Source organism: Sarcophilus harrisii, chromosome 1 (genome assembly GCF_902635505.1).
Source record: "Sarcophilus harrisii chromosome 1, mSarHar1.11, whole genome shotgun sequence".
In the NCBI taxonomy this organism is placed as follows: domain Eukaryota; kingdom Metazoa; phylum Chordata; class Mammalia; order Dasyuromorphia; family Dasyuridae; genus Sarcophilus; species Sarcophilus harrisii.
This window is the reverse complement of record NC_045426.1, coordinates 670,717,654-670,789,742: the sequence shown is the minus strand read 5'-3', so window position 1 is coordinate 670,789,742 and position 72,089 is coordinate 670,717,654. Positions and strand designations below refer to the sequence as shown.

The 72,089-nt window shown below is 41.6% G+C and overlaps 2 protein-coding genes across 2 annotated transcripts; both read left to right on the top strand.

Moving 5' to 3' along the window:
• Positions 1–25,115: 25,115 nt before the first annotated feature.
• On the top strand, positions 25,116–42,941 carry LOC100934684 (zinc finger protein 260-like). Its single transcript, XM_031948277.1, has 5 exons — positions 25,116–25,300; positions 26,765–26,841; positions 29,666–29,792; positions 30,736–30,831; positions 38,889–42,941. The coding sequence occupies exons 1-5, from the start codon at positions 25,285–25,287 to the stop codon at positions 40,685–40,687; spliced, it is 2,115 nt and encodes a 704-aa protein (XP_031804137.1). The 5' UTR covers positions 25,116–25,284; the 3' UTR covers positions 40,688–42,941.
• A 5,516-nt stretch (positions 42,942–48,457) lies between these two features.
• On the top strand, positions 48,458–58,741 carry PLPPR3 (phospholipid phosphatase related 3). The gene is made up of 8 exons (XM_003762861.2): positions 48,458–48,561; positions 49,050–49,171; positions 51,024–51,209; positions 52,194–52,323; positions 52,850–53,045; positions 53,961–54,018; positions 56,179–56,352; positions 56,595–58,741. The coding sequence occupies exons 2-8, from the start codon at positions 49,097–49,099 to the stop codon at positions 58,005–58,007; spliced, it is 2,232 nt and encodes a 743-aa protein (XP_003762909.2). The 5' UTR covers positions 48,458–48,561; positions 49,050–49,096; the 3' UTR covers positions 58,008–58,741.
• Positions 58,742–72,089: the final 13,348 nt, after the last annotated feature.

The window sequence follows — 72,089 nt, the reverse complement described above, 5'->3', positions numbered from 1 at the left end:
AGGGTCATTGTTGAAAAATTACCCATGCATATGTTTTGTCAATAAAAAGATATAACAAAAAAGTCATTCATTTATTCAACAAATACTCATTAACCACTTAACACATTTAGCAAAAGGTGTTATGTGCTATGGGGTAAGGTTATGGGAGGGGGGTCCAAACATGATTTAGATAGAGCATCTGCCACATATTTTCATTTTTATTCATTCAACAGGGAGACCCTACTTAGGATCTGTGAGAAAATGTTTTTGTTCTCAAATTTTCCTGTTCCCCTTTGGTGTATATCCTCCTCCCCCTCCCTCTCAGAAAACAGGGAGCTTAAACATAAAGTTAGTGTCTCTGGTGATGACAGAGTCACAAAAATACTCCTCCACAGGTATGAAAATTTTACTATGCAGAAAAGTCTCTTTGCCTTTCATTTTTTCCCTCCTCCTCTCTGTCTCCCACTTTCTCTGGCTTTCTTCAAGTTTCAGATAAGAACTCACTTCTAAGGTACAGTGGACAGAGCATTAGTCTTGGAGTCAAGTTCAAATCCGAGGTCACTGACTACCTGTGTGATCCTGGATGAGTCATTTAACCCCTATTATCTCCAAAAAATAAAACAAAAACTCACGTTCCTCAAGAAGTCTTCTCCAATCCTCCTTAATACTAGTACCTTCCTTCTGTTGATTCTCTCTAATTTGTCATATATATATATATATATATAATTATATATTTCTATCTTGTTTGTACACTGTTTTTTGCATGTTATCTTCCTCATCAAATTGTGAGCTGCTTGAGAGAAAAGGCTGTCTTTTGCTTTTCTTTGTATCTTCCAAGCTTAGCACAGTGCCTGGCACTTAATAAATATTTATTGATTGAGTGTGACCTTGGAAGAATAACTAAACTCTGAGTTGCAATTTCCTCTTCTGTTAAATAAGGGAGCAATAATAGCTGCATTGCCTGCCTCACTGAGTTATTTCCAGGAAAGTACTTTGTAAATCTTAAAACACTCAATATATATGAATTCTTTTAAGGGTGATCTCATCTAAAATGATTAACTGCTTCCCATTTGGGTAACAGGTTTATTCTTCACCTACACCTCTCTTATCATGTAAGAATTAGGAGAGAATAGGAAAAAATTAAAGAGAAGGAAGAACCTTCAGACAAGTTCAGATAAAATAAAATAAAAGAACATCCATGTTCAAATTTGGTCACTTTAAGTTTGTGAGAAGTTTTTTTTTTTTTTAAATTTATCCTTCATTTCTTAGTAAAGCTTTTTAAATTCTTACCATCTTAAACTGGATGAATGAATGGAAAGTGATTTTAGTGACAACCCAGAAAGAATGAGATTAGTCAAGGTGCAGGGTTTAGGAAGAAATTGTTGGCAATAAGGGAGAGAAAAGGAAACATCAAGGATGATAATTTAGGGATTCAGTGGCAGATGCTATTCTTTGGGACCCAGGAGGTGTTTCCTCAAAGTCCTTTAATCTACCAATCTGCCAAGAAAAAAAAAGAGAGAGAGAGTAGGGAGAAATGTTTGTAACGCTTTTTGAGAGGAAAGGGAGGTTATGACTAAGGATTTTATCAGGACACAATTTTAATTGTGGAACCTCCTCCCATTCATGGAAATCACCAATTCTTCTGTAATTTATAATCTTGGAGAGTCTCCTGAAGCACCTTGCCCTATCCATGGTCATAAAAACAATATGTCAAAATAAGAACTTGACTTCACAGTGAGTCTTTTATCCATTACACACTCTCTCTTGATAACTCTATCTTATTTATATTCACAGTACACCAAACAATAATAAAAAAAATATACTCAATAGATATGTGTTAGATTTGTTGTATTTATAGGATAATCTTTATCTACTATGGATTCTCTGATGTCTTATAAGATTTGAAGGCTTGTGATTGAAGGATTTGACATTTATAAGGTTTCTTTCTGGTATGGATTAACTGGAATAGGTTAAAACTGGCCAGTACTTCAAAGCCTTTCCACATTCAAGACCCTACCTTTTTCCCTTAATTTGCTTAATTAAATCTGAGGTTTGTTTTAACTTCTTTTTCTGAATACCATATTGAAGAAATCCTTCTCCTATAGTAACTCTTGGTTTGGTAACAAAGATTGATTGACTTCTGATTGAAACTCCCTCTGATTGAAACTCCCCTCAAATTCATTATACTCACCGTTTAAATCACAGAGTGGCCTTCTTTGGGGTGATTATCGAATGTCTAAAGGTCTCTCTTGGTTTCTCTTTGTTCTCTCCCAGGCTTCTCCCAATAAGAAATCACATGAACTACCACCAGCAAGTTTTTCAGTTCTAGCCCCTGGGATAGCTCTTTTTCAGAAATATCTTGCTTATAGCATAAATATATTCTTGGTATCAAGTCTTGTTTCTCATCCAAAAGGAAGAAAAAATATAAATGTCCCTGATTACTCATGTTGAGAGAAAGTACTGATGTGGGAAGAGAACCAGGTAACTGAAAGTAATGTTTACATGAAGTATATGGATTTGACAGTTCTTTCTTAAAATCTGAGAAAATAGAATGTGGATTTGTGAGAGACAAAAATAGTCGGTCAACTTGTGAAACTTACATGAGATAGAAGCAGAGTCCAAAGGAAACATTAAATAAATTTTTTAAATATACAATCTAACACCTGAAAACAGAATAACACCCCAGAGTGTTATGAGCACAGAAGAGATGGACAAATCGATGGGATTGCATGAAGTCTCCAAGAGAGTTAGTGTAAGGAGATTCAGAATAATGGACATGGGGAAAAATCTTGAGGGATACTTTGTTCCTAATAAACTCGAATTAGTAATAATTTTGAGTACAAATGAGGCCAATTTGAGAGAGAATATTGGGTGAAGTAGAAGAGAAATGAGGAAGGGAGGGAAAGGAAGGAAGGAATGAACAAACAAACAAATGAAGGAAAAATTCAGAGAAAAGATAGGTGAAAACCTCCCAAGGACTAAATTCTTACAAAGAAAATGAATTCCTGAAGAATGGAAACTTCAAAAAATTAAATTTTGAGAACACAATAAGTAATAATTCTGATAAGAGGTATTGTTTAAAGAAAGTGATGCAGATGTTCAAGAAATGCATCAACCAACTTGAATTTCAAAAGGCATAATAGCATATTGTTTCATATTTTTTTAAAAATAAATATGAAAAATTCTAACTATAAATTTATATATTAAAAAGTCTACTACAAAGGTAGAACTATGTGAATTGATGTATATTAAAATAAGCAGAACCAGAAAAACAATAGACACGATAACTGCCACAATGGAAATGAAATCAACAATGAAAAGCAAACTAAATTCTAATTAATTGTAAGAATCAATCACAACTCCAGGAAAGCACATTTCCTTCCTCTATGGATCATTGATGTAAAATGTTATATATTCTGCTAAATGGGTTCTCCTGTTGCTTGGTTTTGCTTAACTGCTTATTCTATTATGAAAGCTGTTTTGAGAACAGGAGGGAAAGTATGTCAGGAATCAATATTATCTAAGAACAAGAAGAATGAAATCTATTTTTTTTATTTTAAGATACATTTGAAGAAGGTGGAAACAAAGGCAAGTAATGTAATATGAACAAAAAGTTCAGTAGGGCCCTGTAAGCAGGAAGAGTGTTATATCCCAGGATGAGCTGGGGTGAAAAAGGAAATCAAAGGTCAGTTAAAAAAAAAAAAAAAGGTTTGTGAGCTATGTTGTTCAGAAGAGAGAGAAGAAAAGGCTCAAAATAAAACTAAGACCATTATATAAGATGGATATGATATTGATAAGATAATAATGATGCTGCTGCTGATGATGATGATGATGATGATAGTGGTGGTGATGACAATGGACAACAGAAAGAAGTTAACTCTTTCTTAGGATTCAATTTTCACTGCTAAGCAAAGTGACCTTTGAACTAAAAATTAGGAACCAAAAATGCTAATAGGAAGCAAATGCTCAAAATAAGTAGAAAATGAAAAGGTCACTACTCTTTATAAATCATCTGACCACAATGAACTACATATCAGGGCAGTGAAAGAACTGAAAGATCATGAGAGCGAAGGGAGGAAATAGCAAAATTCATCTGAAAAAAAAAAAAACCAAAAAGGTCATGAATCTGAGACAGGGAGTGAGAAGGAAGGAAGTCTAGCAGTACTCTTTTTTTTTTTTTTTTTTTTTTTTTTTTTTTTTTTAATTTAATAGCCTTTAATTTACAGGATATATACATGGGTAACTTTACAGCATTAACAATTGCCAAACCTCTTGTTCCAATTTTTCACCTCTTACCCGCCCCACCCCCTCCCCCAAATGGCAGGACGACCAGTAGATGCCAAATATATTAAAATATAACTTAGATACACAATAAGTATACATGACCAAAACATTATTTTGCTGTACAAAAAGAATCAGACTCTGAATTATTGTACAATTAGCTTGTGAAGGAAATCAAAGATGCAGGTGTGCATAAATATAGGGACTGGGAATTCAATGCAATGGTTTTTAGTCATCTCCCAGAGTTCTCTCTCTGGGCATAGTCAGTTCAGTTCATTACTGCTCCATCAGAAATGACTTGGTTGATCTTGTTGCTGAGGATGGCCTGATCCATCAGGGCTAGTCATCATCTAGTATTGTTGTTGAAGTACACAATGATCTCCTGGTCCTAGCAGTACTCTTTTCAATCTACACTAAAAAGGAATGATCCTCAAAAAAATGTGGTAATGATTTTTTAAAAATACTAATTAATCAGTGGAGCCAAACAGGTGTGTAACATGCATATGCAAATGAGCACAGTAGCACACATAGCAAATGAGCAATAAACCCAAAGAGTCACTCAATTATTGGGGTAAAGGTTCACTACTTCACAGAAACTGCTAGGAAAATTACAAACCTGGCAAAAAATTTAGACCAACATCTCACACCATATACAATCAGACATATGATCTAGACATAAACAAACTAAAGATTTCCTGCAAAACTTCTTTCAAAGAGTTCTTGACTAAACAAGGAATAGGGAAGGTAACAGGAAAGAAAATGTATTATTTACATGAAATTGAAAAGTTTTGGTCCAAATAAATCAATTTGCTTAAAATTAAAAGGGAAATAATTTACTGGGACTGGGGAGAAGAGCTTTATAGCAAGTTTCCCTAACAAAGGTCTGCTATCCAAGATATATTAGGAACTGATTCAACTCTTTAAATACAAGATCCATTCCTTAATAAATAAATGCCAAAAAGATATGAGGGGCAGCTGGGTGGTACAATAAAAAGAACACCAGGCCTACAGTCAGGAAGACCTGAGTTAAAGTCTGGCCTCAGACACTTACTAGCTGTATGACCCTGGGCAAGTCACTTAATTCTGTTTGTCCTAGTTTTCTCATCTATAAAATGAGCCAGAGAAAAAAATAGCAAACTGTGAAGGTTTTCCTGGAGGCAGCCTTAGTCTCAGTTGAAATAAATAATTACTCTAAAATCGCAGCCAGCTGATAAAAGTGCAAACGTTTATTTCTCCTTCCAAATTTGCCCGGTTAGTTGAGGCCTATCTCTTTGCATGGCTCCAAGAGATCTTGCAGCTTTGTCCTTGGCTTCTGCCTCTGCTTTCTTCAGCTTCCAGCCAGCACCAAGTTGGAAGATGCAATGAATCTCTCTGTACCTCCAGTCAGTTCCACCAGAAGAAGTAACTTCAAGCTTCAAAAGCTCCCTATATTTATGTGATCTCCCAAAAGTTAACTCCACCTTCTGGAGGGAGAGGGATTCTGGGTTATCTCCCAGAGTGCTCTCTGGTCCTAAGGAAGGTGTGAATTCAGATATCTCTTTCTAGACCCTGAATCTCCCAAACTGTGAACTCCATTGAGTTCTTAGAGCTCTCTAAAGGTGTGAACACAAGCATTGTTTCCATCAGTATTAGGACTTATCACCTTGTAAGGATTCACTCTAAGGTGTGAACCAATAAGCATTTATCTTTTTTTTTTTTTTTTTTTTTTTTTTTATTTTATTTTATTTTTTATTTAATAGCCTTTAATTTACAGGATATATATACATGGGTAACTTTACAGCATTAACAATTGCCAAACCTCTTGTTCCAATTTTTCACCTCTTCCCCACCCCCCCACCCCCTCCCCTAAATGGCAGGATGACCAGTAGATGTCAAATATATTAAAATATAACTTAGATACACAATAAGTATACATGACCACAACATTATTTTGCTGTACAAAAAGAATCAGACTCTGAATTATTGTACAATTAGCTTGTGAAGGAAGTCAAAGATGCAGGTGTGCATAAATATAGGGACTGGGAATTCAATGTAGTGGTTTTTAGTCATCTCCCAGAGTTCTTTTTCTGGGTATAGCTAGTTCAGTTCATTACTGCTCCATTAGAAATGATTTGGTTGATCTCGTTGCTGAGGATGGCCTGATCCATCAGGACTGGTCATCATCTAGTATTGTTGTTGAAGTATATAATGATCTCCTGGTCCTGCTCATTTCACTTAGCATCAGTTCGTGTAAGTCTCTCCAGGCCTTTCTGAAATCATCCTGTTGGTCATTTCTTACAGAACAGTAATATTCCATAATTTTCATATACCACAATTTATTCAGCCATTCTCCAACTGATGGACATCCATTCAGTTTCCAGTTTCTAGCCACTACAAAAGGGCTGCCACAAACATTCGTGCACATACAGGTCCCTTTCGCTTCTTTATAATCTCTTTGGGATATAATCCCAGTAGTAACACTGACTGGATCAAAGGGTATGCACAGTTTGATAACTTTTTGAGCATAGTTCCAAACTACTCTCCAAAATGGTTGGATTCGTTCACAACTCCACCAACAATGAATCAATGTCCCAGTTTTCCCACATCCCCTCCAACAATCATCATTATTTTTCCTGTCATCTTAGCCAATCTGACAGGTGTGTAGTGGTATCTTAGAGTTGTCTTAATTTGCATTTCTCTGATTAATAATGACTTGGAGCATCTTTTCATATGACTAGAAATATTTTCAATTTCTTCATCTGAGAATTGTCTGTTCATATCCTTTGACCATTTTTCAATTGGAGAATGGCTTGAATTTTATAAATTAGAGTTAATTCTCTATATATTTTGGAAATAAGGCCTTTATCAGAACCTTTGACTGTAAAAATATTTTCCCAGTTTATTGCTTCCCTTCTAATCTTGTCTGCATTAGTTTTGTTTGTACAAAAACTTTTCAGTTTGGTATAATCGAAATTTTCTATTTTGTGATCAGTAATGATCTCTAGTTCTGCTTTGGTCATAAAAACCTTCCCCTTCCACAGGTCTGAGAGGTAAACTATCCTATGTTCCTCTAATTTATTAATAATTTCATTCTTTATGCCTAGGTCATGAACCCATTTTGACCTTATCTTGGTGTACGCGTTAAGTATGGATCAATGCCTAGTTTCTGCCATATTAGTTTCCAATTTTCCCAGCAATTTTTATCAAACAGTAAGTTCTTATCCCAAAAGCTGGGATCTTTGGGTTTGTCAAAGACTAGGTTGCTATATTTGTTGACTGTTTTATCCCTTGAACCTAATCTATTCCACTGATCAACTAATCTATTCCTTAGCCAATACCAAATAGTTTTGGTAACTGCTGCTCTATAGTATAGTTTTAGATCTGGTACAGCTAAGCCACCATCATTTGATTTTTTTCATTAATTCCCTTGAAATTCTTGACCTTTTGTTTTTCCATATGAACTTTGTTGTTATTTTTCTAGGTCATTAAAATAGTTTTTTGGGAGTCTGATTGGTATAGCGCTAAATAAATAGATTAGTTTAGGTAATATTGTCATCTTTATTATATTTGCTCGCCCTATCCAAGAGCATTTAATATTTTTCCAATTGGTTAGATCAGACTTAATTTGTGTTAAAAGTGGTCTGTAATTTTGCTCATAAAGTTTCTGATTTTCCCTTGGCAGATAGATTCCTAAATATTTTATATTATCAGTAGTTACTTTAAATGGAATTTCTCTTTGTAACTCTGACTGTTGGATTTTGTTAGTGATATATAAGAATGCTGATGACTTATGTGGGTTTATTTTATAACCAGCAACTTTGCTAAAGTTGTGGATTATTTCTAATAACTTTTTAGCAGAATCTCTGGGGTTCTCTAAGTATACCATCATGTCATCGGCAAAGAGTGATAATTTGGCTTCCTCATTGCCTATTCTTATTCCTTTAATCTCTTTCTCAGCTCTTCCAATAAGCATTTATCAATTCTATTGAGTTAACACTAGGATTCTGACATCACCCTTGAGTTTTCACCTTGTTTCAAGTTGAGTTGACACTAGGATTCCAACAGCAAACTATTCCAGCATCTTTGCCAAGAAAACTCCAATTAGGGTTACAAAGAGTTGGAAATGACTGAACCAACAACAGCAACAAAAGGATGTGAACAAGAAGTTCTCAAGAGAAGAAATACAAGTTACCATCAACTATATGAAAAAATTCTTAAATCACTAATGATAGAAACACAAAAAACTCTGAGTTTCTATCACTTATCCTGTTGCTAACGATGACATAAAAGAAAAATGATAATTGTTGGAAGGATATGGGAGGAAAGATATAATAAATATATGAGAGTGATATATGAGAGAGAACGTGAAACTGTGAATTGGTCTAGCCATTCTAGAAAGCACTTTGGAACAAGAGTCAAAGTCACTAAAATCAAATGTGTGTATATATATATGTATGTATATATGCATACATATATATAAATATGTGCTTATATTAACCATAGATTAAAAAAATAATAGCAACACAAGTTGTCATAGAAAAAATTGAAAGTAAAGGAGACCTCATCAACTGAAGGATGGCTCAACAAATTATGGGATATGAATAGGAGAGAGGCAAGACATGTACTTTCATTGCTATAAGACATATGAGGAAACTCTCAAAACAGCATCATCTTAAACAGTAGCCATGTCATCATTTGAGATCACTTGCCTGGGATCACACAACTAGGATGTGTCAGAGACAGGACTTGACCTAGGTCTTTCTAAATTTAAGGTTGGCTCTCAGTAGGGAATCAGATTACCTGGTAAATGGTATATGGTATTTGAATATGATGGAACATTATTATGCCATATGAAATGACACATCTGATGAATGGACTTTTTCATTATTTTTCATAATCTTCTTGATGAGTTAGGTTCCTCCAGATAATTTTTGTCATTTTTTTCCCTTGTAACCTGTCAAAGATCACTGACAATGATAATTGGGTTACAGTTCTTTCACTCCCCTGATATAAGGAGAAACCTGAGAAAACTTGTGTCATTCAATGCAGATAAAGTGAACAAAATCAGGAGAACAATGAATACAATGATGGCATCATTATAAAGAAAAATAATTTTTAAATGCTTAAGAGTTCTGATCAATGCAAGCAAGCAAGAAAGGAAGGAATTAACAAGGAAAGGGAGGAGGGAGGGAGAGAGGGAAGCAAGGAAGGAAGGAGGGAAGAAAGGAGAGGGAAAAGGGGAGGAAGGAAGAAAGAAAGGAGGAAGGAAATAAAGAAGAGAGGGAGGGAGGGAAGAAAGAAGGAAGGAAAGTGGGAGAAAAGGAAGGAGGAAAGAAGGAAGGAAGAAGGAGAGGGAGAGAGGGAAGGAGGGAGGGAGAGAGGGAAGGAAAAAGGAAGGAAAGGAGGGAGGGAAAATAGCAGGGAAAAGGGGGAAAAGGGAGTGAGAAAGGGAGAGATGGATGGAAGAGAGCCAATAAAACTTTTAATGATCAGAAGAGAATAAAAGAAAGGTCAGGAAAACACAATCGAGATAACTTTGAAATAATGACTCTACCATATACTCAAAAACAAGCTACATGTAATAGAGGTTTGGTTTTATATAACAATCTTTTTCTGTTCTTCTTTGTATATGGACAGTTTATGTTTGTTAAATTCAGAATTATCAAAAAAAATTTAAAAAAGAACATAGGGAATAAAAAGATTCCCACAGCCTGAAGATGACCAAATGTCTTGATTTTCAAAAAAGGGAAGAGAATAGAGTCTGAAAATTGAAGACCAGTAACTTTGTTTTTAATATCCTGACTGATATTATTAAAAGGATGGTGAATAAACAACTAGAGAATAAAGGATCACAAAGAGTAAGCTTCATCAAAAGCATGGTTGTTCAAAAGGAGGTAATGCTGCACTGATGTGATTTTCTTCCCCACTCTCCATCCCAACAAGGTTATTATAATGTTAGATCAGATGAATTCTGTGAAAATTACCTACATATGAATGAAGCCTTGGATAAGGTCTTCTACGTTATTTTATTTTGTGAGCAAAATGGAGAGCTGGCAGACAGGCAACTTGCATTTATTCCAGTCTAGGAGTGGAGAGACCCCCAAAACAACTACATACAAATAAGACACAGATAGGATGGAGATATCCTTGTCAATAACAGGAAAATTAGAAAAGGGAAGATTTGGAGGAAGAGATAATGAGTTCAGTTCCAGACATGTTGAGTTTAAGATATCTACAAGGTGTCCAATTCAAAATATCTCAAAGGTCATTATGCCAATGGCAGGGAAAAAAAGAAATATTTATCAAATGTCTGCTATGTGCCAAGCATTGGCTAAGTTCTTTATAAATGTTTCTAATTTTATCCATGTTATTGTTTAGTCATGTCTGATTCTTCATGATCCCATTTGGGCTTTTCTTGGCAAAGATACTGGGAGTGCTTTACCATTTCTTCCTCCAGCTTATTTTACAGATGAGAAAACTGAAGCGGATAGGGTTAATTGATTTGCCCAAGATCACATAGAGAGTAAGTGTCTGAGGTTAGATTTGAATTCAGGAAGATGAGGGCCACATGAGTAGAGGGAAAAGTCACCAGAGGAGGCAATACCTAAAACAGAGGTCTAACCCAGTCACTGCTCTACTCAAAAATCTTCAGGAGCTCCCAATCACCGCTGAGTTAAAATCTTTCACAGTCTAGTTCTAGCCTACCTTTCAATATTTACACTCTCTGTTCTTCCCTCAGTGTTATTATACTGCCCACTCCCATGAGGGCAATGATGGGGGGACCAAGAAGAGATATAGCAGGAAAGAGATTAGAAATGAAGGTGAGGTGAAAGACAAAGGTTATTCATAATTTTTTAAATAAATAACATCTATATTGAAACCCAGATTCCCCTCATCTTTTTTGAGAAACTTTTGTTTATTTTTGAAAATCAGTGATATTAAAAGAAGATGGGAGAAGAAATTGCATATTCACACTAAATTTCCACCAGACTCAACTATATCTTATAAAAAGTTTTATTTCCCATCCCTCTCCAGCCTTCTACATGTACTTACACAGGCCTAAAGCCACAAGCTGGGTGGGCATGGGCAGATCTCTGAGCTATTACCCTGCTTCTTGTTCCCACCATTGCAATGGAAAGGCACTCCAATGCCTCCCGATGCATTTCCATCTTACCCAGTCACCCTGCCTCCAGTGTAACATCCTTATTTGCATACAAATCTTAGCCTCCCCTACCACTTCCCTGTATTAAGTTAAACCTCTTAAAGGTGGAAAATATGTCACTCTTCATCTTTGTATGTTCAACCCAATACACCAACATCTTAACTGTTTACTAAACTGAAATCATTTTGTGTGAGTTCAAGTGGTTGTGATTTATTTTTCCCCTTTTCCCCATCTCAGAATAAGTTAACCACTGACTACTTCTCTAAAAAACTGTGCTCTGAACCACAGAATCATAATATAATCATAATAACATAGACTGAGAGTTGCAAGAGACATCAGGGGGTCATATAGTTCATCACTTTTATTGCACAAATGAGGAAATTGAGATTCATACAGACCAAGGTAATAAAGCCCGTATGTTCATAAGATCATAAACTTAGAGCAAGAAGGAACCTAAAAACTCCTCTGGTCCAACCCTCCCATTATGCAGTTGAGAAAATGGAGGCCCAAAAAGCTAAGTGACTACCTGGAATCTTAGGGGTAGTAAGGGACAAAAGCAGGATTGGAATTCCAATCCTTTGATTCGAAAGCCTATTCTCTCTCCACATTTTTCCCTATTCTGTGACACCATAAGACCAGATGTGAAACAACTTTTTGAAAGGTCGTTTCTTGTTGGAGACAATGTGGGAAAACTGGGACACTGATGCATTGTTGGTAGAATATGAACTGATCCAGCCATTCTGGAGTAATTTGGAACTATGCCCAAAGGGCTATAAAACTGGCTATATCCTTTGATCATTACTGGTCTGTCTCCCAAAGAAACCATAAAAGAGGTAAAAGACCTACATGTGCAAAAATGTTTGTAATTACCCTTTTTGTAGTATCAAGGAATTGGAAACTTAGTGGACACCCATCAATTGGGGAATGTCTGATTAAGTTATGGTATATGAATGCAATGGATTATTATTGTTCTATAAGAAATAGTGATCAGAGTGATTTCAGAAAGGTTTGGAAAGGCTTACATGAACTGATGCTGGGTGAAGTGAGCAGGACCAAGTGAACATTGTCCACAGCAACAAGATTATGTGATAATCAACTATGATATGAACTCTTCTCAGCAATGCAGTGATCCAAAACAATCCCAGTAGACTTGGAATGGAAAATGTGATCCATACCCAAAGAACTATGGAGTCTGAATGCAGATTGAAGCATATTATTTTCACTTCTTTTGTTGTTGTTTGCTTTTTGTTTCTCATGGTTTTTCCCTTTTGTTCTGATTTTTTTTCATAATATGACTAATATGAAAATGTTTTAAATGACTGAACACATATAATCTATATCAAATTGCCTGTTGCCTTTGGGAGGAGAAAGATAAGGGAAGGAGGGAGAAAAAAATTTTGCAACTCAAAATCTTAAGGAAATGAATGTTAAAAACTTTCTTTACATACAACTGGAAAAATAAAATGTTATTAAAATTTTTAAAAAGAAAGGTTATTTCTTATTATAATATTGACTTTCAACTTCTGGAGATAAGAATGTTGCCTAGTCCCCTCTGCATCAGTCCCTGAGCTGTTCTCTGTGAGCAAGGTCAATAATAGGCCCTTAATAAACATGGTAAATGGATAAGAAAATTCAGAGCAAAGTCAGAGAAAATTCTGCCTTCACAGTGACAGTGAGAAGGGCAGCCTGAAGGGGGAAAAAGATAGAGTCAGAGTCAGGAAAGACTGCTCTCACATATTGCCCAGGTCAAGAGTCAGCATAGTGTAGTAGGAAAAACAGTCACAGGATCTAGGTTCTAGTACTGCTTCTGATACCTGTGACCCAAATAACCTTGGACAAGTAACTCAACCTTCATGTGTCTGAGTTCTTTCACCTGTAACATACAGGAGTGGATTATATGGCCTCTGATATCCCTTCTCAATCTTGGACCCCAGAACTAAGGTAACCTTTCTGCATCAATGGTGAGAGTTTTCTTCCCCTGGAGTTCCAGTGTGTACTTATGAAATCCCCATCATAGACCAAAGAAGCAACTTCCTTCCCAGCCCCATAACATGTAGAAAAGGCCATGGGCTCACCCAAAGAGGAGGCATGATACTTCAAAAGCATCAGTGCATTTATGAATGCACTCCCTGACCAACTCCATAGCATCCCACCTCCTTTCTGCCCTTCATTCTCATCTGCTCCACCACCAGCAGAACCTTCAGCTCTATGTTGGGATGTAGGGCTTGGAAAAGTGAGCTTTTACCTTATTGTGCTAGGAACCATCTCTCATACTATGCCTCCTAGATGGTTCACTACACTCCCCTTCCTCCACCCCCGTTATCATTTTTTTGGTCTTCTTCTATTAGGATGTAAACCCTATGTAGGTAAGAATTGTCATTTTTGTTTATATTTGCATCCTCAGTGCTTAGAACAATGCCTGACATACTGTAAATACTTAATCATTTATCATTTTTAGCAAGCTTTATCATTTATATATCTATTTATCTTCTATAGATAAATGAGGACTTGAGGTCTGGGGCTTCAAAGTTTTGAATACATTTCTCTAAACTTAGCTAAGCAGGTCCTTCCCCAGGCCTATGAATAATGCCTTTCTGGTTTTCCCTCCCAATAGCATTGGGAATGATAACAGCCCCATATCACTGAGTGAATCAGCAAGTGAATAGTGGGCAGATGGCAAGGCTGGAGTCAAATGGTATATGAGAGACAGCAGCTTGAACTCTAAGGAGTCAACTGTCCTCTGAGGTGAGCCCATTATCCCAAAGGAAAGCAAATGGTGCTCCAATCTCAGGTAGATTTTCTTGAGCAGAGAAGTTCTAGAAGGAAAAGAACTACACCTATGAGAAGGGACTTCAGAAGAAGAAAAAGGGCACCTGGGAGCAGGCTGTCCAAAGCCCAGCAGCCATGGCCTCCTCCTCTAAGGGACAGGACAATGCCTTAGGAAGTCAAAGACTTGAAGGAAAAGAAAAGGGGACTGAGAAAGTCTTTGCCTCACCACTCCAAAAGTTATGGCTAGAAATCTGCACAAACTACTTTAGCAAATATTTTCTAGGTACAGGGCCTTATACTGGATACTCAAGAGTTACAGACTTTAGATAAACCCAGTCCCTTTTTTTCAAGGCACTCAAGAAGGCAGAGAAGATACCAAAATGGAGACCTAAGATATACAATATTCCATGAACTGTCCAAAGAAAGTACCATGCAAGATCTTTAGGAATTGCCCAGAACAGATAGTGGAGAGCTTATTGGCCGTCCAGTCAGAATCTCTGGATTCAGATATGATCTTCGAAGTTTACTATCTTCCAACTTTAGACATGTTAACTTCCATGGGCCTCAGTTTCCCCCTCTGTAAAAAAATAAAGAGGTTGTAGTCGATGGCCTCTGAGCTTACTTCCAGATCTAAGTCTGTGATATTTCTCAGGTCTTAGGAGGTCATTACCCTCTCAGGGAAGGCTCTCCAGAGAATAGTGGCAAATAAGGATGTTGCATACATTTCCTGAGGGAGAACTCTCAGAGGGAGATCAAAAAGAACCCTTGGCCTTCCAGCCTGTGCTTCCTCAAAACCCAGCTCAGGTCTGCTCTTGGGGGCAGACATCTCTGATCAGGAAAGTAGAAGATGGGTTGAATTCCTATCTCGATTCCAATCTCTCATTTTGAGGATGATGCTGACCTTAGCATTCATACTGTCTGTGTCTGCCAGATTCTCACTCAATAAAGAAAAACATTCCTGGTTCACAGAACAAGAAGGAATGCCTCGATTTGGAATCCAGAAGCTTCCTGGATATGAGCCACTGAGCAAGTTTCATAGACTTTCCAAGCCCCAAGCTTCCAGCCTATAAAATGGGGCGCTACCTGCCAGATCTTCCTCATACATATGAATATATGTGTATGTTCGTATAGAAACAAATATATCAGCTGTTTAACAAAATCAAAATCAAATTTTCAGTCCCACTCTCTTAAGTCTCATGATTTAAAGCCAAGAGAGAGGAACCTGGCACAGGAAGTGATTTAGAAAGCCATTGGATGATTACGTTTTTCTTCCAGCCCTGCAGGAGCAGCCAAGACAAGATGATCTTCCAGCGGTTCTCTGAACATGTCTGGTCAGCCAAGGCAGAGCAGGAAGAAGCTGAGCTCAAACCTCCAAACTTTCTCCTTTGCTCTTATCGTCATGGTCTCAGACCAGAAAAAGCTTCTTTCCCCTCCTGTTTTCCTAAGAACTCCTTCCTCTCAGGGATATCTGGGGAGATACCTTAAGCCCAAAACCTTTTAGACCTGTATGATTCTGGGTAGCTAGAGGCAGCTAGGTGTTCTGGAGTCTGTAAGACCTGAAACAGGTGTGTTATCCTAAGCAAGTCACTTAACCTCTGTCTGACTCAGTTTTCTCAGCTGCAAATTGGGGATAATAATACCTACCACGAGTAGTTATTCTAAGGATTAAATGAGACAGTTTTAAAGCAACTTAGCATCCTGCCTGGCATATAGTAGGTGCTTAATAAATGCTTATTCCCTTTCCTTCCCCTCTTTCACCAAGCATCTGGGTCCAATCCTCCATGATCAGCCTCCTCTTTACCATTCCCCTGATATAATGACCATCCCACCAAAGCCTGAAGCTCCCAGACAGGCTGGAACCTCTCAAGTCCAGAAATGGCTCCTTCCTGTGAATCCTGAGATTTGGGGGAAATTTCCGGGCAGCCATGCTTCCTTCCCGGATGTTGTTCCTCTCTTCCCAGCCCCCAGGGCCCCGTCTCAGAGTTGGACCTATTGTAGTTCTGAGCTTGATGGGAATCCCTTCCATGACATCCCCTATTAGAAGTCAATCATCTTCTACTCTAAGAGTTTCAGTGAGAGGGATAAAATCAGTTAATATATGTAAAGTGCTTCACAAAATTTAAAGCACTATAGAAATGCTGTTATGAATGTTGTTATTATTATTTTCACCTCTCACAGAATCCCATTCCACGTATTGACAAGGTCTAATTTGCAGGAAACTTTCAAAATCTTCATCCTTGCAGCTTTTCCCCACTGCTCCCAGGCCTGAGGTCGGACCCTTATCACAGCCTTCTTATGCTGTGCAGGTGTGGGAGCAGCGAGCCTCCTGAGCTGAATTCTTTTTAGTTCTCAAATCTCAGCCTCCTCAGCAGGGCAATTTTACAGAAACCAGAATTCACAGTGGCCACACGGCGGCGCTGTGGCTAACCAGGCTAGATAGACACCACAGGCGATCGCTGTGGCTAAACAGATTGGAATAAAGTCCTTGGACTCATCAATAGCGACCATAAGGTGGCGCTGGAGCGGAACAAATTAAAACACATCTGGCCATACTTATAGAGGCCACAGGATGGCGCTATGGCTACATATTTAGATCCGCTCTCCCAAGCTTGCTTATAACTCTTCACCCATGCCCACCTGGCTCTCCCCCATCTCTGGGCAGTGTCTGGTTGCCCCACCTCCCTTCTAGTCCTAAGGACAGCAGCGTGGGGGGAGGGGCAAGGCAATGGGGAGGCCTGCCGCTGTTTCCCCTCCACCCTTCCGCCTGGCCCAGGCCGGAGTCCGCCCACGTGGCTGACTAAAACGAAGGACAAAGGGCTAACTTTGCCAAGGCGGAAATGGAACGGGGGCCGCTGTGACCTCTGGGAAATAGACAAGACCACAGAACAGAGGATTCTGGGAGTAGTAGTAGTCCTGCTTCGTAGGACTATAGGGACATGACTGTTTACCTGCGAAGGGTGATTTTCTCCTTAAACGCTCAGAAGCAGGAAGGGGAAGAGCTTGTAAGGAAGAGTGACTCCCATTAGCTATGTGGCCCCAAGCAAGCCACTTGTGTCCAAGGTTCCTCATTTGAGATAATACTTGTAAAGTATTATCTTATTCATACTTTATAAATCATTATGTTTATAATACTTGTATTATAAAGTACAATGCTTGGCACATAACATGGCTCTTAATAAATGCATGTTTCTCCCCTGCTCCCTCATTTGTAAAACATTACAATTTATAACACCTGCAGTATTTTACTTTACAGAGTTTTTGTGAGGTTTATAAAAGAGATAATTTGTGTAAAGCACTTTGCAAAATCTTAAGTACTTCATACAGGTAAACTGATGTCAGTAGAGGCAGGGGGATTGGAGCTCAGAACCAGGAAGGTGACTTTGTGCCCCTTCTCTGATGTTTACTAGCTGCATGCCCTGAGATGCATCTTAACTTTTCAGCATCCCACTCTCAAGGGCCATTCTCTAAGCCTATAATTTGCAGTCAGTCAATAAGCATGTATTAAACACCTACTGTATGCCAGGAACTATATTAGGCACTAGAGAAACAAAAGCAAAAAACAGTCCTTTGCTTCCGATTTAATGGAAAGGGGCAAACAAGTACAGATTATATATAAATCAATATATGCAATTGTGTTTACACAATTTATATCTAATTATTATAATAATGTTATATAAGATAAAATTTATAATTTTATATAATTTATTTGTGTCTAGACACAAATGACACATATGTGTATGTATGTATGTATATATACACACAAGATCAATTAGGGCTAATTTCGGAGGGAAGGAAAGGAAGATGGGGAAAGTAAAGAAGGGAAAGGGACCTGTGTGTGCATGAATGTTTGTGGCAGGTCTCTTTGTAGCGGCCAGAAACTGGAAACTGAATGGATGTCCATCAGTTGGAGAATGGCTGAATAAATTATGGTATATGAATATTATGGAATATTATTGTTCTGTAAGAAATGACCAACAGGATGATTTCAGAAAGGCCTGGAGAGACTTACACAAACTTATGCTGAGGGAAACGAGCAGGGCCAAGAGATCATTATACACTTCAACAACAATACTATATGATGACCAATTCTGATGGACCAGTCCATCCTCAGCAACAAGATCAACCAAATCATTTCCAATGGAGCAGTAATGAACTGAACCAGCTACGCCCAGAGAAAGAACTCTGGGAGATGACTAAAAACCATTACATTGAATTTCCAATCCCTATATTTTTGCCCACCTGCATTTTTGATTTCCTTCACAGACTAATTGTACAATATTTCAGAGTCTGATTCTTTTTGTACAGCAAAATAACGGTTTGGTCATGTATACTTATTGTGTATCTAATTTATATTTTAATATATTTAACATCTACTGGTCATCCTGCCATCTGGGGGGAGAGGGTAGGGGGAAAGAAGGGAAAAATTGGAACAAGAGGTTTGGCAGTTGTCAATGCTGTAAAGTTACCCATACATATAACCTGTAAATAAAAGGCTATTAAATAAAAAAATAAAAATAATTTTAAAAAAGGAAGATGGGGAAAGGCTTCCTGTGGAACAGAAGATCTTAGCTGAAACTTGAAGGAATCCAGGAGAATCAAAAGGAGAAGAAGAGAAGGGATTCCAAGTTAGACCAAAGCCATATGGAAAAGAAAAAATAAAGATGGTCAAAAAAAGAGTAGCACAATTTCCAGAAAGGGAGAGCTTATGATGCTGCTATCTTCTGTCATGATCAAACCAAATGGATAGTATTATTGCAGTGGGAGAACAAGTTCTGCAGTTAAGAATTACACCGGACTGGTTTCTCAAAGGAAAAGGTATATAGAGCAGGATGGGACCAAGCAGCATCAGGGGACTGGCTGGTCCAAGGGGTACTTCTGGATGGGTATTTTGTAGGGAAAGGGCTAAAGGGGTAGGGGGAAGATGTTTATTTTTTGCTTATTGGTTAGACCCTCTCAAGGGAAATGTTTACTTCTTAACTATTGCCCAAATTTTGAGAAAAACAAGTGAAAGAAACACATAGCAGGATCCAAGCTACCTGGCATGCTGTTTACCACAACCCAAGCTCCCCCACACTTGTCCTGGTGGGCAACAACAACTTGTTTATCTTCCCCCCTGTCCCTAACTACAAACAGAAGCCCTACTGGAACTCATTCCACTACATCATCTGCCCCATTTGTGATAGCAGGAATTGTCTCAATTTTTTATATGAACACTCAAAGCTTAACACACAATCTTGACACATAACATCAAAAATGCTTAACAAATGTTTTGTCATTCATTTTGGGAATCATCCCAGGAGAGACATTAACAAACAGGGCCATATTCATAGGATAGTGATCAAGCTGGTGAGACTTCTGAAGATCATTCTACATGAAGATCAACTGAGGAAAATGAGAATGTTTATCCTAGAAAAAAAGAAGATACAAGGAAGAGAGGAAGACTACATCTGGAAGATCAATTAGAATTAGTCTATTTGGCCTTAGAGGATGGGGGAAGGGAAGGAGATCATATGAAACATTTTACAATATAAGAAAAAGAGAGAGAAAACTTTGTAATCGTTAGAGATGTCTTAAAGTGGAACAGAGCGCACTGGAAATCATGGGATTTCTCCATCACTGGAAGTCTTTAAATGGACATGGGTTGTTGTGAAGACCAAGTTAGCACTGGATGCCTTAGAATCAGCTGGAGTCAGGATAAGCAAAAGTCCTTGGTCTTTATTCTTGGTCTTTAGGGGTTGAAGTGAATTGGATGGACGCAGAATCTCCACGACCTCCTTCTTCCTCGTCCACTGCCAAGTGACTCTGGCTTGTCTTACTCCACCCCCTAATCCTTCCCACAATTCTCTGTATACACCAAAAGATTGAACCAGCACAGAATAGTAGAAAGGGCCATTTTCCAAGCATATGCTAATAGATATTGTCCAATCGGTTATTAGCCTCCAGTGCTCGGTTGTCAGACCTCAGTGCATCAACTCAGAGTTTCAGCCCTTTACAGGTTGTCATGGAGATTCTGCCCAGGGGGGCAGCTAGGTGGCCCATTGGATCACCAGCCCTGAACTCAGGAAGACCTGAGTTCAAATTTGACCTCAAACACTAATACTTCCTAGCTGTGTGACCCTGGGCAGGTCATTTAATCCCAATTGCCTGGGGGGAAGGAAGAAAGAGGAAAAGAGAGAGGAGGGGGGGGGGGGCGGGGAGGGTCTGCCCAGGAAGTGTGAACTACACCATGTTTTCTACAATTCCTTCCATCTAAGATATTGGATGATTTAGAAATGACAAAGATGTAAAGGCTTAGAGTTATTAGGGAGAACAATGGCATTAGCTCCCTGAGCAAGGGTGCCTTGCTCCCCGGAGATACTGAAGGCTGAATGAATGGGAACCAGCACCCTGTATCAGAATACCTTTCACCCTTCTCCAGAGGCCAATGTGTTCACAGCCTCTTTCCCAAAAGAACTGTCCCTGCAACCAGAGCTGAACCTTCAGTAGCCTCTGCTGACTGGAAGAAGAATAAAGGAGGAAGGTGAACTTTCATGGAGTTTGAATCAAGAAGTTGGAGAAAGCCTCTGCTGTATCAGCCCCCAGGAAAGGATCTAGTCACTCCCATGGAGTTCTTGCCTCATCTGCAAACAGAAAAAACTATGTGAATGACATGGGACAAAGTAGCAAAAGACTGAGCTCAGATATTTTCTCTTTATGTGGCCATGGGAAGATTTGAACCAGTTTTCTTATCTGAAAATGAGGATTTCTGAGATACCTTCAATCTCTGTCTGTGATCCTATGAGATGAAGTTTTTTCTGTCAGTTTTCTCACCTATAAAATGGAGCAGTTTGCAACTGGCCTGTAACTTTGAAGTCTTAGAGTCCTTTTTCTGACTGAACTTTCTTTTTTCTTTAAATAATAGCTTTTTATTTTCAAAATATATAGAAAGAGAGTTTTCAATATTCATCCTTGCAAAATCTTGTGCTCCAAATTTTTCTCCCTCCCTTCCTCCACTCTCTCCCCTAGAAACAAGTAATTCAATTATGTTAAACGTGCAATTCTTTTATACATATTTCAACAATTACCATGCTGCACAAGAAAAATCGGGTCAAGGGGTGGTGGGTGAGGAAAAAAAAAAAAGCAAGCAAACAACAACAAAAAATGGTGAAAATACTATATTGCAATCCACACTCAATCCCCATAGTCCTCTTTCTGGATGCAGATGACACTCTCCATCACAAGTATATTGAAACTGGCTTGACAAAATAACTGTATGGACATGTATACATATATTGTATTTAACTTATATCTTAACATATTTAACATGTATTGGTCAACCTGCCATCTCGGGGAGGGGGAGAAGGGAAGGAGGGGAAAAATTGGAACAAAAGGTTTTGCAATTGTCAGTGCTGTAAAATTACTCATGCATATATCTTGTAAATAAAAAACTATAATAAAAAAAGAAAGAAAGAAAAAAGAAATTGGCTTGAATCACCTAATTGTTGAAAAGGACACTCAATTTTCTCTTCTATGAAATGGAGCAGTTTGCAACTGACCCACAATTTTGCAATTCTAGAGGGTGAAATTTTCTTTTCTCTGACTCTATTTGCTCATCTGAAAATGGAGTAGTTTGCAAATGGCCTGTAACTATGCATTCTTAGAGAGTTCCCTGAGAATTAGGGACAGATTAATGGATGTCCATCAGTTGGAGAATGGCTGAATAAATTGTGGTATATGAATATTATGGAATATTACTGTTCTGTAAGAAATGACCAACAGGATGATTTCAGAAAGGCCTGGAGAGACTTACACGAACTGATGCTGAGTGAAAGGAGCAGGACCAGGAGATCATTATATACTTCAACAACTATACTAGATGATGACCAGTTCTGATGGACCAGGCCATCCTCAGCAACGAGATCAACCAAATCATTTCCAATGGAACAGTAATGAACTGAACCAGCTATGCCCCAGAGAAAGAACTCTGGGAGATGACTAAAAACCATTACATTGAATTCCCAATCCCTATATTTATGCACGCCTGCATTTTTTATTTCCTTCACAAGCTAATTGTACAATATTTCAGAGTCTGATTCTTTTTGTACAGCAAAATAACGTTTTGGTCATGTATACTTATTGTGTATCTAATTTATATTTTAATATATTTAACATCTACTGGTCATCCTGCCATCTAGGGGAGGGGGGGGGGGGGAGTAAGAGGTAAAAAATTGGAACAAGAGGTTTGGCAATTGTTAATGCTGTAAAGTTACCCATGCATATATCCTGTAAATAAAAGGCTATTAAATAAAAATAAAAATAAAAAAAGAGAATTAGGGACAGATTGATCACACTCACCCCAACATTCTGATACTCATGCGACTTTTCTCCTAACTTAGAAACAGTAAGCACTTAATTAAGATTTACTGAACTGAATGGTACTGAGACTGGTGAAAAGCCCAGTCTATTGCATCCTAAGGTATCCTTGCCTTCATCCATCCAGGACACCACAGCCCCTAAATCGAACTATCACTCCCAAAATGCATTGAGAGTCAAACCTATCTGTCTCTACACTACATTTCCCAGAGGCCTACGCGGTGCTCCTCAGCTTCCAGCCTGGGCGTTCACCGCTTTGTCTCGTCCAACCTCTGGCCATTCTAACAGCCTTGCGGTCAAGCCAGGGTGGGCCTGGAGACCGACCTCGGAGGCGCAGGGGCGGAGGGAATGGTGAGGATGTAAATGGGGGAAGGGGCCCTGCTGGGCTGGGGGCGGCTCTCCATTCCCTTCTCCCTACAGGGGCCTGGGGATGCTGAGCAAGTCTGTATGTCCTCATTGCAAATTTAGGACTGTTCTAATCTCTATTACCCAAAACGCCACCAGGTAGTTACTGTTTGCAAGGGCTAGACTTTAAGAATCTAGTCTACCCTATGTGACTTCAGCGCCACCATGTGGCCATTGTATGCAAGGGCTAGACGCTAAGAATCTAGTCTGCCCTATGACTTCGGCGCCACCATGTGGCCATTGTATGCAAGGGCTAGACCAATCTAACCTATGTGACCAGCACTACAATGTAGCTACTGTGTGCATAGGATAGACTAAGAAGCCAGTCTAACCTATGTGACCTCTGAGCTACAATGTAGCCACTGTGTGCATAGGATAGACTAAGAAGCCAGTCTAACCTATGTGACCTCAGAGCTACAATGTAGCCACTGTGTGCAAGGGCTAGACTAGTCTACCCTATGTGACTTCAGCGCCACCATGTGGCCATTGTATGCAAGGGCTAGACGCCTAAGAAGCCAGTCTAACCTATGTGACCTCAGAGCTACAATGTAGCCACTGTGTGCAAGGGCTAGACTAGTCTAAGCTGTGTGACCAGCACTACAATGTAGCTACTGTGTGCATAGGATAGACTAAGAATCCAGTCTAACCTATGTGACCTCAGCGCCACCATGTGGCCATTGTGTGCAATGGCTAGATTCTAAGAATCTAGTCTAACCTATATGACTTCAGCACCATCATGTGGCCAGTTATGTATGTGTCCTAAGGTTCTATCCTAGCTAGGTTTCCAAACTCTCCGCTAATTTGGGTGTCTACAGCGCCATCGTGTGGCTGCCTTATATAACCTTTATATAACATCTTCAGTATCATTGTGTGCACATGGATCCGTAGACTACCCTATGAAGCCACTATGTTTACAGATCCTGGTCTATATCCTAAGCTACCCTAGGTTTCTAGCCCTAGCACTCCTGTGCATATGATCTGGGTCTGCATCCTAAACTTTTCCTCCAGGGCTACCACATGGCCAGTCAGTTTCCTTACTTACATAGACTCAGGGCCACCATGTATACATCCTGGAACTCTAGTCTGATCCATCAGTCCACCCATCCTCTGTACATCGTGATCTATTCTGATTTTTGTTATCACTGTCCTGGTTTATGGCCATTGCCTCTGTTGTCACCTCTCTGATCACAATATCATTTTATGGTCTTTTATACAACCTGGAACTTCCTTTGCCGGTGTGCTTACAGCACCATCCTGTGGCTAGTCCACTCCTTGGTAAGCAGAGGGCTCTGTACACCCTCTAAAACTGCTTGGTTTTCAGCTTGACATTCATTCCTATAATGTCAGAGCTGAAGAAACTAAGAGATTCCAATCAAGTTCCCTGATTTTATGGGAGGAAAAACCAAACTTCAGAGAAGGAATATTCTTGAATATATAGGGACAAAGATAGGACAGTCTCCTGACTCTCCCAACCAGGAATCTTTCTAAATGCCCCAAAAGTTCAGGAGAGAATTTTCAGATTCCAGTCTGAGGTTCTGAAGGGCTTCTTCCCTAGATGACAAATGGGGGTCCCAGAAAGGTATCAGCTAAAGAAAGACACTGACTTTAACCTTGCAGTCCCTCAGCTCCACTGTGGGATTGTCAAGAACCTGGTTCTGGGCCATAAAAGAGTTGGGAGAGATTAGCCTGAATAAAAGAAGATCCATGGGGAACATAATCAAATATGTCAAAGCTGGTTATCACTTAGGAGAAATTTGTTAAGCTCTTTCCCCAGAGAGCAGAACTAGGAATACTGGGAAAATATTGCAGGATGAGATTTTGGTTTCATAAAAGGGAAAATTTGCAATTAGGCCTGGTCAGAAGGAGAATCTATCTTGCAATGGAATTAGAGTGATTTAAATTCTGACCCTCAATTACTACTTATATGGAGTTAGGCCAGTCATATAACTTTTGGGGAGGTCTATTTTCTCACATGTAAAACATGAGGTTGTTAGATAAGATGATTTTTAAGGTACCTTCCAGTTCTAAATCTATGGTGCTATGATTCTCAGGAGATGGTAAGCTCTCGATCAGTGAAAGTCTCCAAGTGGTGGCCAGATGATCAGTTATTAGTCTAGTTGTAGAGGAGTTTTCTTTTCAAATGGGCATTGGGCTTAAGGTCTTCTAGGGTTTATAGCATTAGGAAAAAAGCTCTGAGGGAAGAATATGTTTTAAGAGACAGCAGTGACCTGAGGTTCTTCCACATTTCAGGAAAGCTGAAAGAGGAGTGGATCCTGTCCTTGCTGGTGCTGAAGCCTGCCTGGGAGCTCAACGACCAAGAGTGAGAGGAGGGAGTGACTTGGAAAAGTTGAACCAAAATGGCTGGAAGGAGAGGTGAGAACTCCAGGAGAGTTGGGGGACCAAATGATTCGCTCTGGATGTGTCATAGGCCAACCCAGTACAGGGAAGACTTCTTTGAGACATAAGACTCATGGAAGGCTTATTCTGAAAAAGAGAAGGTTTGGAGGTCTAGTTTAGGCTTTCAGCTACAGTATATCTTCCAAATCCCTCTTTAGCAGAGATCTTAGAAGTAACATCCTTTTCCATTGGCTATTCCCATAGAACAGCGCATTACTTTCAAAGGGATCTTCTTTCCTGGCCTTCAGTCAGAGAATCTAAGAACTTTGCTTTGATCTTGTTCAAGCACCTTTCATGGCTTTTCATTATGTGTTTCTGATCATCCTTTGGCACAGAGAGTGGCTACTGCCCTAAGCTTCCTGCTGGCTCATATTAGTAATAAGAGCAGAACAAGAATCTGTACTTCCTTATGCCAAGTTCAGAACTGGTCTGATTTCTTGGTCTCTCTGATGGCAAAGCAAACATATCACATTGTAGGACTCTAGAGAAGTCAGTGAATGCCCCCCTCCCATGTGAGCCAGTGGAAGTATTTCAGTGAGGAGTTGAAAAAGAGTTTGGGTTTAATAGAATTGGGTTTAAACTTTTAATTAAAAGTTTAAATATCCTATAGCTGAAAACAAAGCTGAAAATTCAATTACTGGGTTCCCCCCACCCACCCAGGCCAGAGGTCTTTCCCCTTGTGCAGATCCGCTATGACCTTAGAGCCAGAACATTGGCTCAGTGTTCTAGAGAATATTATCCATGAACTTCATATCTCAGATCCTATGAAACTGGCCAGCCTTTCTCAAGATCCTTCTGAATGTGGGAGCAGCATCCCTAACTTCTACTTCTTCCATGAAGCCTTCCCTGGTTTTCCAAAATCAGGAATATTCCTTCCCCCATCACCACTTCACGTATAACATTTTCCACGTACTTTCCAATGGACTTGTCCTATATTATTGTCTTACCATTTGTTGTTATTTCAGTTGTGTCCAACTCTTCATGATCCACTGACCATGACATACTAGTACTGTCCATGAAGGTTTTTTGGCAGAGATACTAAAGGAGTTTGCCATTTCCTTCTGCAGCTCATTTTACAGATGGGAAAACTGAGACAAACAGTTAAATTATTTTTCCAGAGTCACACAACTAGTAAAATGTCTAAGTCCATCTTTGAAAATGAGTCTTCCTGACTTCAGGCCCAACACTCTATCCACTGTGCCACCTAACTCCCCTTATCATCTATCTACTTATCTATATATTTGTGATTTAGCCATATACTACTCTTTGAACCATATATCATGTCTTAACTAAATGTCATGCATAGTATTATATACCCAATAGATTTTTAATAAACTCTTGTTATTAGCATATTGTTATTTTGTATTATAATGGGGGATTTCCAGCCTAACCTGGTGTGGGATAGGATTTTTCCCTCATACTTACCTTCTCTTCCCCCAGCCATACCTTTCCTGGACCCTATCCATCCCCTAGAGGAGGCAGAAAGAGTTGTTGTGCTCCAGACAGTCCAATCCCAGGTGAGTTGGACTTATTCTATGTCCTGAATTTCCCTCTCATGTTTCAAAGGCATTTCCTTCCCTTATCCCACAACTTCTTTGCCCCACAAAGCTTTATTTTTTGACCTGAGCCTCTCACTGTTTTTCTACCAGGAGAATGGCACAAAGAATTAGAAAACTAATACACTGGATGACAGAATCGGGACTCAAAAGTATTTACAGTATGGAATGATGAGACAGAAACTAATTGGACAAAGTCTAATGGTGATAAATGTAAAATCTTCCACATGCGTTCAAAAAGTCATCTGTCTTATCCAAGAGTAGAGAAGGCATCAAGCTAGATTTTTCTTTGCCTTTTACATAGCATGAACGAACAGAGTGGATTTTGTCAGACAAAAACATTCAGAGTTCTAAACTAAAAAAGTCTAGTGCTCAGGAACATAATAATTCTGTTGTCTGCTGCTCTGGTCGGAACACACCTAGAGAGAAGACTGAGAAACTAAGGATTATCCAGAAGAGGAAAGATAGAATGACCTTGTCATATGAGGGTCAGCTAAAGGAATTGGAAATGTTTCATAGAAGATATGAAATAATAATGTGAATAACTAGAATTTGTGTAATAATTTAAAGTTTGCAAAATATCTACATTGTTGTTCAGTCTTGTTCAACTCTTTATGACCCCATTTGGAGTTTTCTGGGCAAAGATACTGGAACAGTTTGCCATTTCCTTTTCCAGCTCATTTGACAGATGAAGAAATTGAGTTAAGTGATTTGTAAGGTCACATAGCTAGTGTCTGAGGTTGGATTTGAACTCAGATCTTCCTGATTTCAGGACAGGCACTCTAGTCACTATACCAACTAGCTGAACATCAGAACAACCCTGTGATTCAAACATCTTCTCAGGTACATAAAAGACTAGCATGTGGAACAAGGATTTGGTGTGTTCTCCTTGGCCCCACAGAGCAGAACAAGGACCTGATGGGTCTGAGTCCCCTGGGGGTATGGTCTCCTCCAACACCATCCTGCACCCCACTCTGGTGGAGTCTTCACCCAGTAAGCATTTAGTAAATGTTTGGTGAAGTGGAACAGGAAGCTAAGGCTGTTTCTTTAAAAGGAAGAGACTCCTTACAAAAATAGAATCAGCTGCTTTGTGAAAAACCAAGGACACTTATATGTCAAAAGTCCTTGAGATCATTCATCAAAAAAAAAACATTTACTAGTGACAGGAGTCACAAATATAATTCAGGCAAGGAAACATGAAATGAACTAGGACTTTTTAGTCTTCAGGAGATAAGGCTCATGGGAAGGAGAAAAAGTGGAAGGAAGGAAGGAGGAAAGGAAGGGAGGAGGGAGAGAGGGAGAAAACAAGCATTTACTAAGCACTTAGTATGTTCCAGGCACTATGCTAAATGCTTTATAAATCTCTCATTTGAACCTCACAACAATTCTGTGAAGTAGGTGCTATTACTATACTCATTTTACAGCAATGATTTGCCCAGGGTCACATGGCCACTAAGTATCCAAGGCCAGATTTGAACTCTCCAGAGCCAGTGCACTCCCCATTAGACCAAGGACATAACAGTTGGGTTCAAGGATTCAAAAGTCAGTCATGTTTATTTAAAAAAAAAAAAAAAAAGGTATTAGATTGTCCTGCTTGGGCCCAGAGAGCAGCATTGGGAGCAGAAGAGGAAAACAGGCAGATATCCTAGGCTGGACATCAGGAGAAACTTCCTAATTGTTAGAGGGACTGACCTTTGGTGGAACAGACCAGATGATGGTATGTTCCCTCTCACCAGAGAGAACTAGATGTGCACTTGATGAGCATTTTGCAGTGGGAATTCTTTCCCTGCATGGATTGACCTCTGGGATCCCTTCCATCCCTAAGAATCTACGGGCCAGAGAGTTCCTTTTGATAGCAAGGATGAGATTAGTACAGGGGTCCTCAAACTACACCCGCAGGCCAGATGCAGCAGCTGAGTATGATTATCCCCTCACTCAGGGCTATGAAGTTTCTTTATTTAAAGGCCCACAAAACAAAGTTTTTGTTTTTACTATAGTCCGGCCCTCCAACAGTCTGAGGGGCAGTGAACTGACCCCCTATTTAAAAAGTTTGAGGACCCCTGGATTAGTAGAATGTTAGCTCCTTGAAGGCAAAGACTATGTCATGTTGGACGTATAACTCCAGCCCCAAACATGGTGCCAGCCAACACAATAAACACTTACTGATTGAAACTACAATTGGACTAAACAGCCTATAGGTCAATGCTATCAAACTCAAATAGAAACTAATCTTTTCAGGTGCCTATTGATTTAGAAAACTACAAATTAACATTATCCACCTAGAATTCTATTGACATTTATTTTGTTAAACGTTTATTTCCTGATTACATGGTAATCTGGTTCTAGCATTCAAGAACAGTTGGTGACCAGAGAGTGCAATGGGTTTGACACCTCTGCTCTGGGGTATTATCAAATCCAAAATTATCTTGATTCTCCTGGCAAGCTTTTTCTTGCTAATTCAACTCATTTTCTTCTCCAAGTATCTGGGTGATCACTTTCTGAGCTCCACAATTTCAACCTTAATTATTTAAATATACATCTTTATTAAGTCTCTAAGAGTTTGATGTAGGCTTGAGTAGGGAAACGGACCTCAGAGAGCATCTGATCCAGTTCCTGCCTGAGAAGGAACCTACCTTGACATCATCCCTGACAAAAACTACACTTCCACAACCACTTCCAATAACTTGTTTTAATCCCTCCCCAACCCTCATGATGGTAAGACCTTCACTCTTCTCCCTCAGACCCTGAGGTCTCTGGGTGAGCAGAAACATGTTCTGTGTTTCAGGAATCCATGACATTCAAGGACGTGGCCGTGGACTTCACCCCCCAGGAGTGGGTACAGCTGAACCCTGCTCAGAAGGCACTGTACAGGGAAGTGATGCTGGAGAACTTCAAGAACCTGGTCTCCTTGGGTAGGAACAGTTTCTCATTACTCCCAACTGGCCCACTCAAGCCACTCATTTTGGTGGCCATTCTCCTCTGTTCAGAGAACAAAGAAGTGGGAGAAGAGTTTATAATCAAGACTCCCACCTTCCCAGTCCTCTTGGGCCTTGGAACCAGGACATTTCTGCCAGGTTAACAAGAATTTATTAAGCATACTTAATGACTTGATAGAAAGCCCTGGTTCCGGGGCCCAAGGGGACTGGGAAGGCAGGAGATAAGCTCTGGGGATTCAAAGAGAGGGAGAAATGTTCCTTCCTTCAAGGAATTCACAATTTAATGAGGGAAACAACATGCAAACAACTATGTACAAACAAGCTATGTAAGGATAAACTGAAGGAAGATGTTAACATTGAGAATGGTAGCATTTTAGCTGAGATTTGCAGGAAGTCAGAGAAGCCAGGAGGAAGAGATAAGGAGTGAGAGAATTCAAGACATGCAGGACAGCCAGTGAAAATGACTGGAGTCTTATTCCCTGTTTCCCAGAAAAAGTCTATGCTTTATATGGGTATTTTATATGAGAATTTTTCATTATGTAATTCCTAAGGCTGTAGTTTTCCCATCTTCTATTTCCCCAATTTGATGACTCCCTCAAGGAGCCAAGGAAGATGCCTCCATTGATCATTGAGAGAAATCATTGGTTGAGCTCCTTCTGAAGTCTTCCCCATATTCCACTGGGCTTCCCTATTATCTTCTCTTCCCAAAGACCAAGGCGCTAGAATGTAAACCCCAGGAGAGCAGACACTGTCTTATTTCAATTGTGCCTTCTTACCCTAGCCCTAAACATGATGTTCTTCATGCAGTGAATGTTTAAAACAAATTTACCAAATGAATGATGCTGGATGAATGGAGTTCCTATGGGGCAAAACTGTGGGGTGACTGTGTCCCAAGCCTGGCCTCTTTTCCCATAAACAGGCTTTCCAGTATTTAAACCTGAAGTGATCTCCCATTTGGAGCAAGGGAAGGATCCTTGGGCCCAAAAGAGAAGCAGCTCTGGAGACATCTGTCCAGGTGAGTGAGGGCCATAAATAGGTGCAAGTCATTGAAAGGAGTCCCTCAGCTGGTTCAGGAATTTGGAAACCCCTAATCAACTAGTTTATTAATCCTATCAAAAAAGAAAATGTAGTTAACCTGTTTAACCTTTGTAATACCTGCATCCATTTCTAAATATTTGCCACCCATCTCTTTAATGAACTATCCTTGAACTTTCCTAGGACTAGAAGTCAAGCTCAGTGGCCTGTGGTTTACAGACTCTGTTCTCAGGCCCTTCTTTTAAGATTTGGGACATTTGCCCTCTTATCCTCCATGATCTTTCAGACATCACTGCCAGTAGCTCCGCCATCACATCTACCAGCTTCCTCTGGCCAAGTGACTTAACTCATCAAAAGCAACAAGATATTCCTTTTTATTTCATTGCACTTATCTTTGTTCTGGTATCAGTTAGTCATATTTGTTGCTGTTTCATCATTTCTAGTATAAAGTTTCTGCCAAGGAAAAAACAGAAATAAAAAGAAGTCCTGAGCAGCTCTACCTTCTCTTTGTTCTTAGTTATCATCATCCCATCCACTCCAAGCAAAGGTCTTATCCTTTCTTTACTATCCCTTTTTCTTCTAATAAAACAAAATTGTAGCTTCCCTTGCCTGCCTCTGCTTATTCTGAGGTTCTGTGTTCCTCACAGTTTTTATAGAATTATACATTCACATCTTCTGTTAGCTAAAATGGCATAATAGGCAGAGTATTGGAAATCTTCCTGAAGGATGAAGATACTTGCAAACTGTGTGACCCCAGGCAAGTCACTAATCTGTTTGTTTGTTTTTTCATCTCTAAAATGGGGATAATATTATCACCCACTTTATAAGATCCAATGAGATAATCATTATAAAGTGCTTAACACAATGCTTGCCAATATTAAGTACTATATAAAAGTTAGTTATTACTATAATTATTATCTTCCAACTTTTTTATTTTTTTAACCTCTAAGTTAGTTGGTAAGTTCCTTGTAGAGCTGGCCATATTGGTCTCTGAGGACATCCTTACTAGAATTATTTCCTTTCATTTCTTCAGAACTTCATTCTTGAGAGAAAAAAAAAAAAAGAAAGAAAGAAATATCTATATAAACATATTTCAATATATAACATACAAAGGTACTTATGGTTTAATGACCCCCATTTTTTTTCTTTGCTGAGACAATTGGGGTTAAGTGACTTGCCCAGGGTCACACAGCTAGGAAGTGTTAATGTCTGAGACTAAATTTGAACTCAGGTCCTCCTGATTTGAGGGCTAGTGCTCTATCCACTGCAGCCACCTAGCTGCCCCATGACCCCCATTTCTATTGGAATTCACACCACTCACTGCTCTAGAGCATTCTACTCCGTGGGATCCTATTTTTTCTCTGAATTCTTTTGAAATCTGCTTCCCCAAAATCTAAGGTGCATGTCAGAATACGCCTAAATTCTCTCTCCTCTATCACAAATTTTAGGCTGTATTACTCACATATTTCCAAAGTTCCCATCATTTCCACCCCAGCAATCTGTTTCCTCTCCTTAATAAGAATCTGATCCTGGATATAATTTCCTTTGTCCATCCATCTTTTGCAGAAGGAAATTATAATTAAGGCAAATCAAGAAGTTATAGATTTTCATTGCCTTTAGCCATAAGGAGAGAAGCTCTAACAGATATTGAGGTCCCATCACTATTATATCATGTTCTATGCCACACTTCTCATCTGTTTCTCAAACTCATCATCTGTTTGCTTCTTCTGCCTGGGTGGTTTGTAGTTTATTCCAATAACAAAGTTACTTTTCTTCCCTTGATTTTCACCTAAATACTTAACCATCATGTTTCTCTTCTCTGGTTCCTGGATTTGATCACATGATTATGTTGTTTTAATTTACCCTAGCCCTCCCCTTTTACCTAACCTGTTATTTTAGTTACAGTATATCCCTGCCAAGCCATAATCCAATTCCACTAATGGTAGCTATGAGGTCAAACTTGACCTCTCACATTAGGATCTCAAGTTCCTCTCATATGTTGAATAAACTTTGAACATTTGTCTAGAGCTATTCGAGGCCATGGTTTTTACTACTGACTCCTTTCTTTCCTTTTGTCTCCAATGAATTTGTGATATCCCAGCTGCTTATTCCTTTTCTTCAAATTTGTAATCTTTTGTTCACCTTCTTTGTGTCTAAGAATCTGTCAACACCAAACTGAGCCATCATCTACAAATAGAAATCCCATTCTCAAATACCATCATAGGAAAAAAAAATATAGGAGCTAAGAAAAACCTTAGCACCATGCAAGAAGGGCCCTTAGAACATGAAATGTCAGGGTTGGGAGGGCCCTTAGAACCCAGGAAGTCAGGGCTGGGGGGGGGCCCTTAGAACCCAGGAGGTCAGGGCTGGGGGGGGGGGCCCTTAGAACCTAGGAGGTCAGAACTGGGAGGGCCCTTAGAACCTAGGATGTCAGAGCTGGGAGGGCCCTTAGAACACAGGGGGTCAGAGCTAGGAGGACCCTTAGAATATAAACCATATAAGATTTACCCAAGGATTTAGCTAACTAGGAGACATGATTCTGACACCCCTTATCTCCATGGTGACTTTGTCATAGTCTTCACTTTGCTCCGCTCTTCTGCCATATGTAACTGTGTTAATCTTACCTATATCTTGATAATATCTTTCTTCTTTTCTTTTGAGAACCCATTGGATTTTACATTGTTGTAACTCCCTGTAACTAATCTAATTCCCTTCCTTCTGATGATGACTCTGCCTTTTTCCTTGACATCAATGACAGAGCCATTTTATATTTTCAGTTTTCTAGAACTAAGGAGCCCCTTTTTCACGGACTTTCCTTCCCATTCTACATCAGTACCTGTATGTAATTTCATCTGGATTCACTCTTTCTTGTCCCTCATTAAGGCCAAACTCTGCTGAGCTCTGCTCTGTTTTCAGGGAGTAAAAAAAAATTCCCTTTTCTAATTCCCATCTGTCTTATAGAACCAAACAATCAGATCTCACTGATCTACTCCTCCCTCTGCTTCTCCTCTGCCCTTGGATCATGGTTTGAGGGCCACTTCCAGTCCTCCTGCTCTATATATTGCTATTAAACTCAGCTGACTCTGGAGGAGAAAGTGGGGCAGGGGACCTCGCACAGCCCTCCCTCACTGAAATCCAATTCGATTGCAAATTACAGCATCACTCCATGATGTGACAATACTCCTTGAGAATGAAGGACAAACCACAAGAAGATCAAAGCTTATGGTTTGCCCCAGCTATTCTTAATTATCCAACTCCAACTGATTGATGAGTCAGTCATAGAAATGTGAAATTTTGGAATTGGGAAAAAACTTTAGAAATCATCTCTTCATCATCAGTATTCTGAAGATAAAACTGGAGACTAAAGGAGTTTCAAAGACCCACAGCTGACTTCAATATCTCTCAACAGCCCGACTATTTAAAGAAACACAGTTTTGCAGCACTACTGTCGAGTATTAAGTCCATGTTAATGTGTCCCAAATATTAAAAAAAAAAAAAAAGGTCAAGTTCGTGCACAATAACTGTCTCCTATAGCCCAACTAACTCTGATCTCCAGACAAGTATTTTTGCTTCTTAATCTCAAATTGATCTTATCCCAGACCTTGCATGGGAGGAGTAGCTCTCTTTTCTTTAGCACCTCAGGGTTTACAAAGAACTTTGCTCAATAGCTCTTTGAAATGTTAAAAAAAAAAAAAAAAAAAAAAAAAAAAAAAGGTATCTTGTCCATTTTACAGATGTGGACACAAAAGTTCAGACAAGTCAGCCAGTAAGTTTGTGAGCCTGAGATCAAAGCCCTGATCTCCTGACTTCAGTTCCTTACTCTTGTCTTGTAGAACCCGTCTTCTTCCACCCAAACCAGTTTCCTTCCCCCCCAGTCTTCTCTATCACTGGTACTACCATCTTCAGTCTGAGGCTAGAAAAATCATTCAGTAATTCTTTGAATCTTTTCTCTCTATCCATTTTATCTGGTTGATTACTGAATTGTCAGTCTTTTCTATGAGACATTTGCCCTTTATGAATAGTTTCTTCTCCATCCCCCCCCCCCCAATCCACTTTAGATCATTATCATTCTAAGGATCCCCTCCCCCATTCCAGCTTCTTCTTGTCTCAACCCACCCAGCATGCAACCACCAGAGGAATTTACATAAGACACTTCTTTTTAAGAATCTATAATGAATCCCTATTCAAAACCTAAACTCCTCTGCCTGGCTCTCAAGACCCCTCATAAACTGATACCATCCAAGTCCGTTTCCTTCTACTCATTTTCTATCCCAAACTTCCAGTCTTCTGAACTTCCTTGTTCCTTATTGTTCTGGGACCACCAATCCTCCCAATCACCTGGGTTCCCTCTGGGTCATCTTTGACGCCATTCATCTCCCACATCCTCCTTTTTTCTTCACCTCTCTTCCTCCTTTGGGTCCCCTTCTCTCCCCTCATAGCCAATAGCAGAGTTCAGATCTTCATCATCTCATGCCTGGACTATTACAGCAACCTTCTAATTATAAGTAATGGGCAGGAACTGGCTTTCTTTTTATTAATTGTACGATCAATGCTTAGCACAGCACTTGGCACACAGTAAGCACTTAATCAATGTTTATTGGATCGGATCGATTGGTCTTCCGGCCTAAAATCTCTCCTCAGTCCTTCACCCTACAGCTCCAGACACTGTGCTAAGCACTTTTTACAAATTTCTCCTTTGGTCCTACAACATCCCCAGGAGGTAGGTGCTATTATTTATCATTCCCATTTCACAGTTAAGAAAAATGAGGTAGAAAAAAGTTGAGTGATTTGCCCAGAATCCCACAACTAGTAAGTGAACTCGGTTCCTCCTGACTTTAGGCTCAGCACTTTATCCACTGCACAACTGGGCTGACTCTACTTTAATATCTAACTTAAATTTGTAAGGCTCTAGGCAAATACATTTTTATCAGTCCTTGACTTCTTATCTCAATCCTGTCCAGGAACCTGTCATTCTTTTATTTTCAGCCCCTCTAGTCACAGATTTCCCTAACTCCCCATCTTCCCTTCTCCTGAATCTCTTTGACTACCTTGTATATTGAAATATCTAGCTCCCATTAGAACTGTCTCCTGCTCCCTTCTCATTTCCTCATCAAAACCCTCAACTGTATCCAAGTGCCAACACCTAAGCATTATTCCAGTGGTTCACCTTTCATTTCTCTCTGGCACTGTTTTTCTCCCAACCCAAGAAATAGAACACTTTGAAGCCACAGTATTATCTTTGACTGTTTCCTGTTTCTCACTTTTCGTATCCAGGCAATTGCCTAGTTTGTTTCTTTCCAATTCTGCCATGTTTCTCCCATCCATCCCATCCTCTCTATTCCCAGTGCTCCATAGTACAATCCTTTATTACTTCTTGCCTCCACTAATCCATTATTCATTCTACTGTCAGGATGATCATGTTAGTCCTCACTCAAAAATCTTCAGTGGTTCCTATGTCTTCCCAAGGAAAATTCAAATTCTTATAGCATTGAAGGTCTTCTAGAGCCTGGTGCTACCTTACTTTGCCAGTTTTATTACTATGAGACATTTGCCCTTTAAGGATAGTTTCTTCTCATTACTACTTTCCATGTAGTCTATATACCAACCCAGTTGGTCTGTTCTCTGTCCCCCAAACACATCATGAAACTTACCACCTCTGTGCCTTTACTCACTCTGTTCTCCTAGAATCCCCTCCCTCCATTTCTCCATCTATTGAATTCTGACCCATCCTTTAAAGCCCACGTCAAATGCCACCTCTTCTAGGAGTCTTCCCTGATCAGGTGCAGCTACTAATGACTCACCTTCACCTAAACTACCCAAAGTATTTTGTTTTGTGAGCTAAATTCCAACCCTAGTTCTTAGAGTTACTAACTGAGGGTGGATTAGTTCCATTTCTGCTTCTTAACCTAACTAATTAATAGAATTAATACTTTCATTATGTACATCCCAAGGTTTTGAGGAAAACGTTTTGTAAGCTATAATAACAGTAATCATTTAGTGCCTACTGTGTGCCAGTCACTTTGCTAAGCACTTTACAAGTATTTTCTCATTTATCCTGGGAGGTAGGTGCATTTATCCTGGAGGTAGGTGAAATGGGGAAATATCCCCATTTCACAGATGAGGAAACTGAGGCAAACAGGTGAAATGACTTATTCAGGGTCATAGTGAGTTTCAGAGCCCTTAAACTCCTATACACCACTGTATTCTCTAATGTAAATTTAGGAAGGTGATCTGGAATACTAAAATCCAGGACAGGAAAAGGTGGTAGTCTCTGTTATCTGCCACTTGTATCACCAGTGGAAAAAGTCCAAGGAGCACAAGTTTCAGAGCAGAGCCGTAGTTACAGCTCTAGTGTCAGGGATGTAGGGGTCCCGGCTATGAGGCTCTACTGCTCCCATTCCAGTCCAGCCCTTGCCTTTTACATCCTGAATAAAAGACTTGGCATATAAGCACATCTCCTGAAGTGATTATTCTAAAACCTTAAACTTGGGCTTATGCTCTTAAGGAAAGAACTGGTGTCTGAGAAGGAGACCACTATCAGAAAGGCAAAAGCAGATTAAGAAAACATGAAGCTTCAGTAAATGACAGGAGAGACAAAACAAAAGGGACCAAGGTGGAGTGGATCTGGATCCAAGGAAGTCCATCGGAGTTCTGGATGGAGTTAAGATGCCCACATGGGTAATATAGGTTGGGTTCTTAGGGCTAAACACTGGAGGCAGGGAGCAGGGAGCTCTAACCTAAGGTATAAATCAAGGTCGGGAACTGGTGATATTTCTGGTGGGGCAAGAGCGAATGGAGGGAGGTAGTATTCACGTTCCCTGACATCAGGAAAAGAGGGCCACAGGTCTTACTCTGTCAGGAGAAGTTGGGTTTTGAGCTTCTTTGGGACTGCGTCATTTAGTACATGAGGGGGTAGGATGGTAAATGCTTAACAATCAGCTTTCTTTCTGGGTACTTCTTCATTTATCAGTGCAGCAGCATGAGAGATATGTTGCTAAATGTTTAACAATCACCTTTCCCATGGCGAGAAAGAATATAGTACCACCTCATTAGCATTATTAATATTTTCTCCATCATTTTTTTTAAGTCTAGACAATCATCAAAACAATAAATCAGTCCTGATTAAAGCATTTCCTGCTTTCCAAGGTGGAAATGAAAATTTTACAGTTGTTATTGAGAGCCAGTTTTAGCTGGCCCCAGCATATTCCTGGATACTGTACTCCTTACATGATTTATTGTGTGATGTTTCATATTCCTCAGCTTCTTAAACTATGATTTGCAACTCTATATGGAGTCTCAAATTGAAGGTGGGGGATCACAAAATTATGATTTATTATCAGTATTTGATTTGTATACCTATTTTAAATACCTCCATATCTGGAGTCACATAAAAATTTCTTGGGCAAAAAGGGGTCACAAGTGGAAAATGTTTAAGAAACCCTTGAATACCATAGTTACCTGGGTTTTTACCTCACATAGTTGCCATAATTCTCTAAAATAATAGGTGTTTTAATAGTATTAAACTATCAAATACTATTTGATGATCAATTCTGATGGACATGGCCCTCTTCAACAATGAAATGAACCAAATCAATTCCAATAAAGCAGTAATGAACTGAACCAACTATACCCAGCGAAAGAACTCTGGGAGATGACTATGAACCACTACATAGAATTCCCAATCCCTCTATTTTTGTCTGCCTACATTTTTTATTTTCTTCACAGACTAATTGTACACTATTTCAAAGTCCGATTCTTTTTGTACAGCATAATAACTGTATGGACATGTATACATATATTGTATTTAACTTATACTTTAACATATTTAACATGTATTGGTCAACCTGCCATCTGGGGGAGGGGGGGGAAGGAAGGGAAAAGTTGGAACAAAAGGTTTTGCAATTGTCAATGCTGAAAAATTACCCATGCATATATCTTGTAAATAAAAAGCTATAATTAAAAAAAAAAAAAAAAAAAAAAGGTGTTTTAAAAATGTTTGTCTAAGGAGTGACTGAATGAATGATTTTTTTTTTCCAGATTGGGAGACAAGGTCTAAGACCAAGGTGTCATCTCTCATGAAGGATATTCCTGAAAAAAAATCATACTGGGGCAAGATTATAGAAAAACTCAAAAAGAATGGTTCCAGGAATTCTATGGTGGGAGAGGCATGGGAAAGCAGAGAGTTTAAGATGCAACAGAGAAACGAAGAGAGACATTTGAGGCTAATGGCAGTCACCCACAAGAAAGCATCTCCTGGAGAATCAGACCATGAATTAGGAGGAAACACCAATATGAAGTCAGTTCTGATTGACCAGACCAAAGGCAAGAGGCTTCTCTCACCTGGTGCTTCTGAAGCAAGCTTGAGAGAAAAGGACTCAGACCTAGTTCGGCACCAGAGGAAACTATATAAGTGCCTTGGTTATAAAAAGGACTTTAAATACTGCTCTGCTTTTATCCAACATCAAAAGATTCACACTGGGAAGAAACCCTATGAGTGTAACAAGTGCAGAAAAGCCTTCAGTGACAGTTCATCCCTTATTAAACATAAAAGGACTCACACTGGGGAAAAGCCCTATGAGTGTCATGAATGTGGGAAAACCTTTAGTGTCCAGTCATCCCTTACTACCCATCAGAGAATTCACACTGGGGAAAAACCCTATGAATGTAATGACTGTGGAAAAACCTTCAGTGTCCGATCATCCCTTACTATCCATAAGAGAATTCACACTGGAGAAAAGCCCTATGAATGTAATGACTGTGGAAAAGCCTTCAGTGTCCGATCATCCCTTACTATCCATAAGAGAATTCACACTGGAGAAAAGCCTTATGAATGTAATGACTGTGGAAAAACTTTCAGTGTCCGGTCATCCCTTACTATCCATGAGAGAATTTACACAGGGGAAAAAGCTAATCAGTACAGTGGGAAGACCTTTGGTCAGAGCTCACATCTCGTTCTTCACCAGAAGATGCATACTGGAGAGCAGCCTTATGAATGTAATGTATGTGGAAAAGCCTTCAATAACAGTTCATTCCTTACTAAACATCAGAGAATTCACACAGGAGAGAAGCCCTATCAATGTGACAAATGCAGGAAATACTTTAGTGACAGGTCATCACTGACTAAACATCAAAGAATTCATACTAGGGAGAAACCTTATAAATGTCATGACTGTGGGAAAGCTTTCAACCATAGCTCTCTCCTTAAAAAGCATAGGAGGATTCACACTGGGGAGAAACCCTACAAATGTAATGAGTGTGGGAAAACATTCAGACAGAAACTAAACCTTACTCTACATCAGAGAATTCACACTGGAGAAAAACCTTATGAATGTAGTGAATGTGGGAAAGCTTTCAGTGATTGCTCGTTCTTTATCAAGCATCAGAGGATTCACACTGGAGAAAAACCTTATGAATGCAGTGAATGTGGGAAAGCCTTCACGTGGAATGAACAGCTTACTCTACATCAGAGAGTTCACACTGGGGAGAAGCCCTATGAATGTAATCAATGTGGCAAAGCCTTCAGCCAGAGTCCACACCTTATTCGACATCAAAGAATTCATACAGGAGAGAAACCTTATAAATGTAGGGAATGTGGGAAGGCCTTCAGCCAAAGCTCATCCCTTACAAAACATATGAGAACTCATACTGGAGAGAAGCTTTATAAGTGCAATGAATGTGGCAAAGCCCTGAGTCAGAGCTCATCCTTGGCCAAACACATAAGAACTCATACTGGAGAGAAACATTATAAATGTAGTGAGTGTGAGAGAGGTTTCAACAATAGACTGTCCTTTATTAAACATCAAAGAAAGCATGTGGAAGAGAAACTCTGTACATAAAGGGAAGCCCATCGAACGCCAGCTCAACTGGCACAAAATAACAAAATATCGAAAAATTCAGACCAGTGAGAAAAACTATGAGAAGAAATAACATGATAAATCTTTGGGACAGTTCAGCCTTTATTAATGTGAAAAAAAAATTTTTACCAGATAGAAATTTCATTAATAAAGTGACTTTATCAAATGTTTATCAAGCACTTAAGAAAGCAGTAAGTGCAAGGAGAAAGGGGGATTACAGAGAAGAATAAATAAGGTAGGGAAAGTGATTCAAGATGCATTTATTGAATGCCTACTGTGTACCAGGCACTATTCTAAGCACTGATGATACCAGAAAGACAAAGAAGAGCTCCTGCTCCCAGCGCAGTTAGCATAGTACTAAGGAACACTGGATTTACCAGAAGACCTAGTTCAAAGCCCAATTCAGCCATTTAGTAAGAATGACCTTATTAGAGTACATATCTCCCTCAGTTTCAAAAAGAAATCAGACTCAATCTTCTCTAAGTTTTCTTCTGAATCTACAAATATTTTTATCTTTAGCACTTTGAGACTCACAAAGGACTTTCCTCACCAACCTTTGATGTAGGTAGTCAGTAAACATTTATTAAGCACCTACTGTGTACTAGGCCCTGTGCCAAGCACCGAGAATACCAAGAAAGGTGTAAGAAGCCTATTCTCAAAAAGCTTCCAGTCTGATGGGGAAGAGAAAGCATGCAAACAAGATATTTGCAGGATAAAGCACTACTATTACCTCCATTTCACAGATGAGGAAATTGAGAGGTTAATGAATCAATCAAGTCACATAGCTTGTACAGCTCTCAGAGTCAGGATTGGAATCCAGAGCACCATTCCACTAACTTAGAAAGAGTTGTTACCTGGTTCTAGAATCATAGCACCTGAAATCCAAACCACCTGAAAACCAATCCTGAGGCTGCCTACCTGTGTGACCTGATGCAAGTCATTAACCACTCAGTATTTCAGTTTCCTCATATGTAAAGTGACAGGCTTGGACTAGCCTAGGAATTAATAATGGAGCAGGTTCCAGATTAGGAGCTTGGAAGTAAATGAGTTAAAATGTAAGTGAAGATAGGGTAGCTGAGACTCGGTCTTTTCCTCTTTCTCTTGGCCTTGTACTTATAGATATTCATAAATCCTTGGTAAATGGAAGAATGAGTATTTTCATGGAAGATAATAGCTATTTCTCTTAATAATAAAGCAATCCTTTTTAACATGCTAATGCATATAGGAGCTTCTGAATCCTTGAAAAGGGACTGGAGATGACACAAAAGAGAGAGGGCCTTCCAGCTGAGCTAGGAAAGATAATAACATTGAAGCCCTAAGAAGGCTTTTTATAAACTTGAAGGACTGGAGGAAGATGGAGGATAAAAAGGCATAAAGGGAATTTGGAACTTCTCAACACAGAACAGAGGTAATGTGGGAATTCCCTTCTTCCTTTCCACAAAGGCCAAAGAGACAAGATGGCAACATAAGAAAAAGGGAAGCTTTGGGAGAAAACTGGAAGCCAGGAAGAATTGATGGAGACTGGGGACTCAACTAAAGGAAACTGAATAATGGGCTGAATTCCCCTAACTAGGGGAAAGACTAAAAAGTTTATGGAAGGAGAAGCAATATTGTAGAGGAGCTAGAGTGCTAGACTCCTCACTTCTAAGTCAGGGAGAAGAGAGATCAACAGCCCCCTCAGGGACTTTACTGCTGGGTAACCCTAAGTCACAACATTCTCTGAGTCTTATTACTTTTGAAAGATGATGGTGTTAGACTCAGTGTCCTTCAGGATCCCTTCTTTTTCTAAGTCTAGGTTCCTATAACCCAACTAGGAAGAGTCTAATAGAGTAAAGTTGGCTTAGACATGGACCAGCAAATAAGAACCATGACTTTTGGGTTGAGATTAGACACAGATCAGGAGTGAGTTTACCAACACCACAACCAAGTTGCAGTTCCTTCTTTGGGATATGAAAATATATTGGGGTTTTCAGATGGCTAACAGGAGGGAGAGTGTTGGAAGAGGCTAATGAAATAAGAAAGGCTTCAGGAAAGACCCACCAGATCTATCCTCCGCTAGTATGGACTCTCCCATCCTTTGGGACAGAGGGAGACTGCATCAGGGGCTCCTAACTGCAATCCCCAGAGGGATTATAACATTTCTTCCTCCTTAATATCTTTAGCTATCATCAGAATAGAATTGATCTATAATTGGTGACTTGGAAAAGGTGTCTAGGTCGATCTATAAAACTCTTAGAGAAGGAAGGTAATACTATCGTCCAGGCCACTGCAAAAAGTGGGGTGCTTGCATCCTTCTGTGGGAGGAAAACGTGTTTTATGAAGCTCCTACAGGTTTTTAGTCCTCCTATACCTCTTACTGGACCCCCATCCCTCTCCTTGAATCGCCATCTCTCCCTGAATCGCCATCTCTCCCAATAAGCCTCCCCATCCCCTTAATGAGTCCCAGTCTTAGCCACAGATGTCCCCATCTCCTTACTAAGCCCCATTTACCTCATTCAATTTCCATGTAACCACCCATACCATTAGTCCCCCTGCATCCTTGCTGAGTCCCATATCTCTCTTGCTCAGCACTCTGATCTCTCCCCTGGTCCCCTCAACATTCCATTTAAGCCCTATCCCTTTCTCAAGCTATCTACTTCACAGACTGTCCCTGCTAATTGAGCCCAATCGTTTCATTGATCACTAGTTCATGAAAATTAATTGAAGCTTGCAAGACCAATTAAGGTTTGATAAGGGTCCCTCCACAGATGGGTTGCCCCAAATCCTGCAAGGCCAGGAAAAGAAAAAACCCAGACCAGGAGAAGTGTGAGTTTCAGAGCTGATACAATTTTGCAGGATGATGGAGACTATGATGAATCCAGAAGAAAATAGAGAAATGAAAATCTTCAAAACATAAGACTATTGGGGTTTGGAGGGATATTAAAATATGGGATGTGAGAACTAGGAAGGTCTTAGAACATAAAACTCAGGACACAGACTGTTAAAGCTGGGAGGGAACTTAACATGGAGACATCACAGCTAAGGAAGAAAAATCTAACAATAAAAAAATGTAAACTCCTGATTTTACAAATGGGAAAACTGGGGCTCACAGAGAGGAAAAGACTAAATCCAAAATTGAAACTAAAATCTTATGTGCAGACCCAAGTTCTTTTTCCTACAGGAAGATGCTCCTCTAAGAATCTTTCCTGGTGATCTCAACCTTAAGATTCTCTTCTTGCTGACAAAAACAAAAAACTAAGGGGATGAGCTGAGCCTTGAGGAAGTTAGGATTTCTGAGAAGCAGAGGGGAAAGCATCCAGACATAGGGCACAGCAAAAAAAGACAAAAGCAGGAGTCCAGAGTTCGGGGAACAGCCAGGAGCCCAGATTGGCTGAGTGCCTGAAGGGGAAGCAACATGCAATAATCCTGGAAATGTCTCACATAGCACTAACCGCTGTCTCTTACCACACCATTCAGTGTTTGCTCATATATTGTACGTGAGCCTTCTATCGCCCTAATGAATCACAGACTGTTAGCTCATGCAAGTCAGTTGAAATCTTGGGTGTAGTCCCAGATCTGCAATTAACTCATTATGTGTCCTCAGTTAAATCCTTTGCCAGCTCCAAGCCTCAGTTTCTCTATCTTTATAATGAAGGGATTGGATCTAATGGTCTCAAAGGCCCTCTTCCCTCTTATATAGAGTAGGCACTTTTAATAAAGGCTTTTTGAATTGAATTGAATTAAATACAATTTAAAATTTGATACATCAACTGGGAAACAGTAGAACTAAATTCTCATTCAAGTTATGATACTGAGTATTTTCCCCAAGGCAAAGAGGAAAGCTGTTGAAAGCAATAGAGATTTAGCATTAAGAAGACACAGGGGTGAATCCTGGATCTCGTCAATACCTGTGTGATCTGGACAAGTCAGTGAACCATTCTGTGTTTGAATTCCACATCTGTAAAAAGAGAGAACTTAATTAGATGACCCTAAGGGCAAGATAATGTTCCTTCCCTGGCCCTATGGTCCCTTGAGAGGCTGTCTGGCAGAGTGCCTAAAGAACTGGGCAAGTCAGGAAGATCTGGGTTCAAATACTTCCTCAGATTCTTATCAGTTCACTTTGTGGGCCTCAGTTTCTCATCTGCTTGGATTAGATAGTCTCTTCCAGCTCTAGGTTGCTGATATTAGGAGCTGCTGTGGGGGATCCAAAGAGGAGATGGACAGGAGTCAAAATAAATGGGTTATTGTTCTGCAGCTTCCCCAGCAACAAGATTAGATCCTCCCCATGGGAAAGGATTGGAATTCTGAGGTTGGAGAAGGGAGGGAGGATTGAGGGCTCACTCCTTGACAAGATGAGCAAACCACCATAACAACAGCTGCAGAGAAGTCCCCGCCTCTTTCCCAGTTGCTAGGTGATAGGTGGATGCTGGTATGCCAGGCAAGGTTCCCCCGCATCAATGAGCAGCCCTACGATTTCTAATGGGGGAGGAGGGGAAGAATAGCTCTGGCCCCTAGGCAAAAGAGAACATATTCCTTAGCCAACTGGGCTAAACCTAAAAGCCTGGCACCTCTGCGATCATAGCAGATAAGAGAAGGAAAGAAGGAAGGAAAGAAGGAAAGAGGGAAGGAGGGGAGGAAGGGAGAAAGATAAGAAAGGAGGAAGGGAGGAGAGAGGAAGAAAGGAGGAAGGGAGGAGAGAGGAAGAAAGGGAGAAAAAAGGAAGGGAGGGAAGGAGGAAAGGAGGAAGGAAACAAGCATTTACTAAGTATTTATTATGTTCCAGGCACTATGCTAGGTCCTTTATAAATCTCTCATTTGAACCTCACAACAATTCTGTGAAGTAGGTGCTATTACTATACTCATTTTACAACTGAGGCAGAGGTTAAATGATTTGTCCAGGGTCACATGGCCAGTAAGTATCTAAGACCACATTTGAACTCTCCAGAGCCAGTGCTCTACCCACTAGACCATGGACATAACAGTTGTGTTCAAGGATTCAAAAGTCAGTAATGTTTATTAAAAAAAAAAGATATTAGATTGTCCTGCTTGGGCCCAGAGAGCAGCATTGGGAGCAGAAGAGGGAAACAGACAGATATCCTAGGCTGGATATCAGGAGAAACTTCCTAATTGTTAGAGGGACTGACCTTTGGTGAAACAGCCTACTTCAGGTGATGGCATGTTCCCTCTTACCAGAGGCCTTCAAACTAGATGTGCACTTGATGAGCATTGAAGGAAGGAGGGAAGGAAGAAGGAGGGAGGGAAGGAAGGAAGGAGGGAAGCAAGGAAAGAACAGAGGAAAAGGGAGAGAGAGAGGGAAGGGAAGGAGAAGGGGAGGAAAGGGGGGAGGAAAGGAAGAAAGGGAAAGGGGAAAAGGAAGGAGGAAGGGAGGGAGGGAGGAAATGGAGGAAAGGGAAAGGGTGAGAGAGGGAGGGAGGGAAGGGAAGAAAGAAGGGAGGGAAAAGAAAGGAAAGGGGAAAAGGGAAGAAAAGATGGAGAAAGGAAGGAAGGGAGAGAGGGAGAAAAAGAAAGTGAGGGAGGAAAAAAGGAGGAAGAGTTGAAAGGAGAGAGGGAGGAAGGAAGGGAGAAAGGGAGGGAATCAGGAAAGGAGGAGAAAAAAGGAAGAAAGGAAAGAAAGAAGGAAGGAATCAGGAAAGGAGGAGAAAAAAGGAAGAAAGGAAAGAAAGAAGGAAGGATTAGATTGGCTACCTCCCATATTCCAAATGAGTAGAGAACAAAGGAAAAGGAAAATGGGGAGCCCCCATCTATCAAAATGACTTAAATTTTTAATCTTTTCTGTTCATTTCCCAATATATATTTTCATTTCCAAATATACACAAAAATTCTCAGCTCAGAAACAATAAACAATTTTAACTTTTTAAGAAACAATAGGAAGGGAGGAGGGGGCTACGAAACAAACAACACATCAACAGCATATGCAAAGTTTTGTACCCTGGGCCCAAAGAAAGGAAAGAGGTGCATTCTCCTGTCTCTCCTTTGGTTCCAAATTTGATCATGATAATTTCAGAGCATTTCCTTTTGATTGTTATGTCTTCCTATTTATATTATTGTAGTCTTGTATATGTTGTTTCCCTGGTTCTGCTCACTCCACTTTGCATCAGCTTTATGTCTTCCCCAAATCACAATATCTCACTGACAAATCACCAAGGAGGGTGTAGCTCCCCACCACTAAGTTATGTCCTTTTACCCTTTAGATACCTACCACCCGAGGTTCCTTTGGGGAGGGGGGGGGGGGACGGGAGCCTTCAACCTGATACACACACGCATCAGACACACACTCACTCACTCACTGACTGCAGCTCCAGCCATCGCTCTTCCTCTTTGTCTCTCAGCCCCTGGGAGCTCACCATGGAAACTGGAAGACGAGTTGGCAGGGCAGCCAAAGGCAGCCAAAGAGGAGCAAGGAGATCCCCCAGGAGACACTGAGAGGTGGTGAGGCATGAGAAAAGACAGAGGGAAAGAAACAGGAGAGAAACCGAGCCAGCCAGAGTGCAAGCAGGGAGATTCCCTTTTACACAACACAGAGTTGTGAACAGATGGGGAGAGATACGGAGCCAGCCACTGAGACCGGGAGGGGAACTATCCCCAGAAAGACTGCTTATACGGGATAAGCAGAAGCTATCCGTAGAATCAGAGATTTAAGAGGAGTCTGGTCCATTTTACAGAAGAGAAAACAGGGGCCAGACAGCTGAAGAGACTTCCCCACCAGAGTGGGAGCACCTAACCCCGGGTTACTAAGTAACAGAGGTCGGATTTCCATCTCGGGGTCCAGCTCTATTGCCCTCTGCAATTTGCGCTGGCTACCTCTTCCCTAAGAAGCTCTCCCGAGCCGCGGACACATAGAGACAGAGCTAGCCATAGACACCGGAAGGAGGGAGCCGGGGGGAGCCGGAGAGGGGGGCTGGGAAGGGGGCTAGGGACCTTAGTTCGAATCCTGGCTCTGCCACTTACTTGGTGTGTCACCGGGCGAATCAGGTCCCCTCTGCAGCTCGCAGATCCCTTATGAGAATGAGGGGGCTGGTCTCGGTGGCCTCTTAAGGCACCTAGATCTAGGGACGTATGATCCTAAGGAAACACATATGAGGAGAGGCTGGGAGCCATCGAGAGTAGTGGGGAGACAGAGAGACACAAGGGGAGAGCCGGTGACACCGGGTGGGACATACTGGGAGTACCACCAGAAAGCTCAGGCGCAATGCCCGGGGAGAGGAGACATGGAAAGAAACGAGCCCCTGGGAGCCACAGGGGCCAGAAGACCCCGGCAGAGAGGAGCAGGGGGAGCCCCGCGGAGGGGGCCCAGGGCTAGGGGCAGCCCGGTCCGGAGACAGGGACGCAGCGCCCGGGAGTTGGGGCGCCGCCGGGCGCGGGACGGCTCGGCCACACCCCCCGAGGGAGCCCCCCGGCCCCCGCGCCCCGCAGCAGCAGCCTGGCGCTCACAGCCTGGCCCCGCCCCGCAGACCGCGCCGCAGCCGCCGCCGCCGCCGCTCGCAGCCCCTCCTCCGGGCTCCCGCAGCCGCCGCCAGCGACCCCGCCGCGCCTGTCCCTGCCTCTGCCTCTGCCTCTGCCTCTGCCTCTGCCCCTGCTTCTCGGGCCCGTCCCGGAGGCCCGCGGCGCGCCGAGGCTGGGATGCGCAGCGGCTGCGCGGGGCTGCGCGGGGCGCGGGGACCGAGGGGCCGCGCCGGGGAGGGGCGCTTTGTCTGCGCTCCGGCTCGGGCTCGGGCTCGAGCTCCAGCTCCGGCTCGAGCTCCAGCTCCGGCTCGAGCTCCAGCTCCGGCTCGAGCTCCAGCTCCGGCTCCCGCCTGCCACCACCGCCGCCGCCTCTAGACTGGGAGGGCCCCGCTGGTCCCTGCGGAGCCCCCGAGGTAAGTGGGGGAGACTGGAGCGTGCAGACCCGCAGGGATGCAGATCGGCTGGGTGGGACGCTACGCCCTCCCCATTACAGCCTCCCCCCCACCCCACCCCCCCGCGCTCTTCTCTCAGAGCCCCCTATTCGGGGATGGCATGGGGCTTCTCACATTTCTGGGCCCCCCCATCTACCTACCTCCCCCCCCTGCTCCGGGACCTCTCCCATCATCCTTACCATCCCCCCAAGTGCTAGGGCAGATTGGAGGAGGCATGACTCAAACCCTTCTGAGGTCCCTGCATCCTCCCAATTCTGAAATGCCTCCCAAAAAAACTGGGCACCCCTAGACAGAAGATGGGACGGGGCCAGAGAAGCAGGCCCTGCCCTGATTCCCATCACTGGCCCCCTCAGTACCAGTCCTTCCACATCCGCATGCATGCATGCATGCATGCATATCCTGGGTCCCCTAAGAGAGATCAGCATTCACCCCTTTTCTTTTCTGTGCAGCCTTGGGGCCTTGACCTGACTGCCCTGTCCCTAGCCCCCAGAACATCATGCTTTCAGCCAAGGAGAAGGCCAAGGGTCCAAAGGACAGCATGACACTCCTGCCGTGTTTCTACTTTGTGGAGGTGATGGAACATGGGGACCCCTAGACACACAGCCCAGTCAGGGGTGACTGCTACCCCGCCCAAGCAACGGTTCCTCCTCCAAAAGAGCAGAGACTGAAGGGGCCCTTTGAGGCATAAAATATGGAATGTTAAAGCCAGAAGGGGTTTTAGAACACAGAACATAGAATTTCAGAGCTTGGAGGGACCTGAAAGCACAATGAATGGAAGAGCTGGAAGGACCTTTAGAACATGGATTGTCAGAGGTGGGAGGGACCTTAGAACATAGAATGGAAGAGGTGGGAGGGACTTTAGAACATGGACCAAAAAATGTCAGACATAGAGTTCAGCCCTCTCATAGGGGAGGAAACAAGTCCACCAACAGAAAGGGACTTGCCCACACAAGTCAGAGCCCAGATTTCCTGAGTCCCTAGTTCAGAGATTTTTTCCTTTTCCACCACCTTTAAGGCCTCTTCGGGTCTGATTTTCCAGCAGGTGATAAGAAAACAGTGTCCGAGCACTTAGCTAGCTGGTAGTGACAGCAGAAGGCAAACAGTGGCGTCCGACAGGCCTGCCAACAGACAGCCAGACATCATCGGGGGGTCTAACCACAAGGTTTTGCCTTCAGTTCCCCACAGAGACTGTGAGGGAGAGGAGCAGGACCACATCCTTAAAGGGATGGGGACAAATAATCAGCTCTTAGGGGAGCCAAATACCTCAGTCAATTGCCAGAGCAGGTTAACACTAGATAAGGCCCAAGAGAGATCAGCAACTGGATAGATCCAATCCATGGACCTTGAAGAGATCTCAGGGGAAACAGTACAGCCCCTTACCCCTACCACACTTCTTACAGGTGAGGAAATTGAAATTTAGATCTAAGTGGCATGGCCAGTCACATAAAGAATTCAAACAGAGATCTTCTGACTTAAATCCAGCACCCAAGTCTTTGCACCCCTATTGCCTGAGGCTCAGCAGGGCTGGGACTGGGGTTGAGGTGATGTGGTATGTGGAGCCATGAAGAGATCAGGCTTTAAAAACATGTTAAAGCTTCACTGGACCTAATTAATCTTTAAACGATGCAATTGGTGGTAATGGAAAGGTCCAGTTTAGAGAATGCTGGATCCTTAGTGAGAATCCCTGCCCTCTGTGAGCTAGGCCAGCTCCAGGTCCATCTCCTTCAGGAAGCCCGCCCTGAACCCCAGGATTTCTCCCATCTCTCAGCTCAGATTTGGCTGGGAGAAGTAAAGAAACACCAGTGAGCCCAATGTGAAAGAGATGGAGAGAACACTAGCTTGAATAGAAAAGAACAGTGTGTGGTGGAGACATCAGAGAAAAAGAGGAAGTACAGACTGTGGAAGGTACACAGAGCCTTACAATGGCAATCATTAATAATAATAATAGCTAGCATTTATGTAGTGCAAAGATTTGCAAAGCACTTCATGGGGGCAAATTTACAATTTTTTCTTAATCAGATAGGTGACTCAATAAATACATTGTTGGAACCGGAGTCAGAAAGACCCGAATTGAAATCCAGATTCAAATACATAATAACTGTATGATCTTGGACAAGTTCCTTAACCTCTGCCCTAGTTTTGTTAGCTATAAAATAAGAACAATACTTATTTCCCAGGGTTTGTGTAGATCTGATGAAATAATGAGATATACAAATAGATAGGGTTCTTCCATGGACCAGATCGTGTCTATGGTGTTTGTCAGAGGATACATTAGGAAAGAGGCTTGGGAGAGGAAAAAAGCAGGGGGAAGGGGCTGGGATGTTGGTGAAGAGAGACTGGAGAGTCCAGAGTGGATTTGGGAGCTAGAATCCAGATCTAGGGCTTCCCCACACCAAAGTCCTCTTTCTTTTCCAATCTACCAGCTCCCCATTGTTGCCTCCTCCATTGTGACCCTTTACTTTCTGGAGCTGACCGACCTCTTCAAGCCAGCCAAGGTGGGCTTCCAATGCTACGACCGGACCTTGTCCATGCCCTACGTGGAAACCAGTGAAGAGCTCATCCCATTGCTCATGCTCTTAAGCTTGGCCTTTGCTGCCCCAGCTGCTTCTGTAAGTCTTCAGGATCTCCTGTGGGGGGATGGGTTTGTGACAGGATGGAGAGTGGATTTGGGCATGAGAGATTTCAATTCTAGCATCCACTTGACCCTGGACTCCAAATCACATGACCTTTCTAGAATGTCCAAACTTATTGCCCACTGGTTCCTCAAGGAGGGAGAAACCATATACTTAAGAAGGTAATGTGATTGTCCCTAGAGCCCTTGGTGATTGACTAATAGATATCAGAATTGGGACAAACCTTACAGTATAGACAGAACCTTAGAACATAAAATATCCAAGTTTCAATAGACTTTAGAACATAGGATGTCAAAGCTAGCTAGAAGGGACCTTAGAATATAGTACACTGAATTTTTACAACTGAGAGAGACCAAGAAATACAATCTCAAATAGACCTTAGAACATAGAAAGAATAGAGTTTGAAGGGACCTTAGAATATCATACCTGAAATCAAATCTGGGAATGGCGATAGGACAAAGAATGTCAGGGCTAGAAAATGCCTTAGGACATTAAAATTTCAAAACTGAGAAAGTCCTTAGACTGTCAGAGCTGGGGGGGAGGAGGGGGGCGCACTTAGAAATCATTGAGTCCAATCTTCCTTTTAGAGATTCAACGATTTAGCTTGACCAAATAAGTGCTGCTAAGTGCAAGGTACTGTTTTAAGTGATTGGAATAGAAAAATAAAAAGGGGTTAGACCCTATTTCCCCCCAATTTGGATGGGGGAAGTGGTGATGATGAGAGTGGAAGAGGTACTGGGTTCAATATGTTCACAGATCAGGAGAGATCCAAAGTGCTCTGGGAAAATTTGAAGAGGGAAAAAGCATTTTCTTTCACTTGAGGTAAAGATATTAGCCTGGAGAGGAAGGAGCTTATTGAGGTCACATTCCCACAACTGCTGGGACTCAGTGGAAAGGAATGGAAAGAGCCTGGGAAACGTCTGCCTGCTGAGACTTACTCCCATCCCCTCCCTGGTGCAGATCATGGTCGGGGAAGGCATCGTATACTGTCTCCAGTCCAAGCTGAAAAGCCGCACTAACGCGGAGGGCAGCATCAATGCTGGAGGCTGCAACTTCAACTCTTTCCTGCGCCGGACTGTCCGCTTTGTTGGTGAGGATTCAAGCAGGGGAGCACTTGGTGGGAGAAGCCAGTTACCCTTTCTCTCCTTCCAGATTGGCCAAGGTCACTCCCCTACACACATCCCCTACCCTGAGATGATCCTCCAAATTCCATCCCAACAACCAGTCTTCTCCCTACATTCCTCTCTAGCTACCTCTTCCCATGTAGATTTTTCTATCACCCTTACCTCCCCAGGTTGTAGTAGGGATCAGGAGAGACCATTTTTGTAAAGGACTCAGCACAGTGACTGGCACACAATAAGTGCTTAATAAATACCTTTCTTCCTTCCCTATTTCCTCTGGGAGAGTCACCCCCACACATTCTATGTAGGTAGGTAGGTAGGTAGGTAGGTAGGTAGACTTTGGATCTCCCTTGGGTTAACCCTCACTCTTGTGACTTTTCTCCCTCTTCCCATATGTCTCCTTCCTTCTGGATCTGGATGGGTGTAGGGGCAGCTTCCTGGGACAATGTGGGATTCACAAACAGCCCCTCTGACCCTTGCCCCCTCCTTCCACAGGTGTCCATGTGTTTGGCCTGTGCGCCACAGCCCTGGTCACCGATATCATCCAGTTGGCCACAGGCTACCATGCCCCCTTCTTCTTGACGGTATGCAAGCCCAATTATACCTTGCTCGGCATTTCCTGTGACGCCAACCCTTACATCACCCAGGACATCTGTTCCGGCCAGGATGCCCATGCCATCCTCTCTGCCAGGTGAGCTGCTGCCCTGGGGGTGGGGGATGGAGCCTGAGAACCAGGGGCCATCTCTGCCCAAGGGCAGGGAGCACCAAGGTACTGCTTGACTTTCAGTCTCATTCATTTGAACCTCACCCCCGGCAGAGGGCATAAACCCAACCTACTCAGTATATATTTATTTTGAAATTCTAGGCTTTAAGAGAGGGAATAGAGGGCTGGTCTGGAAGCCAAGAAGCTCTGACATTTTCAGTTGTTCAGCCCTGAGCCAATCCCTAAAGAGATGAAGTTCTATGTCCTTTGAATTATTGTGTTTAGAGTCTTTGGAAATAGATTCTAGAGCCAGAAAGGAATCGTGGAGACCATTCAGAGAAGCTAAGACTCTCAAAAAGTGCCTGTCTGGGATTTCACAGGTTCTAAGTTTTAGAGTCAGAACTTGAATCCAGATCTGACACCAAACTCACTAGTGTGATTTCAAAGCACCTTAAGGATGATGTAGCACATGACAGAGGGTAGAAGTGGGTGGGAGGGGGACATATTTTCTAAATCTGGAATCAGAAGATCTAGATTCAGATCCAATCCTGCACCTGGGAGATGCTAGGCAAATCACTTTCCTGTAAATTTAGGAGATCTGACCAGATGGACCTCTAAATCCATTCCAGCTGACATTTCATTTCTGAAGGGTCTTTCGAGCTCTTACTATCATGAGCTAAGAACAAAAGCTCAGCCCAAAGCTGAGAAAGTCCATATAAATGAGCAAGCCCAGTCCCTCCATTTTATTGATAAAGAAACTGAGACTTGGAAAGGCCAGGGGCCTTCATTGAGAGGATTAAGACCCAGGGCTCTGAGGCCACGTGGGTCAGTCTCTTCAAGTTGCAGATATAGGGACTGGGGAGGGAGAGTGGGAGCCTGATGGGGTACTGACTCACTTGGCAGGAAGACCTTCCCATCCCAGCACGCCACCCTTTCGGCTTTTGCAGCTGTCTATGTATCGGTGAGTGAGTCTGCATAAAGCCTCCTGTTCTCCCCCAGCCCCTTCCTAACCCCTGACCTGCCCCCTTCCCAAGGACCCCTGAATGTTCAGGGCTTCTGCCTGACCCCTTCCCAAGGACCCCTGAATGTGCAGGGCTTCTGCCTGGCCCCCTTCCCAAGGACTCCTGAATATGGAGGGCTTCTGCCTGCCCCCTTCCCAAGGACCCCTGAATGTGCAGAGCTTCTGCCTGCCCCCTTCCCAAGGACCCCTGAATGTGCAGGGCTTCTGCCTGCCCCCTTCCCAAGGACCCCTGAATGTTCAGGGCTTCTGTCTGTCTCCCTTCCCAAGGACCCCTGAATGTTCAGGACTTCTGTCTGTCCCCCTTCCCAAGGACTCCTGAATGTTCAGGACTTCTGTCTGTCCCCCTTCCCAAGGACTCCTGAATGTTCAGGGCTTCTGCCTGCCCCTTCCCAAGGACCCCTGAATGTTCAGGGCTTCTGCCTGCCCCCTTCCCAAGGACCCCTGAATGTGCAGGGCTTCTGTCTGTCCCCCTTCCCAAGGACCCCTGAATGTTAAGGGCTTCTGCCTGGCCCCCTTCCCAAAGACCCCTAAATGTTCAGGACTTCTGTCTGTCCCCCTTCCCAAGGACCCCTGAATGTTCAGGACTTCTGTCTGTCTCCCTTCCCAAGGACTCCTGAATGTTCAGGGCTTCTGCCTGCCCCTTCCCAAGGACCCCTGAATATTCAGGGCTTCTGTCTGCCCCCCTTCCTAAGGACCCCTGAATGTTCAGGGCTTCTGCCTGGCCCCCTTCCCAAGGATCCCTGAATGTGCAGGACTTCTGCCTGCCCCCTTCCCAAAGACCCCTGAATGTGCAGGGCTTCTGCCTGCCCCTTCCCAAGGACCCCTGAATGTGCAGGGCTTCCCTGCCCCTTCCCAAGGACCCTGAATGTGCAGGGCTTCTGCCTGCCCCCTTCCCAAGGACCCCTGAATGTTCAGGGCTTCTGTCTGTCCCCTTCCCAAGGACCCCTGAATGTTCAGGGCTTCTGCCTGGCCCCCTTCCCAAAGACCCCTGAATGTGCAGGGCTTCTGCCTGCCCCCTTCCCAAGGACCCCTGAATGTGCAGGGCTTCTGCCTGCCCCCTTCCCAAGGACCCCTGAATGTTCAGGGCTTCTGCCTGGCCCCTTCCCAAGGACCCCTGAATGTTCAGGGCTTCTGTCTGTCTCCCTTCCCAAGGACCCCTGAATGTTCAGGGCTTCTGCCTGGCCCCCTTCCCAAAGACCCCTGAATGTTCAGGACTTCTGCCTGCCCCCTTCCCAAGGACCCCTGAATGTTCAGGGCTTCTGCCTGGCCCCCTTCCCAAGGACCCCTGAATGTTCAGGGCTTCTGTCTGTCCCCCTTCCCAAGGACCCCTGAATGTTAAGGGCTTCTGCCTGGCCCCCTTCCCAAAGACCCCTAAATGTTCAGGACTTCTGTCTGTCCCCCTTCCCAAGGACCCCTGAATGTTCAGGACTTCTGTCTGTCTCCCTTCCCAAGGACTCCTGAATGTTCAGGGCTTCTGCCTGCCCCTTCCCAAGGACCCCTGAATATTCAGGGCTTCTGTCTGCCCCCCTTCCTAAGGACCCCTGAATGTTCAGGGCTTCTGCCTGGCCCCCTTCCCAAGGATCCCTGAATGTGCAGGACTTCTGCCTGCCCCCTTCCCAAAGACCCCTGAATGTGCAGGGCTTCTGCCTGCCCCCTTCCCAAGGACCCCTGAATGTTCAGGGCTTCTGCCTGCCCCTTCCCAAGGACCCCTGAATATTCAGGGCTTCTGTCTGCCCCCCTTCCTAAGGACCCCTGAATGTTCAGGGCTTCTGCCTGGCCCCCTTCCCAAGGATCCCTGAATGTGCAGGACTTCTGCCTGCCCCCTTCCCAAAGACCCCTGAATGTTCAGGGCTTCTGCCTGGCCCCCTTCCCAAGGACCCCTGAATGTTCAGGACTTCTGTCTGTCCCCCTTCCCAAGGACTTCTGAATGTGCAGGGCTTCTGTCTGTCCCCCTTCCCAAGGACCCCTGAATGTGTAGGACTTCTGCCCACCCTCCATCCCATCTTCCCAGCATGTGCAGGTCTGCATCTCTGGGAATGAGGGTCTAGGTGGACCTGAGGCTTCTGGAGGGCCGGTTCTGACGGGCATCTCTCCACACAGATGTACTTTAACTCCATCATCTCAGATAGCACCAAGCTGCTCAAACCTATCCTGGTCTTTGCCTTTGCCATTGCTGCTGGGGTCTGTGGCCTTACCCAGATCACCCAGCACCGAAGCCACCCCAGTGACGTCTACAGTGGCTTCCTCATCGGCGCCGGCATCGCTGCCTATCTGGTGAGTCTGGGAGCAAGGGGTGGGAAGGACAAGGAGAAGATTCGGTTCCGCCCCCTGAGAGCCCCCCAAAATGCGACTACCTTCAGAGACCCCTCCTTCTCTGAGGAGAGCACATAAGATAGCCCCTCCCCAGAAAGCCTCCTGAAAGCCTGCCCTCAGGGAGACCCTGCTCTCTGTTGAGACATAATCCCTGCCCTCAGGGGCCCCCACTGGGGCTTTGACACTTACCCTTTTTTGCCCAGGCCTGCCACGCTGTGGGTAACTTCCAGGCCCCTCTGGAGAAGCCCCCGGCCCCCCCACCGGCCAAGGACGCCCTGCGGGCCCTGACCCAGAGAGGCCATGACTCTGTCTACCACCAGAACAAATCAGTCAGCACCGATGAGCTGACTCCCCAGACGCGATTAGAGGGGGTGCCCCGCCCTGTGCCCCGGGAGAAGACGTCTCTGGGCAGCCTCAAGCGAGCCAGCGTAGACGTGGATCTCCTGGCCCCTCGGAGCCCCATGGGCAAAGAGAACATGGTAACCTTCAGCAACACCCTGCCTCGGGTCAACACCCCTTCCCTGGACGACCCTGCCCGGCGCCACATGACCATCCACGTGCCCCTGGATGCCTCCCGTTCCAAGCAGCTCATCACCGAATGGAAGCAGAAGTCGCTGGAGGGGGGCCGGGCCCTGGCTCTGGCTGAGGAGGTTGGACCGGGACATCTCCGGGGGGCTGCTGAGCCCATGGCTGAGGAAGAGGAGGAAGAGGAGGAGGAGGAAGAGGAGGAAGAGGAGGAGGAGGAAGAGGGCGGCCCCATCCCACCCTCCCTGTACCCTACCGTCCAGGCGCGGGCAGGGGCTGAGAGGGCAGGGCTGGGGCCCCGGGTGCTCCTGCCGCCACGAGCGGGCGCGCCCCCGCTAGTGCACATCCCCGAGGAGACTCAGGCCACGGCCAGTAGCCCCGCAAGCGCCAGCCTCTCCCCCAAGAGCAGCTCGGCCGTGCGCGCCAAGTGGCTCATGATGGCCGAGAAGGGGGGAGCCTCTGTCCCAGCGCCTCCACGCGTGGCCAACCCGCCCCGGCTCCTGCAGGTCATCGCCATGTCCAAGGCGCCCGGCATGGGCCCCGGGGGTCCGCCGGGCCCGAAGGCAGCGGAAACAGCTTCGTCCTCGAGCGCCAGCTCCGACTCCTCCCAGTACCGCTCCCCCTCCGAGCGGGACAGCGGCAGCATCGTCACCATCGATGCCCACGCCCCCCACCACCCCGTGGTGCACCTCTCCTCCGGCAACGGGCCGTGGGAGTGGAAGGCAGCCGCCGGGGCCAAAGGGGCCGAGCTTGGGGCCGATCCCTATGAGCTGGGGGAGCTGGCGGGCCGCGATTACCGCGGTGGGGGCAGCTTCCGGGCCAGCAAGGCCCCGGGGGTGTCCCCCGGATCTTCCATCAGCGACATGGACCAGGATGAGCCGCCGCGTTTCCCCGGCGTGGCCACCGTCAACCTGGCCACGGGCGAGGGCATGCCTACCCCCGGGGAAGGGGTGCTGGGGCCGGCCAGCAGGGAGTCCACGCTCCGGCGCAAGCCCGGCAGCCTGACGCTGTCCGAAAGGGACGGCCACGGGGAGGCCGAGGCCGAGAGTTACTACAAGAAGATCCCGGCTGGCCGCCGCTTTAAGGACTAGGAGCCCGCCCTGGCGGGCTAATCCCGGCTCTCCCCGGCCCGGGGAGACGCTGTCTCTCGGTGCTTAGGGCACGGTGCCAGCATTCGTGCTGTGGGCAGACCTGTTGCCCAGGGGACCGGAGGTGGCAAGGATGGGGCAGGGGATGGAGAGGGCTGGGGAGGGAAATTTGCTTCCAACACTGGCCTCCCTAGCTCTTGGGGCCTTTAGGCATGGGGGGAAGGGGTGATACCAAACCCCCTTTTGGGGTGGGCATGGGCACAGTGGACTGTATCAAAGGGATAACTGTAAATAGGAAATGGCGGGGAGGGGAGGAAGGGGGAGGGTGGAGTAGGAACTTGGGGCCCTACTCCTGGGGTAGCATGGGTGTGGGTGGGTGAGGGAACACGGGGCTAGAAGGCAGAGTCCAGCATTGATTGTAAGATACTATACAATACAGGGTTTGTTGAAAAATAAAGATTTACAAACACCAGATTCTGTGTCCTGAGAAATTTCCCTTCCCATTCTCCATCCTGGCTCTGGGATGCTGGAGGTAGAGACCTTGGGGGTCTTCTACTCATTCCCAACATTGGTCAGATGGATAGCACCTTTCCTCAGCCTCATTTATTTGAAGGACACAACTTTCTCTATCAGTGTCACAGAAAGGGGACTGATCTCCCAAATCCCCTCTAATAAAAGGCAAAAAATCAGCTTCACAAATACAGAATGGGGAAATGTAGCTAGACAATAGTTCATTTTAAAAAGATCTGCAGGCTCTTTTGTGGTAGCAAAGAATTGGAAAAGGAGTGGACACCCATCAATTGGGATCCGACTGAACAAGTTGTGGTACATGAAGGTAACAGAATATTATTGTTCTATTAAAAAAAAAAATGAACAAGCTGATTTTAGAAAGGCCTAGAAAGGTTTACATGAACTGATGCTGAGCATTATACACAATACATTAATAATAACAATGTATACAATATATTGTACCAGGAATACATTGTAGAATGTACGATGATCAGCTATGAAAGGCTTGGTTCCTCTCAGTGGTTCAGTGGTCCAAAGAAATCCCAATAGACTTTGGACAGAAAATACCATCTGCATCCAGAAAAAAAAGTAAGGAAACTGATTGTAAATCAGCACATACTATATTTACTTATTTTTCTGTTTTTTTTTTTATTTCTCCCATGATTTTTCCCTTTTGCTCTGATTTTACTCTCCCAACATAATTCATAAAACAATGTGTATTAAAAAATAAAGTAACGAAAAAAATTTTAATGATCTACATGTATTAGTGTGCCACAAATTTAGTTTGAGTCAATGGTATCATGGCAGCAAAAAAAATTTTTAAATTAAAAAACAGTTAATGCTATCCTACCATCATTCCTAGCCTTGAGAAATGCCTTTGTTACACAAAGGGCCCCAGCTCTGGAGGCGGATCTCAAACCAAGAGCATCAGGCTCTTTTTTTCTCTGATACATTATCCCCACAGCAAAGTACAGCTCTGGGGAAAACCCTTAAAACTTGCCTGACTCATTCTTGAGGTCCCTCCAAAAAGGACTAAAAGATCTCTTCTAGAAGGGTGCTCATTGTACAAAACAGATCTGCTATTTACTACTCCAAAATAAAAGAAATATTTAAAACAAAAGATAAAAAAGCATGTTAACAAATACTTAAAAGAGTGAAACATTAACTCCTCAGTACTAAGCACAGAAAAATTGTTTAATAAATCTATTCATTGACTTAAGTTTTCACTATATATCCTGTCTTGGCAATTAATGTTTTGCTTATGAGGAAATCAAATTTTCTTTGAATATTAATATTTTTGCTCCTCTTCCTCCAGATTGTCCTTGACTTCATTTATTTGCATTTCCAATCAGTTATTCTCTTTTAAAATTCTGTGATGAGATTTGCTAGCATGGATTCAAGTTTTGTTTTGTTTTGTTTTGTTCTGTTTTCTCTTCTGCCAATTATTTCTGCTGGACGGGCTATCCATTTTGTTTTCATGATTCTTATTTCTTCTTTCTACCACTCAGGAATAGTGTATTGTCATTCCATACTCTGTTTAGTCTGCTCATCAAGTATAAATTTATCTACCTTGAGATTTTTATTCACAGATGTCAGTCAGTTAATAAACATTTACATACAAATCAAGACATCAGCCTCATGATGTCAATGATCCTGAACAACATTTATTAAATGCCTACTATGTATCAGGCTAATTTTCTAGCACTGAAAAAAAAAAAATTAAAGGCATAAGCCCTCTAGGAGTTTATTCTCTAACAAAGAAGAGAATATGCTAATAACTACATATAAACAAGGTATATGTAGGAGAAATAGAAAGTAATTAGCATAGGGAAGATAATGGCATTAAGGAGGAATCAGAAAAGATGTTTTGTAGAGAACTTAAAGGAAGCCAGGAAAACCAGGAAGGGGAGAAGAGGAGGGAGAGCTTTCCAAGCACGGGGGACAGCCAGGGAAAATGCCTAGGAGCTAGGAGATGAAGCTTCTTATTCAAGGAATAGTAAGGATACTGGTGTCCGTGGACTGAAGAGCACGTGATGGTATGTAATAAGTATGGAAAGGTGGGAGGAAGTTTTTCCCAAATCTAAATGCCATATTCCCTTCTGTTACTAATATCCTCCCTGATGGTTTAGCTGCTTATGTTTAAGGTCCTTAATTTAGTTTTCTTTCTTCTGTGATCTTGAATAATTTCAGTCTTTTTTTTTTTTTTTTTAACCCTCTTGCTCACTTTCTGACTGATTGGCCCAAGGAATGGAGTATTAAGCCTGGAGTCAGGAAGACTTGAATTTAAATTCAGCTTCTAATACTCTCATCAGTTGTGTGAAAGTGGCAATTCAACCTCTATTTGCCTCAGTTTCCTTAACTGTAAAATGAGGATAATAATAGCACCTACATCCCAGGGTTGTTGTGACATCAAATGAGATATTTATAAAAAGGGTTAGCACAATATCTCGCCCATATAAGCTATATAAATGCTGATTCCCTTCCCTCTTTCCCCCTTCTCTTTGATGGTGATTTCCTTGGGAGTTAGATCTCAAAATCATTTCAGCCCCCTCTTATAACCAACAATTTATAGGCTCCCCAGTGTGTGTGATTTGGATTTCCAAGGCACTGGGAGGAGGGTGAGTAGATTTGAGTGGGTTGGCACTTCTGCCCAAGTGCTGTGTAGTAGGCAGTGGGGGAGGGATATTGGAGCGAGCTTGTTAGGCACTATCAAATAGCTTTCTCTGCTGTTAGTTCATTGAATTATTACCTCATTTGCATTCTTGGTGTCCTAGACCCACAGAGACAACTGAAACTGCTTAATCTCTTCCACATAATTCCTTATGGGGAGAGGTTTGAGAGGTGGGAGGATCCTCTATCCTATTGTTCTCTTAACCCAGTTTTTTCTAGTAATCCATCACTTGGAGTTCATAGAAACCCATCAAGAGATACAGAAGACACTCATAAAAGTCCATCATTTCTATTACTCTCTCCTGGGAGATTTATGAGACTGGCATACAGATTTCACTCAACATAGCACTGTCCAAGTAATTCACCCAGGTCCATATCGTCTGTTCATGCATGGCTCATCCTCCTGGCAATAGACTTCCCTGAGAAAGGGGCAGCCACAGGAAGCATTTAAGATTTGTCAACAGGTACCTGAATCCAGGAATTATAGAAAGGGAGGAAGGGAAGGGAGGGAGGGAGGGAGGGAGGGAAGAAAGGGAAGGGAGGAAAGAAGGAAGGAAGAAAGGAAGGAAGGAAGGAAGGAAGGAAGGAAGGAAGGAAGGAAGAATCATTTTTCCTTTTAAATCCACTGAGTAGGTGGTTTCTCAGTCTCTTTGAAATATTACCACCAGTTCCCCTGAAGATTAATCATAGCTGCCCTAAACTCAGGGTATAAAGCCAAGGCACATGTGTCACCAGAAGTATCAGGGTTGCATGCTCAGACTCATAATACTCCATGAATTGGCATCCACAGACTTCAAGCAAGACGTTTTCAGGGAGGGCTCCTTTAATTAGTCCCATTACTGTAGACTATATTAAGAAAGATATAGTGAACCAATAATCCTAGAGGGCCAATGCAGGAATTTATTTTGTTTAACTACCCATATTTGTTACAAGAATTGTGTTTTTTTTTTTTCTTTTTCCAATGCCGGAGAAGGAAAGTAAAAAGAAAACAGATTTTTGTTCAATGAAAAAATACCATGAACATATAATAATGGTCCAGGTCTGGCTAGGAACATTTCTCAATATTCTGAAACTTAGATTATGTGGCCCAAAATGAAAAAGGAATTTGTTCAAGAGCAAAGACTAACCTGCTGACCTACATTATTCCAGGTCAGCCTTCTTGCTATGGCCCATAATTCAGACATTCCCAGATGGCTGGACTTTCCCTGGCAGGTCCTAATAACTCTGTGTAACTGGTCCCACCAAATCCCATTACTGACTGGTGTCCCTTCGATTTTTTTCCCTACACACAACTCAGTGAAGCCCATGAGTGGGCTTTGATTTTTCTACCCTTCTCCCTACTTTTCCTTTCTTCCCAAGCTTGGAAGTCTGGGATTCAAGTCTAACTACCATTGCTTCAAAGTTTAATTCTAGGGAAAATCAGGCATTTTTAAAGAGGAATGATGGTGAGAATTCTGGAGAAGTCATTAGACCTAGGATCTAGCTTCAAATCTGCCACTAAATTTAGATAAATTCCTCTCCCTCTAAGCTCTCATTCTACCAACTGTCAAATGAGGAGATTGAACTAATCTCAAAGACTGATCAATGCTTTGACAATCCAAGCCTCTTTTGTTCCCTTCCTTCCCCGCATCCCCTCTCCCAGATGTCAGGTTGACCAATACATGTTAAGTATGTTAAAGTATAAATTAAATACAACATATGTATACATGTCCTAACCAGTTATTTTGCTGTACAAAAAGTATCAGAGTTTGAAATAGTGTACTATTAGCCTGTGAAGGAAATCAAAAATGCAGGCAGACAAAAGTAGAGGGATTGGGAATTCTATGTAATGGTTCATAGTCATCTCCCAGAGTTATTTCACTGGATGTAGCTGATTTAGTTCATTATTGCTCTGTTGGAACTGGTTTGGTTCATCTCCTTGCTGGAGATGGCCATGTCCATCAGAATTGATTATCATATAGTATTGTTGTTGAAGTATATAATGATATCCTGGTCCTGCTCATTTCACTCAGCATCAGTTCATGCAAGTCTCTCCAGGCCTTTCTGAAATCCTCCTGCTGGTCATTTCTTACCGAACAATAATATTCCATAATATTCATATACCACAACTTATTCAGCCATTCTCCAATTGATGGGCATCCACTCAGTTTCCAGTTTCTGGCCACTACAAAAAGACCTACCACAAACATTCTGCACTCCTGCATGTTATTCTTAACCCCACTTTTTTGAAGCCTAGTTAACAAAGATATTTTCTTCACTGCCCCTTCAGTTACTGACAATTGAGACCTTTCAGAGATTTCATATAAGCTTTGTTTTTGCGATTTAACTTTTTTTTCAATTAACACCTTCCTACCACTGGTATGTGAGGGAAAGAGAGAAAAAGAAAAATTAAAGAAAAACCCTTAACAAAATATACATAATCAAGCAAAATAAAATCTCACACTGACCATGTCCAAAAATGTATATCTTATTCTGCAGATTGAATCTGTCTCCTCAGGAAGCAGAAACATGCATCACTAAGAATCCTGCTTGATTGCCACATTAATTAGAGTTCTTACCTCTTTCAAAGTTGTTTGTTCTTATAATGTTGCTGCTGTATAATTTAATATTCTGGCTCTGGTTACCTCACTCTGCTTCAGTTATAAAAATCTTCCTAGGTTTCCCTAAAACCTCTTCTTTCATCATTTCTTATGGCACAATAGTATTCCATTACACTCATCTGCTATAATTTATTGAAGCATCCTTTAATTAATAGAAGTCCCCTTCAGTTTCCAATTCTTTGTGCCTACAATCACTCAATCAATATTTATTAAGAGCTTACTATGTGTCCCATTCTGCATAGAGATACCAAAAAGAGATAAAAGAAAGTCCTTGAAAGACTTATATGAATTGATGCTGAGTGAAGTGAGCAGAGAACATCGTAAATAGTAACAAATATGTGATGACCAACTGTGATAGACTTGGCTCTTTCAACAATATGGTGATCAAGCTAAATCCAATAGGCTTGGAATGGAAAATACTATCTGCATCAAGAGAGAAAACTATGAAGACTAAATATGAATAGAAGCATAGTATTTTCACATTTTTGTTGTTTGTTTACTTGGATTTTTTTTCATAGGTCTTTTTTTTTCCTTTTTGATCTCATTTTTCTTGCACAATGAGACAAATATGGAAATATATTTAAAAGAACTGTACATATTTAACCTATATCAGATTGCTGACTGTCTTGGGGAGGGAAGGAAAGAGGGAGAAAAACTTGGAACACAAAGTTTTGCTAAGGTAAATGTTGAAAACTCTATTTGTATTTGGAAAAATAAAATACTATTATTGAACACAAAATAGATAATTTTTATTATGTTAAGGTAAAAAGTTTTTGTACAAATAAAATTAATGCAGACAAAATCAGAAGGGAAGCAATAAAGTAGGAAAACATTTTTACATTCAGCGGTTCTGATAAAGGCCTCATTTCTAAAATATATAGAGAATTGACTCAAATTTAAAAGAATTCGAGCCATTCTCCAATTGGTAAATAGTCAAAGAATATGAATAGATCATTTTCAGATGAAGAAATAGAAACCATTTCTACTCATATGAAAAGGTGCTCTAAATCACTATTGATTAGAGAAATACAAATTAAGACAACTCTGAGGTACCACTACACACCTTTCAAATTGGCTAAGATGACACTAATACATTGTTGGCAGAGTTGTGAACTGATCTAACCATTCTGGAGAGCAATTTGGAACTATGCTCAAAGGGCTATCAAACTGTGCATACCCTTTGATCCACCAATGTTTCTATCTCAAAAAAAGATCATAAAGGAAGGAAAGGGATCGTTTCTATAAGAAACAATCAGCAGGATGATTTCAGAAATGCCTGGAGAGACTTACATGAACTGATGCTAAGTGAAATTAGAAGAACCAGGAGATCATTGTACTTGGCAACAGCAAGATTGTATGATGATCAATTCTGATGGACATGGCTCTTTTCATCAATGAGATGTTTCAGGCAAGTTCCAATGATCTTGTGATTAAAAGAGCCATCTACACCCAGAAAGAATTGTGGGAACTGAGTATGGATCACAACATAGCATTTTCACTCTTTTTGTTGTTTGCTTGCATTTTATTTTCTTTCTCATTTTTTCCTTTTTTGATCTGCTTTTTCTTGTGCAGCAAGATAATTGTGAAAATATCTATGGACGTATTGGTTTTAACATATATCTTTTACCATGTTTAACATATATTGGATTACTTGCCATTTAGGGGAGGGAGTGGAGGGTAGGAGGGAAAACTGGAACACAAGATTTTGAAAAGGTCAGTGTTAAAATATTATTCATGCATATGTTTTGAAAATAAAAAGCTTTAATAAAAAAAACTTTAAAAATAAAAATAAAAAAGCTTCTTAAAAAAAGTAATCTATCATCTTAAAATAAAATAAAATACAATTAAATTTTTTTTTTAATTTTGCCCTTAAGAAGTGTGCAGTCTAATAAAGGAGACAAGTGAAAAAACATATACAAAGAAAGCTATATAGGAAATAATTATAGAAGGAAGATAACTATAGTTAGGAGGTTTGGGAAAGGCTTCCTGTAAAAAAAAAAAAAAAAAAAAAAAAAAAAAAAGGAAAAAAGGGCCATTGTTATAAACAAAAACTTTTGTACAAATACATTCATTCTCTTTAAAGTATAGACTTAGTAAAATTATTGCTGGGTCCAAGGGAATCCACAGTTTAGTAATTTTTTATTGGTAGTTCCAAATTTCTTTTCAGAATGGCTAGACCAATTTACATTGCTAGCAATGGTTCTTTAATATGCCTATTTATTTGAAATTCTTCCAATATTTGTCATTTTCTTTTTTTTTTGTCATCTTTGCCAATCTGATAGATGTAAAAAGAAAACTCAGAGTTGCCCTAATTTGTCTTTCTCTAATTATTAATGATTTAGAACCTTTTTTCACATTATTGTTAATAGTTTGGATTTTTTTCCTTTGAAAACTGCCTGTTCCAGTTCCAATAGACTTGTGATGGAAAATGTCATCTGCATCCAGAGAGAGAATTATGGAGACTCTATGTAGATTAAAACATTGTATTGTGTGGTTGTTTATTTGTATTTTTCTTTCTTGTTTTTTTTTCCCTTTTGATCTGATTTTTCTTGAGCTAAATGTCAAATATGGGAATATGTTTAAAAGAACTGCACATGTTTAAACTATATCAACTTGCTTGCTGCTTTAAGGAGGGAAAGGGGGAGGAGAAAGGAAGAATAATTTGGAACACAAGGTTTTACAAAGGTGAATGTTGAAAACTTTTTGCAGGTATTTGAAAATATAGAATAAAATTTTGTTAAAAAAAGAAAGAAAGCAAGCTGCCTGTTTATGAGTTGATCTTTGATAGATTGAGGAATGGCTCTTATTCCTAGATATTTGAATCATTTCCTTAAATAGCTTAGAAATAAGACCACTGTCAAGGAAACCTGCTATAAAGAAATTTTTTTCCTAGCTAACTATTTCCCTTCTAATTTTAGCCACTTTGGTTTTTGCACAAAAACCTTTTAATTCCAATTTAATTTTATATACAAGCTTCATTAGGAAAGTACTGCAAAGAAGGATCGGAAGATTAAGAGCATCATTGATTGCTCAGAGAGCAATGAAAAGAAGAAAAAAGGAAAATGAGTCTCCAGAGAAAGCTTGGTCTGAAACTAAGCAATTATTAGTTTAATAATATTTATAAATGACATTAAGACAAATAAACAAAAAATATAACAGGTTTCTCAGTATTGCCTTAATGATCTATCCTCCTAGATATACATGATAGATTACACATAGATGTGTAATGATCTGAACTCTACTTTCTTAATACTTATAGGGCTATATAAGATAGTGAAAACTGTCATCAAGAAAGTGAAGTGAAAAAGGTGAGGCTACAAGGAGAAATCTATCATCTTAAAATAAAATAAAATATTATTAAAAAATTAAAATACTATTTAAAAACTCAAACCAAGTACACACAGAATAAATCCAGGCTGGAGATATTACTCTATGAATTAATCTAGGAGATAGTGCAATACCTGAGTTGTCCACCAGCTGGCACTTTCCTTGAACCATTGGACCGTTAGTTCTCTGTTCATACGTGGTGCAGCCTCCCAAAAAGGCTGCAGTATTTCCTCTGGTCACCAGAGGTCACTCAATCTGCAAATACCTGAACACCTATTATGGCTTCAAAGTTCAAACAAAGGAATGATGTGAAATGTGGGTCCAGATGATTAAAAAAAATAAAGGAATAACTTTCAAGTTCCCACTCTAAATTCCTTTTTGCCTCTGGGTATTGGGTATTTTTCCTGGGTACTTGAGACCTTCATGCTTTCTCATCTATTCCAGTTCTTACCTCTATTTTCCCTTCCCAGATACCTTTCTCTTTTCCTCTTTTGTTCCTGGTCTTTAAAGATAGTCTCAAGTCAAAGCAACCTTAAGTCATCATGGCCCAACAATTCACTTTCCCAAATTAAGCTGCCACTCAACTATTCACTGAGCAAAACGTCCCAGTTGGATTTGCAGTAGCTCTCTGCTTCCAATCCCCTGCTTGGCAGCCAAGAAATCTCCATCTCTAAGCAAAGGGAAAACTAGAAGAAATCGAGATCTGTGCACACCCTCTCAGGTCTTTTTACTTCTTTGTTCTCTTGAATATTGTAAGGTTGTGCTCTCTAAAGAGAGGAAGGACATAGGGACCATCAGAGATTTCTCTCTCCCTGAACTATCAATCACCATTATCACTCCAAGGTCCAGCATGGGAAATAATGATTCCAACAGATGAGAGAACAATCCATAGGTATAGAAGAAAATCCTAAGGAAGACTAATAGTCTGAACTATATCCAAAGGAAAGTGACCAAAATGACAGAGACTGGAGAACACACCATGCAAAGACCAGCTGAAGGAACTGTGGCTTTTTAACCTGGAGAAGAATCTGAGTAAAGGCACGAGAGCTATTTTCATTTTCTGGAGAGCCGTCACTAGAACAAAGGGAGCTAAGTTTGGTGGTTTGTTTATTGGTTTTTGTAGTTATAGGGGCTAGATCTATCATTTCATCAGTGTAGGATACTCTGGGGAAACTTTTCTATTAATGCAAGTCTGTGGTTTCTCTGCAACTTATAGAGCAGCTTAAAGTACTAAGAGTTATACCAACAAATATGAATAACAGAGAATTGATAAGTAAATGTAAGCAGAGAGTAAGAGAATATCTGGCTGCTGCTGCTGCTGCTGCTGCTGCTTCACATCACCTGGCCTAGATGAACTATATCCTGAAAGATGGGCAGATGTGACAGCTGAGCCCTGTCAATGATAATTGAAAAATCATAGAGATCTACCATACCCCTTTATCTCCCATTTGCTAATGACCAAGTGTCCCAAGTGTGAGAAGTAACTTTATTTTGTTGAACACACCTAGGGAAGGACTAGTATCTTTTCTTCCTGAAATGTGAGAAATATGGAAATGAGAATGATGGAAGGAATCAGGAATTCATATATAGCATGAAGAGAAGCCCTCATAATTCAGCTATGCAATCATATTAAGAACTGGGCTCAAAGGCTATGGAAGACAAAGTGCTGAAAGTCATATCTTTAAATAAACAGAAATTCTGGGAAGTTCCTTACCTCTATTATTCCCTTAAATCCATGGGCAGAAATCAACCAGTCTTGACAATTATGTCCTCAAAAACCCTAAATATACTAGGGGAAAAAAGGATAATGGAATCAGAAGTACCACATGATTAGAGAATGACAAATGTTCCTGATTTTCAAAAAAAGGAAACAGAACAGGCTTTGCCAACTACAAGCCACTGAGCTTGAATTTTATTCCTGGGAAATGAACTATTGTTCTCAAAAGTATCTGGTTTTGGGGGAATGGCAAGTTCAATATTGGTTGGTAAAATGTGATCATGGGCTTCTTTAATAGAATCAGAACTTCCAGAAATATGGAGATTATATTGTTCCTATAGTCTACCATTTTTTTTTTTTACCTCATCTATAGGAGTGTTGAATTCTGGATGCCATAGTTTTAGAAGGATATGGATAAGGACATGCAGGAAGGCCAGGTTAGTAGAGTCTTATGTCCATGCCATGAGAATCAGTTAATGGAATTGGAAAAATATAACTCAGAAGGAATCTTATAGCTGAATTCAAGTATTCAAAGATCTTGCATTTGGAGAAGGAACTAAATTAGTCCATTTGACCCCAGAATACAAAACCAACAGCACTAGTAAGTTTCAAAGGGGAGAAATTTAGATTCAATATAAGGGAAAATTTCCCAACAATAAGAGCTGTCCCAATGTAAAATGGTTGTTTTAGAATGTGGTAGGCTCTCTCTCCTTGGAGGTATTCAAGCAGAAATTGTATGACCACTTGTTGGGTAGGTTATAATGACCAGTCCTTTGTATGTGGGATGTATTAGATGGTTACCAAAGTTCCATCAACTCTTAAATTCTGTCAAATTGAACTTTTGAATTTGTTCTACTGAGCCATCTATACTCAGAGAGAAAACTGTGAGAATTGAGTGTGGATCACAACATAACATTTTTACTTTTTCTGTTGTTGTTGTTGTTTGCTTGTATTTCGTTTTCTTTCTCAGCTTTTTTTTTCCTTTTATTCCAATTATTTTTTCATACAGAAAGATAATAGTATAGATATGTATACATATATTGGATTTAACATGTATTGGATTACCTGTCATCTAGGAGAAGGGTGGGGGGGAATTTGGAAAAGAAGACTTTGCAAGGGTCAATGTTGAAAAATTACCCATGCATAGGTATTGTAAATAAAAAGCTTTAATTTAAAAAAAAAAAAAAACGAAAAAAAGTATTTGTTCTACTGGAGGTAGGCAGGGGAGAGATGGAGGGGGGAGGGATCAGATATATGTAGGAATTACAGAGAAGCAGATCTAAACAAAATGCAAGGAAAATGTTCATGGAATCAGAAAATTTCAGACCTCTATTAAAGATGTATTCTTGATCAGATATATAAGAATAATCATTCAGGGTCATTCAGTCTCTGTTTGAAGACCTCCAAGTACAGGGACTCACTTATTCCTAAAGTAATACCTTGTAAGAAATTCCTAATGATATTGACCTTAATGTTATTGCTTGTCCAACATTCTCGAAGATGTTCATGACATCAGGAAGGTGATGACTTGAAAATGGTTTGGATTTAAGGGACGGAGAGCTGTGTAGTCACACAATGCTAAACACTTATCAAATATGTGATCATTTGATTTGGAAAGCTTCACTTTCTGGGTCCAGTGGTAATTTATAGATCAAGATGACTTTGATATTATTCTATGTCACTCTGCTGACTTTACAAAAAATCCACCAATCTTTTCAGAACAATTGATGTTCATCCATGTTTCCACCACCTTATATATTGTGACATTGATTTCTTGTGTCCAAGTACAAGATTTTAAATTTATTCCTATTGAATTTCTTTTTCACCTAGATATAACATTCTAAGTCTAAGGTCTAAGTACTCTCCCAGCTCTGACATTCTGTGTTCTAAGGGTCCTCCCAGCTTTGACATCTTATGTTTTTAGAGCAGTTCCAGTTCTGACATTCTGTGTTATATATACTATATTCTAAAATCATCCATTCTATCTCTGACAGCCAAGTACCCCCAGACAGCCCATCATTAAGGATTCTCGCCAGGGAACTAGTTGTTGCCTTGGCAACTTGTATTCCTTTCCTTCCATTTATTCAGCAAATATTTACTGATGGCTCTATCTGAGAGATCCAGTGGGCGGAAAGAGTATGAGGAAAGGAAAGCTGGGTTAGGCGGCTAAGTCTATATTTTCTAATCCATCCTCTAGACTTCTGGGTCCTGAGAGTTCTGGGGTTCAGGCTGCATCCTTGTTCAATCCATCCTCTACAAATCTGCGAAAAGCACTCTTCCTAAGGCATTTGTCTGATTAGTCCATTCCTCTGCTCAGAAATCTCCACTGGTTTGCTCTTAGAATAAATATAAAGTTCTCATCCTATCATTAAAATTCCTCCATAAATTGGTTCCTACCTAGACTTGTTTCATAGCACTTATTTTCACATACTTTCCCTTTAACGGAAATTGGCTTATTGTTAGGTGAAGCATCCCCATCCCCCATCAGACATCTTTGCAAAGACTGGTTCCAATTTGGGGGGTGGAGAGAGAAAGGAGGAAAAGGGAATAAGTATTTGTTAAGTAACCACTAAGCACCAGGCACGGTACTAAGCACTTAAATATGTCATGTAATCATTTGATTTGGAAAGCAATTTTTCCTCACCTCCACCTCTTAAAATTTCTTCCTTTCCTTCAAGAATCAGATCATTTACTAACCTCCCTAAGGCAGGAATTCTTGAATTTTATTTTAAACATTTTATTTTAATATTGTATTTTAATATAATTATTATTTAAACATTTTATTTAATATAATTATTATTTTAATATTGTATTTTAATATAATTATTGTTAATATTTTATTTTAATTTTAATGTAATTAATTTCCTTTATAATTCTATATGTTATTTTATGCATACATAGGCCACACTATCACTGAAGGACTGAGAAGAGCCAAGTCTTTCATAATTGATCATGGCACATTCTTGCCCTTATTGTATACAGTGTATTCCTGGTTCTGCTTGTTTTGCTCAGAATCAGTTCATGCAAATCTTTCCAGGAAGGCAGATAGTCAACTGACTCCAGAATTTTGAAATATGAAGCCATATTATTGGAAAAACATGATTTGGTGTTAACTCAGAATCATAAAATCTCAGCCCACCTGATTTCCTACCCACTCATCCTGGGGACTCAGAGTCAGAACATTGTTGTCTGGAACTGATCGATTACCAAACTAAAATAAAGACTTGCAGGAATCCTGGTCCTAAGGGGGGTTAATTGGTT

Excerpts from the sequence above, each read along its gene's own strand:
- PLPPR3 (XM_003762861.2), top strand. The coding sequence starts at position 49,097 with ATGCTTTCAGCCAAGGAGAAGGCCAAGGGTCCAAAGGACAGCATGACA. Across the intron at positions 51,210-52,193 it reads TTGCTGCCCCAGCTGCTTCT|ATCATGGTCGGGGAAGGCAT; the intron begins GTAAGTCTTCAG and ends TCCCTGGTGCAG. Across the intron at positions 56,353-56,594 it reads CCGGCATCGCTGCCTATCTG|GCCTGCCACGCTGTGGGTAA; the intron begins GTGAGTCTGGGA and ends TTTTTTGCCCAG.
- LOC100934684 (XM_031948277.1), top strand. Across the intron at positions 26,842-29,665 it reads TCCAGACAGTCCAATCCCAG|GAATCCATGACATTCAAGGA; the intron begins GTGAGTTGGACT and ends TCTGTGTTTCAG. Across the intron at positions 29,793-30,735 it reads CAAGAACCTGGTCTCCTTGG|GCTTTCCAGTATTTAAACCT; the intron begins GTAGGAACAGTT and ends TCCCATAAACAG.